The sequence below is a fragment of the Terrapene carolina genome, unplaced genomic scaffold (assembly GCF_002925995.2).
Source record: "Terrapene carolina triunguis isolate 2854851 unplaced genomic scaffold, T_m_triunguis-2.0 Scaffold58, whole genome shotgun sequence".
Lineage (NCBI taxonomy): Eukaryota > Metazoa > Chordata > Testudines > Emydidae > Terrapene > Terrapene triunguis.
Window position 1 is genome coordinate 99,760,674 of NW_020664409.1, and position 65,092 is coordinate 99,825,765.

The 65,092-nt window shown below is 47.2% G+C and overlaps 1 protein-coding gene across 1 annotated transcript; it reads right to left on the reverse strand.

Annotated features, from left to right (window-relative positions):
• Positions 1 to 36,696: 36,696 nt before the first annotated feature.
• ST3GAL1 (ST3 beta-galactoside alpha-2,3-sialyltransferase 1) lies at positions 36,697 to 58,191 on the reverse strand. The gene is made up of 6 exons (XM_024212783.2): positions 58,120 to 58,191; positions 56,550 to 56,746; positions 51,990 to 52,169; positions 45,074 to 45,119; positions 41,977 to 42,096; positions 36,697 to 40,049 (listed from the first exon to the last, which is right to left on the reverse strand). The coding sequence occupies exons 1-6, from the start codon at positions 58,189 to 58,191 to the stop codon at positions 39,876 to 39,878; spliced, it is 789 nt and encodes a 262-aa protein (XP_024068551.2). The 3' UTR covers positions 36,697 to 39,875.
• Between the last annotated feature and the right edge of the window lie 6,901 nt (positions 58,192 to 65,092).

Here is a 65,092-nt window from a genome sequence, read left to right on the forward strand (position 1 = left end):
CCTCCTAAAGAGGAACTTGGAGTCTCTCCCACCACCCGTCCTGCAGGCCACAAGAAGGCAGGTGGGACCAATGGGCAGAGGAGTACAAAGCGGCTCAACAGTCAATGCAAGGGAAGGCCTGGAGAAAGACCAGGGCCATCCCCACCAATTATGGTGCCCTACGCAGCCTGAGCACCTGCTCCCCACCGCGGAGGGTCTGGGCTGCGCTCAAGGCCTGCTGGGCCGGGGAGGCAGGAGCGGTGGGGGCCGCTTTGGGGGGCCCCACAGGCCCAGAGTGGCCTGGGGGATTAGTGGGGGGCCTGGCGCTGGCAACAGGAAGCAGAACGAGCCAGCCCCCGCCCGCTTTGCTCCCCCCGCCCGAGGCGTGTCGCTTGCGTTGGGGGGTTGGGGAAAGGACCGCCCCCCGCACTCACTAGAAGCGGGAAGTGGAGCGACCTGGCCCCAGCCCAGGGCCGGCTCCAGGCACCAGCCGAGCAAGCTGGTGCTAGGGGCAGCAGCTTGTAGGAGGCGGCATTCCGCCCAATACTAGGGTGGCACGGCCGCTTTTTTTTTGTTTTTGTTTTGTTGTTGTTGTTGTTCCGCTCCGGCCCCCCGGCAGGGCAGCCCGCGTCCTTCCCTCCCAGCCGACCGGAGTGGTGAGGAGCCCTCCCGGCAGGGGGCACGGCGGGAGGGGCCGCGTGGCCGCCCCCCTTCTCTCTCTCTCCCGCCCGCTCCCTCCCCCTCCCCCCGCTAGCCGGGGCACATCTGCAGGGCAGGGAGTCCCCCTGCACCCTGGCTCACCCCAGCCCCAGCTGTGTCGCTTGGGGGAGGGGGAAGGACCGCCCCCCGCACTCACCGGCAGCGGGAAGCAGAGTGACGTGGCTGGGAGCTGGCGGAGTGGAGTGGGCTAGGGCCAGGTTGCTCCGCTTCCCACCACTGCCGGTGAGTGCGGGGTCGGGCCCGACCCCTGCTGCCAGCACAGGCCCCCTGCTAATCCTCCGGTCTGCGTCCATCGCTGGGGGAAGAAGTGGAATGGGGGCTGGCTGGGGGGAAGACTAAAAGACTAAGACTAGGGCTGGCCGCCGGAGCTGATGCTGCTGTGTATGCAGCACTCAGTTGCCTAGGGCACCATGAAATTTGGGGCAATTTGGTGCCCCACATTTCATGGTTCCCTACATAGCTGCATATTCTGCATATGCCTGGGGACGGCCCTGAGAAAGACCCTTGTTCATTATAGAGCCCAGCAGCAGCCACCCAGCAGAGACCAGGCTATGGGTGGGGAATTAGGGTGGGGAGAGAGAGGCGTACAGACTGTGTAGAGAGGAGGTGAAGACTCAAAGAGCCATGGTGCTGGGGAACGGGGGACAAGAAGAGACCCGTGGAGAGGCTGGGAGAGACATGGGGAAGTAGGGTGTGAAATTGATGGAAGAATCAGGAGAAGGCAGAGAGAAAGACAGGGGACGCAGACAGGGCAAAGAGAGAGCTCCACAGAATCCAGGAGCCTGCTGTCAAATATGCAGGATTCTGCCCATAAGATGCAGGTCTTGCCCTCTGCTCTTCCATCTGTTCTTATTCTGTCTTCTCACAGGCTCCTTCATGCTGACATTCCTCCACTTCCAACACCTGCCATAGCTCCTTCTCATCCAGCCCCTTTGCTCCTGGTGACTGAGCCAATCTGTGGCTTGTCTCAGAGAAGCCCTCTGAAACACAAGTCCATCTCCTCCATTCCTCTCCACTCTGTAACCTTTGCAACTTTCTGAATCGCAGGCCGTCCTTCTCCTTCCATAGGCCGTGTGCATGCCAAACCTTCAAACAGCCACCACTACAACACTGGCTGGCCATATACACCTCTGACTCAGCACCATCCCTGCTGAAAGCCTCAGCTATGTCTTCTCCTCCACAACCCTAGACTGCTGCAACGCTCTTCCCCTCCCAGTGCTCCAGACTCCAGTGCGTGTCTAGTGCTGCTGCCTCCTTTCTGACAGGGACCACGTAGTACAGCTCTCTCACCCCCAGGCTCCAGAGAAACTCCATTAGCTCCCCACCTCTTCTTGGTCCAATTCTAAAATTTCCTGCTTTTACCCTTAAAACCCTCCACCCTACTTCACAGACTATTGGGCTGAATCTCTGCTTGGACCTGATGCAGTCACCAGGTATGACATTCTCATTTGCTAGCACTTTGTGCTGGAGAAAAAGACTATATGAGCTGCAAGGCAACAGAGAATCAGGATCCTCTTCGGTTTCTACCTATTTCCCTTCTCTGTCTGCTCACAAGATATTGGCCTCCTCTCTGTCTCAAACTCACCATCACTAGCACAAAAGCCTTCTGTGAAGCTCCTTCCATCTGGAACAGCCGACACGTTTCTCTGCACCCCACCATCTATTTCTGAATCTCCTCCAAAACACCCTCCCTGCCTTATAATTCTTAATTTCTCTCTCCTGCTGGTACTTATTATTTCAATCTATAACATGACTTAACTCAAAGCCTTTTTGATTACTATCTGCATGAAATAAGTGATTAAAACCCCCTTGTAATAATCTCTATCATTAAAGGTTAAATAGGGCTGTCTCATGAATGGGTCCTTTTTTTCCCTGAACAAATGCCCTATTGTATTCCACTTTCTCCGCTTGAATTTTAAAAAAATTGTCTCTTGTTAATATGGCTGGGAAGAAAACCTTTAAAAATGTGAATGCAGCAATGTCTGCCTGTTTCTGCAGGCACGCTAACGCAGTAGCTCTGATGCCCATCAGCAGCTCTAAAGCATGATATTCGTATGAGTGGGGCAGGGCCGGCCTTAGGGAAAATGGTGCCCTGGGTGAACTTTCTTTGATGCCCTTTCAGTCTTGTTCCCTGAGCAGCGGGTGGCCGCTCAGCAGGTAGAGCAGCAGTGGTGCTGCAGGTGTCATGCTGCTGGGAGGGCAGAGAGGGGACACATTTGAGTGCCTGGCTCCCGTACTGCAGCCCCCTTTATTCTCTCCCCCGCCTCCTGGATGGGCACAGCCCTTCTGCATCCTCTTGACCACAGCACCCCCCTGACCATGGCACCCTGGGCGGTTGCTCACGTCACCCATAAGGCCGGCCCTGCAGAGGGGTGTTAGCTCAGGAGCCTAATGATGACCATGCAAACTGCAACAGGGATGATTATTTCATAGTTGATCAAAACATAAAAGTGAGGAGGAAAGCCCTCAGATTATAAAGTTCTGCACCATCTGAGTGGGATCCACCAGCAAGGAACCAAGCCCACAGAGCCTCCAAGCCACACTCAGGGAGAGCTAAATCTGAAGACCCCCAGCAGAGTATCTGAGCCCCACCAAGGTGGAACCAAACCCAAGGACGCAGCAGGGCATCCAAGCTCTGCCAATAGGGAACCAAGTGTTGCCAAATGTGGCACCTGAGTCCCACTGAAAGGCAGCAAAGCCGGAGGAGCTCACCAGCCCACACAGGGTCATAGTGTAAACCTCTGGATAATTTACTATGAGTGGCATATTGCTCTGGCATCTCATGTGGGTAGAGGTTGGTACGTGGGCAGAGCTTGAAAAGATCCAACAGCTTTTTATCCAGTTTATGCCAGTATTTGAACTGAAACTAACTAGATTAGAAACAAAACAATCCCAAAACAAAGACCCTCCCCCGAACCTCTCAGTCCCGTCCCTTATTCATTCCTCTCAGCCGACAGTGAAGGAGGAACGTTCAGTCACTGATGTGCCCATGCTCAGCCTGCTGGTTTGCCTGCAGTACGTTCTGCTTTAATTTTATCCTCAACAATTTCACTGCAGATACTTTTTGTTTTTAAATCCCAAATGAAGCCCAACTTGTGTCCTGAATAATAACTAAGAATTGGCAGGGTACACGGTTGCTTGCCTGTGCGCTCTATGCCAGAAGAGAGACTCTGATGCACATCAGTTCCTTTCTTTTCCCCTGTGTGACAGGACTGACATCAGGGAAAGAAAAAATACAATTGGAATCCATTAAGAGTAATGTCCTGTTTATTTTCCTGACGGCTGGTAGGATTTTTTTTCCTGCTCTCAGGACAGCTCAGACAGGGGAAAATAAATCAGAATAAACTTGTATCTTAATTAATTTTATCAGAGGGTGGAGCTTGGGAATTGGAACATAATATCAATTACACACAGGCATAAATAGGTGCTGTGCATCTACAAATCTTAATATCGATCACGTACAGGTCTGCCTAGGTGTGCTGTTGCCCTCCTAGGAGAACTGGAGGGAAGTAGGCTACTCTAGAGCTAGGGATGGTGTATTATTAATCATTATTCTTACAAATCTGAAGCCTCCTGGGACTTCGTGGTTATCACCCTGCTGCACAAAGTGGCCACTTGGAACTTCAGAGCAACAGTGGCGAGAGCAGGTAGAGTCGCCTGTAGCTCGACTGCCTCTTGAGCTACAGGAAAATCATGTTCAGCTGTGAGCAGTAAAGAGTCTTTGCCTCTCAGCTGAGCTTTGCGATTCCATCCAGTAGAGAGCAGTAGTGCATACTAATTAATCAGTGCCTATCCATACTATTATAATGCAAATGTCATCCCTGTGTATTAGTGCGTGTTGTATCCTAATTACACTCGCTCTTGTCCCACTGGTATATAATTATCATCTGGGAACAATTCGCACTCTCCCCTCATTTTGCTTTGCTATAGAGGGCTTATTAGAGAGGCCATGTGACCTATAGTCATCCCCATTTTGAGTGGATGAGACGAAAAGGAGAGAACAGGAACTGTGCTAGGGCATGTGGAGGGAGGGAACAAAGGGAGGGCTGCCTGTCCACAAATCCTTCACAAGGGGAGGGGTAAAGGTGCAACAACAAGAAGTTGGGAACCACCATTTTGGGCCTCTGAATATTCAGTGCCTCTTCCCATGTGGCAGCTTTGCATCCTCTCATAAGCACTGGTGCAAGAGGTTTCAGGTTATATTGTTAACACTGCTCTAATTGCAACTGTATTCTCTGGAACAACAAGTACTGTAGATGACATAAATCAATAACAAAGTGATGAGTGGAAGCCTTCCCGGAGGCAACAGGATGGTTCGAGGGACTGGGAATGAAGGAGGGGGCTTTTTAGCTTTCGGTTCACTGGCTCAAATCTAGCCAAGGTCAGCGGTGTCTGAAAGTCAGACTCAGTGGTTGACCAGATGAAGAATCGAGAATTTCTCTGTGCCTGCATTACGCTCAGTCTTACATTAGAGCAGGGATCAGCAACTTTTGGCACGCGGCCCATCAGGGAAATCCGCTGGCAGGCCGGGCCGGTTTGTTTACCTGCAGCGTCGGCAGGTTCGGCCGATCGCAGCTCCCACTGGTCGCGGTTCGCTGCTCCAGGCCAATGGGGGCTACAGGAAGCGGTGTGGGCCGAGGGATGTGTTGGCCACCGCTTCCCGCAGCCCCTATTGGCCTGGAATGGTGAACCGCGGCCAGTGGGAACTGTGATCAGCTGAACCTGCGGATGCTGCAGGTAAACAAACCATCCCAGCCCGCCAGCAGATTTTCCTGATGGGCCATGTGCCAAAGGTTGCCCATCCCTGCATTAGAGTATCTTCAAATCTTCATATGACTAATTCAGATTCTTTTCTTGATGGCCTTAGGGAGAAAACCATGGAGAAGTGGAAAGTGGGAGCAGTAAATACTGATCATGAGATCTGTCCTGTTGTTACAGATGTGTTGCTAAAAGAACAGAAGCCTTTTTGAAAGAAATAATCACTTCTGCGGAAGAGAAAAAGTGAGACCCCTGCGATGATATTTAATTTCTCTGATCATTTGTATCCAAACCCTTATCCTTAACTAACCTTTTAAACCAAACTTTTATCAGCTGCCTTATTCACCTGTGGCTGTGGACTATGAACTGTTGTTTATGGTTGCTGCGGTCACTGTAGCTTCTTTTTCTGAATAATTTTTCACATTCGTTAGTTCTGCCAGACTCCTATTCTCCAGCGGTGAGGCAGACACACAAGGTCTTTGCTTTCATATCTTTCCTGTTAAAGTGCAAGAGGAGACTGCAAAACATGACTGCCGAGCCAAGGCTGTCAATAGTTGGCCAGGGCCTGATGTATTCCAGAGAGGAAACTGTGTTAGCAAATCATCTTAAACATGAGCACCAAACATTCACAGCTGAACTTTCCTGCATTTCAGGAGTACAGATCTGGGAGTTTGGTTTGGGACCTCTTAGGGTACATCTACATTGCAACAAAAACCCGTGGCACCGACTCTCAGAGCCCAGGTTAGCTGGCTCGGGCTGCAGGGCTAAACATTGCCGTGGTAGACATTCAGTATCAGGCTGGAATCTGCGCTCTGAGACCCTTCCCCCATCATGGGGTCTCAGAGCCTGGACTGCAGCACAAGCCCAAACATCTACGCTGCAATCTTATAGCCCACTGAAGCCCGAGCCCAACTCAGCTGACCCCGGACAGCCATGCATCTTTTATCGCAGTGTAGGCAGATGGGCTCAGATTCATAGGGACCTGATCCAAAGCCAATGAATGAATAGACTTCCATTGAATTCAGTGGGCTTTGGGTCATTGTTCTAAATACATTCCAACATAGGGCATGATCCTGCAAACAGCCACATGAGCAACTTTAGTTTGAATTCAACCAAACTACTTGCACGAATACAGTTACTCAAATGGGCAACTGTTTGCTGGATCAGGGTCTTATTGAAAGGCCTGGTCTACCCTGACAAGGCAAGAGGGCTAAGAGTCTATAACCATGGTTGTAGGACAGTCTGGTCTGGAATACATTTTGCAGATGTGGTTATGAAATGGTCTAAATAGGCCTGACACGTTATGTCTGCATGGATACTGTTTAAACCATGCTTAAAAACTGTTCTGCTAATGCAAACTCTTCACTCATGTGGCTTTTCCAATCGAAAACAGCTTTGTTTTAAATGATGATTTTTGCAAGGAAAACAATTTTTTTTGCCCCCTCCCCCAAAAAGTTGCTTTCTGGAAGGGGGGAGCTTTGGGTTTATTTTCCCCTCCCTCTCCTCACCCCACCTTTTTTTTTTTTTTTAAACCCAGTGGCAAAATTTTGAGAGGAATAAAAAGAAAGAACAAGGGAAAAATGAGAAACCACATTTTTTTAAAGTGGGAAATTTACAATTTTTTTTTTATTTCCCATAAAAAAATTTACCTCTTCTTACCCATCCTATTAGTAACACCGCTAAGGGTACAAGGTTGATTCTCAAACTCATTTCATTGCACCTCCCTTCTTTGTGTCTGTACTCCTCTATGCCCCCTGCAAGTACATATACCGCTGCCCAGCTCTCAGGGCAGAGCGGCGAGCAGCGGCTGCTGGGGAGGCGCCCAGCTCTGAAGGCAGCACCGCTCCAGCAGCAGCATAGAAGTAGGGGTGGCAATGTGAAAAGTGATTTTAGTCAATATCATTTTTCACAGCAGATTCAGTACCCCCATTAGACCCTTATGTCTGTGCTGCTGCTGCAACTCCAGGCCTGACAGCTGGATCCCTGCTGCCACCTCCTGGTGCGGTATTGAGATGGGGGGAGGAGAGCATGAGCCACCTCCCAGTGAGAGATTGGGGCGAGGGTGGGGTGGGGGGGAAAAAGAGCCTGAGCCTGGGCTGCCTCCTGGAGGGATTCGGGGAGGGGAGAAGATCCTGAGCTTGGGCTGTCAGCCATGATTGGCGGGGAAGGGGTGGGATCCGGCAGTCAGCCCCCGGTGGCTGGGATCTGGCAGTCAGCCGCAGGGGCGGGGGGAAGTCTGGCTGTCCCCTTTATCCCTCCCCGCCACACACACACCTCCTGGGTGCACACAGCCCTTCTACACAAGCCCCAGCTGCCAGGGGCTGACAGCCGGAGCTCTTAAAAAGCGCACAGCTTGCGCCTCCCTCGACACATTCCCGCGCCTGTCTTGAGAGGCCTGCCCCCTAGTTTGCGAACTGCTGGTCTAGGGAAATATTGAAAGTAAGCTGAGAGCAGGGACCATCTTAACATTCCGTGTTTGTTCAACACCTAGCCCAATGGGGTCCTGGTCCATGACTAGCTCTGTGGTGCTACCACCATAGAAATAGTAAAAAGTGAATATATTTGAGTCATCTCTGAATGTTGTGAGGACCACTGCTGTCCTACCTCCAGTGCTTCCCACCAGGCTACCGTCAAACAGCTGTTTGGTGGTGTAACAAGCTCCGGGAGGGAGAGGAAGGGGCAGTGTAAGGGGTCTGGACTCACCCCTGCGGCGCCTCCTGCTGGTTATCCTGGGAATTAGCTCAATCCAGCCCAGAGCGCCCTCTTCAGGCCAGTGATTTGCCTTACTGCTACTGGCCCCCGTGTCCCTCCCAGGACCCCAGTGCCCCTTTTACTGGGTCTCCCCCTCCCAGGGGAACCCCCACCCACTATTCCCACCTTGCTTCAGTATCAGGCTACTGCCAGTCATCATCTAGCCCCACGCGCAGGGACAGACTGCAGTATCAGCCTACTCATCGCTGGCAAGGTTGGGTTTGGACCTGCTGCCTTGGCCTACCCCTGGGTTGCCCTCTGCAACCCCAGTACCTAATTGGCCTTAGACTAGGCCGCAGCCTGGGGCTTTCCAGACTGGAGCTCCCCAGCTCCTCAGCCTTTCCCCAGCCCTGCTCCACCCGGGTACTCTATCTCAGCTCCCTGCAGGCAGGCCCTTCTCTCTCTGAACTGCTGAGCCTCTGGCTGCCCTGGCCTTTATAGGGCCAGCTGGGTCTGTTTGGGGCGTGGCCACAGCTGAGGCTGTTTCCCCAATCAGCCCAGCTTTCCCTGCCCCGGGTTGCCCTCTGCAGGGCTGGCTTTAACCCTTCCCAGGCAGGAGCGGGTGACCACAGGGGAGTAGGTGGGGAAGAGGCGGGGATTTGGAGAAGGAGTCGGAATAGGGGCAGGGAGGGGGCAGAGTTGGGGTGGGGACTTTGGGGAAGGAGTTGGAATGGGGGCAGGGGAGGTGTGGGAGGGGGCAGGACAGGGGTGGGGCCTCATGGAAGGGGTGGAGTCGGGATGGGGACGGGGCGGGGGGGGGGTGTCGAGCACCCACCGACAGGAGCAGAAGTCAGGTGCCTATGCTCCTTGGGCTAGAGCATATGGCTTTGCCGTCAGTCTCATTTATGGAGCGGGGTGCTAGAAAACCTTTCCAGGAGCAGCACAGGGAAAGTGCTATGGTTTGACAGATCTGCCTCTGGGCCACCTTGTTGTTTTTACACTTTTGCTAGGCAGACATTACTGTATTATTATTAACATTACTCCAGAAGCATTCAGCGGCCAGGATGCCCCTGTGCCAGGCACTGTACAGGCATCAAATAAAAGGCTACGTCTACCCTTATGGCGGCCTGTAGAATACAGGTACTACCCATGTAGCTACTCACCTCAGTGAAAGGCTCTGGCAGCAGGCAAAAACTCTGGCAGCGGGATGCCAGACTGCTAAAAATATCAGTATAGACATGGGATGCACTGCTTGGGCATGTAGAGAGCCTTGTAGGGTATATACCCTGGAGGGTTCAGACGTGTAAGGCATTCTGCTCTGCTCCCATCCACCTCACTGCTATTTATACCTACGCTAGCTGGATGTGCAATGTCTGTGCCCTACAGGACCCTGTAAGGATAGATGTACCTAAATACAGTCCCTACCACAAAGAGTTCGCAATCTAAACAGGGAAAAGATGCAACAGGAGGGTGTGGATCCCTTCAGTGGGAGCAGAACAAGGGCTCTGATATTTCCACAAATGCTATCATATCCATGAAGTTAAATTAAAGAGAGGACAGATCAGCTGATGTTAAAGTAGCCCCTACTTCTGTGCCTGAACTTATGGGCCAGATCCTTGCCTGGAGTAAATTGACACAACTTCAATGGAGTTATGCCGAGCTACGCCAGCTGAGGATCTGGCCCAAAGTAACAGTAGAACATGGTCTGCATGCCAAGCCGGTTTAAAACACAAATGGGTTTGGTTTGCTTAGGAAAGTGTTGCTTGATGGTACATTAGCAGGGAGGACTGAGAAGGCAGTAGCCAGAGGAGACAAACAGCTGAAAGACAAGCTGCCTTTTAAAAGCTGTGCCAGTGCAAAGGTCACTATAAACCAAAGCTGTTCTGTAGCAAGCTTGATGCAAACCCTCAGTGTATTAACATGTTCCTCCTTCCTGTAAAGTACAGTCACTCTATAAACAGCTGGATGCTAGGAACTCGTTATTGGTGGGTTTCAGAAAATCTTTATGTCTTCCGTTCCAAACTCTGCAAACACAGTCAGCTTGCCAAAGCCATTCTACTCACAGAGAGCTGCCCGGCTCACCCCGTAGTCCCACCTCATGCAAACAACCAGATGGATGCATGAAAAACTAAATTCAGCACATGACTCTCCAGCTGATCATGTGCCCCCTGTCAGCAAGTACCAGTCAAGAGACCTGTGACCTGAGCAGGTCCGTGGATGGAGATGTCAGGGCTTGCATTAAAGATGAGCCAGGGAGGTCTTGCGTTGAGCCAGATCTGGTTTACCCTAAGATTTCTTACTAATGTAACTTTAATACTATTTATTATTTGGATTACTGTAGCACCAAGAACCCCTAGTCATGGACCAGGACCCCGTTGTGCTAGGCACTGTACAAGCAGAAAAAAAACCTATGATCAACCATGGTCTCAGCACACCTGCAGCCTAAGTGTTGTCCAGTTTTTGTAGGCATCGGGGCAAAGGAAAATTTTGAGGATGGTTTTGGAGGAGGATCACACGGTAGCTTTGCAAGTGTTTATGGGGAGCTCCTCCCAAAAATGAAGGGCAGCATGGGAAAATGCACAAAGGCGGTTGTCTGACAATTTTACAAGCGGGAGATGGAGGCTGATCAATAGAGTCAACATCTCAATAGCAAATGAGAGATGATAGGTAGGATGGGACTAGACTGTAAAGGGCCTTGCAAGTGAAAACAAGCGGACTAGGTTTGATGCGACGGGGAAGGAGGAGCCAGTGGAGAGATGCAGGGACGGGATGACATGGTTACAATGGATGGGTGGATCACTTGTTACCGAGTATGATCATTTTCCATGGGAGTTATGGGTCCTCAGGTGGCTAATAAGGCCAATCCTTGAACCACAATGAGGGCAGATGTCTTCCGGCTCAGCAGGAGGCTGTTGACTATGACTGGAGACCAGTCTCTCCTTCCTCCTGCGCCTCTTGTCCTCTTCGGCTTGTCGGCGAGCAAGTTCAAAATGCAGGGGACCTTCACGTAGGACTTCACTCCATTTTAAGCGATCCTGGGCAAGTGTCTCCCAGGTATCAATGTCAATATTACATTTTTTTAGGTTGTCCTGCAGCAAGTCCTTATAACGCTTCCGTTGTCCACCCATATTACGGTACCCTTCTTTCAGCTGAGAAAACAGGACCTGTTTTAGGAGGCAATGGTCTGGCATCCGGACAACGTGACTAGTCCAGCGGAATTGCTGACTGATGATCATTGCCTCAATACTGGTGGTCTTTGCCTCTTCCAGAACACTAATATTGGTGCTCCTGTCTTCCATTTGATCTTCAGAATCTTACAAAGGCAGTGTTGATGGTGCCTTTCAAGGACTTTCAAGTGGTGTCTATAGGTTGTCCAAGTTTCGGACCCATACAACAGAGTTGGGAGAATAACGGCTTAAACAAGAAGCTTGGTGTCTGTTCAAATGTCGTGATCTTCAAAGACCCTGTGCCATAAACGAGAAAAAGCTACACTGGCACAGCTCAGGCGATGTTGAATTTCTGCATCAATATCTGCCTTGCATGAAAGATGACTTCCAAGGTAGAGGAAATGATCGACATTCTCCAGTGCAACTCCATTGATCTCGATAGATGGGGCATGTAATACCGCATTTGGAGAGGGCTGAGAGAGCACTTTAGTCGTCTTGATATTAAGAGTGAGACCAAGACATGCGTAAGCATCGGCAAACACATTCAAGATAGTTTGAAGATCTTGATAGTTTGAAGATGGTTACAATGATAGACTGGGGAAATGATCTGTGCAGCAGTATTCTCAATGGGCATGAGCTGGGCAAGACGGCATCTGTTGAGGCCAGAGAGAAGCCGTTCCAGTAATGGAGATGTGAGATGATGAGAGTTTTAGCTGGATGGATGGATAGGTGAGAAAGGCCGTATCTTAGGGACGTTATGGAGAAAGAATCTGCAAGATTTAGACGTAGCCTGGATTTGAGGACCCTAGAGAAAGATCCGAATTGAAGATGACACCCAGGTTATGGGCCTGAGTGACAGGCAGGAATGGTGTTGTCCCCAATGATTGAGAAAGGGAGTGGAGGAGGGTTTCTGGGGGGGAAGATTAGGAGCTCAATTTTAGACATGTTGCGTTGGAGCAGATCGCTAGACATCCAGGAGAAGATGTCAGAGAGACAGGGCTGAGATTTTAGTTTGGACACAAGGAGACAACTCTGGAGTAGAGAGGCAGATCTGGGAGTTGGCAGCATAGACCAGGTAGCTGAACTTGTGGCTGTGGATGAGATCATCCAGAGATGAGGTACAGAGGGATGTAGGGTAGCGTACTCACCACCCTGGCTCACTTCTGGGGCTCAGCCCTCCAGCCAAGTCACAACATTTCAGCCCCCTTCCGGGATAACAAAAAGGTCCAGCTTGAAAGTTTACAAACGGTCCCAACACAAAAGATCCTTTGTCCCCCCTCCCACCCCACCTTGGGCCTATCCACAGCCCATCCTTTGGGGTCATTCTTCAACCCCACCCTGGGCTCATATTCCTTCCATTGGGCTTGCATGCCCCTTAGTACTGGTAGGGGATCCCAGGCCCATCCTCCATCCTGGGTTCTGGCCCAGGGACCAGCCAGGTCTGCTTTTTCAGACTGCTGCTGTTTCCCTGGGCTGCTTCCTACCTCTAAGCCCACCTTGTGTTCCTTCCTTCAGCTGTGCTTCACACAGCTTCCCTTTGGTTCCCAGGCCTCCGGCTTCTCCCTAGATCCTCCAAGCTTCTCCTTTCTCTGCTAAGCACTCTTCTGCCTCTCTTAGGCTGACCTGCTCTCTGTGGGTTTCTCTCCACAGGAGACTCCTGTCTCCTCTGAACTCTCTCCCCTACTGAGTTCCCTCAGCTCTTCATAAGGCCCAGGTACCTAATGAACCTTATCTAGCTCTGGACCTCTCCCCCGCCCCCAGGCCAGGACCTAGCACCCTTTTCTTTCAGTAGGGGAAGACGCTCTATTTCGTAGCTACTGCTAGCTGATGGGGTAGCCTCTACTCCCCCCTCTTCCACCTAAATTTCCCCTTGACCTCTGCAAACCTGCATTCCATCTCAGGGCGGTGCTGTTTAATATATCCCCTAAAGTCAATAGGAACTGAGGCTGTTGGACCCTTGACAAGATCAGGCCCTATATCAGTGTTTTATGTTGGCTCATCCCCATACATTGTTCTTCTCCCAAGGAGCACCAGAACAAGTAGTATACAGCCTTCATCCCCACCGCATTCTTTCTTCGTCGGCATCATGCAGCTGATTTTTGTTCTCTCTACTGAAAACAATAAATGAAGAGGGCACGGTAAGAATCAGCTCCAGGGCGGTTTGTGTCTGTGTTTTGGGAGAGTGAGATCCTCACCCAGACTGGATTTGAGCATGTAATGCTACATTCTTCACAAAAATCACAGAGCACATTGAGGAGTTTGTTATAAAAAAGTAGTGCTCAAAGTGTTGATATTTAACCAGCGATCGCCCTCTAGTGATAAGAGTGCCGGACTTCCATATATTATTCTGGGCTGTTTAGGAAACAGGCATATGAACTGAGACTTCACGTCTAGTATTTGTGTTTCTTGGAAGTTGTAACCATTGTTCAGGGACATAGTTAGGGTCCCACCTACACTACCAAGCAACTGTGCATTGACAGTATGGGGACAACGACTCTGAGAGGGGTTTTGTACTCTATGTGGGGCCTTTGACGTGTAGCATAGTTACACAGAGCGGGTAGACGTTTCTGACCTGAAGCTCCTAGGATGTACCAGATCACCTCTCTGCCACGAGTAACGGCACAGGTAAGAGTGACTCTCAGGGGTATGTTACTGTAGGTTTCGTCAGCTTTGCTCTAGAAGCTGATGTATCAAAAACCGGTCTGTGATCGTATGAACAAGCAAATGGCTCTCTACCAGGGGTTCTCACAACAAATTTTTTGGTGGCCTCAGAGTGCGGCCACCAACTCTTGCTGGTGGCCGTTCTAACATTTTTCCTAAAATAATTAATTAATTTTAGGAAAAACAAATGATTTGGACATGTGCATATTTATTGTAATTTATTTAGGATTTTTTTTGGCAGACTCAATTAAAATAATGTACAGTTGTCTCTATTGTCTTTACTGGACCTAAACAGAATAGAAACACAAATAAGGTGCTTTGCATGTTCTTGTCTTTTTTTTTTTTTTTTAAACTTGTTGTTCCTTTTGCTTTTTTGGTTGCTTTAAAAAAATAAAAAAAAAACTTGCTGTCTACTCAGTCTGCTGTGATATTAAACTTACAAATATTACTTTTCATAGCAGACTTACTCAGCCCCAGCAAGCCCAGGGACAAATTAAGCCCTGGATGAGGATGTCTGTATGGAGGCAGCGGGGGCCAAGGGTGATGGGGCACTGGGGGAGGCAGCAGGGGCCAGGAGTGATGGTGGGGAGTGAGCTTGGGGCCTGAGCCCACCACCTCGCAGCCAGGAAATGGAGCTTGAAGCCCTGTGGCTGGAGCCTGCCACCAGCCACCCCAGGGCTGAAGCCCGACTCCACTGTCCCCGAGAAGGTGGGGAACTCACACCTGCTGCCTGCTCTTCCAACTTGGGGCTGGAGGCGGATCTGCTCCCCCCCCTGCCTCCAATACTACCTAAGAGGCTGTGGCTGCAAGAAAAGCCCCTGGTGGCCACATGCAGCCACAGTGGCCGCATTTGAGAATTGCTGCACTAGGCACTGATGAACTAGGGGAGTTTTAGAACCTTTGTAATGCAGACTACTGAGCTAATAAAATACTAGAGCGTGCTATTGTAATGGCCAAAATACCTCACTAAGGCAACAGTAAACAGTGACAGTTTTGATTATAGCTGTATCAGATAATAGCCCATCTGTTGAATGTGGCTATTACTTTTTTCTCCCACCATTTGTACGACTTCTCTATTCAGCTTGTAAGCTCTTTGGGGGAAGTACAGCACCTAGCACAATACAAATAATACTTAGCTCTTTCCATTAGTAGCTCGCAAGGCCCTTTACAAAGGAAAATGAAACTTTTCCATGAAAAAAAATTTTTTTTGAATGAAACCCTAGTTTCAAATTAAAAAAAAAAAAGTGAAATTTTTTTTCAAACAGCTGTAGTGAAAATAACATTACCCCCATTGTACAGATAGGTAAACTGAGGCACAGAGCAGTGAAGTGACTTGCCCATAGTCATCCAGCAGGCCAGTGGCAGAGCAAGGAATAAAACCCAGCTCTCCTGACTGCCAGTCAAGTGCTCTATCTACTAGGCCACACTGCCTCTCATGTGGCTCTGATTTCAGTTCAGGACTCCAGATGCTCTTGTAATAGAAATAGTAGTTCACACCTCTTAAAAATTCCACATTTTCAATTAAGCAGAGCTGCTTTTTTCCCCACAGAGGTCAGGTTGTTAATTTACAGCATTGATTTGTTTTTCCAGTTTCCTTGGTGCTCATTTAGGATCTGAGTGCTGTCCCATCCTCGAGAGCAAACAGACACAAAACTCACAAGCTATCCATCCGAGTAGCCCAATAAACAGTTACTGCTATAACTCAGTAAGTGCCTTTATGCACCGCAAAAGACCCTTCAGTCTGCCATGGTGAAGGCCATTTAAATCCCTGCCCAAACAAACGTTACCACAGCCACATGTCCAGCAGTCCAGGATATTTGTTCCTGCTCAGGTTGCTGGAATTAATGTTTCTGAGGAGGACTTACAACAAGTAAAGGAAGAAAGTATGTATTTAAAATGTTAATGTACAATCCAACCACTCTCAGACTGGATCTCGGGGCTGCAGCCCCCTGGTTGCCAGCTGTGTTAATGACACAGACCCAACTCCGTTTTGGCACCACTCAGTTTCCTTAGGAATTGAAAACCACTACTTCTTTTGTCTGTCATTTTTACAGTGCAAATATTTGTAATAAAAATAATATAAAGTTAGCACTGCACACTTTGTATTCTGTATTGTAATTGAAATCAATGTATTTGAAAATGTAGTAAAATATCCAAAAACATTTAATACATTTCAATTGGTATTCTTTTGTTTAGCAGCACGATTAATTTGTTTAATTGCGATTGGTATTTTTGAGCAAATGGCGTGAGTTAACTGTGATTAATCGACAGCCCCACTTTCTACCCCTAGCTCAGGAAGGTCCAGCTTATTTCCATCTCAGAGTTGGGACAGTTAGCCAGTATGAGTCGCAGTGTACTCCCTCGAGCTCTGAATCCGTCAGTCTGGGTGTCAGCTTCCATGTGCCAGCAGCCCCCTCCCTGAGGCCAGCATTGTTAGATTTAAGATTCCCTTTGATCCAAGGCTTTAGCCTGGGGAGGAGTGAACCATTCTAGCCTGGGTGCAGACACGTAGGGGGTATTCTGCAGTAAACACTTTTCCTCCAGTACTCTTATCTGTGTCATGGTTTTACCTTTTCTGCTCGGTTCCTATAACAAACCCTTTGGATCTATCTCCACCGCAAGTAATCAACTGTAGCCAAACACACCTTTGTTTGCCTGCAGCATAGTCATAAAACCATCTTAGAGCTATTTTCCAGATTGTCACGATAGTATTATCCGTCCACAGAATACTTGGGTCACCAGAGCATCGTGTGATTCAATGCGGTGTGTTACAGGGCTATGGATCTGACCAGGAGCGACGCCAGCTTTTCTGCCGCCCTAGGCGGCGGAAGGTCCCGCCCCGAAATGCCGCCCCCCACAGAGGCAGCGGAAGGTCCCACCGCCGAAATACCGCCACGGTCGCCATCCCCCAAATTGTAGCACCCTAGGCGACTGCCTAGGTCGCCTAATGGGTTGCGCCGGCCCTGGATCTGACCCCTATCGCTGTTGTACTTGAGAACCTCACAAACATTAGTGGATTCTCCTCACAGCACCCCCAGGAGAGAGGTCAGTATTAGAGCCGGTTGAAATTTTAAAAACATCATGAGAAAGGTCAAGGTTGTTTCCCCTTTGCAAGGCTCAAAATTGACCCAGTTTTGGACATGTTTCCTGAAATGTTTTTCATCACAATCTTTCCTTTGCCAAAAACCTGGTTTCCAACAGCGTTTTTCTGAAAAAGACCACAATGTTTTTTTCTTCACAAAATTTTGACTTGAAAAAAACCTCTTCATTCAAAATGTCAGCCAGCTCTATTTTTTATCCCCAGTGTACCGATGGGGAATTGAGAGAGCAAAAGGAAGACCTGGCTTGTGCTCTCAGACCCAGCCCTAAGCAAGGGTTGGTGAAAGCATCCCAATGCTGCCCATCCCCGTTGTAACAGAGAGCGCTCTGAGGGACAGTTACTTCTCTGCTTCCCTCTTACCCCAGGGGGTTGTGAGTCACAGCAGCCAATTACAATACTTGCACACCCATGCCAAGGCTCTGTCCACTTTCTCTAGGGGTAGAAGGAGTTAGTGACGACACAACGCCTGCAGATTCCTGCCTGCTGGGACCCATTGTGTATTCCAAATCACAATCTAGCTCTAGGTGACTTACCTAACAGCACACTGAACTTGGTGGTAGAAGGGTCGCCTGAGTTACAGGTTAGGCCCATAACCATGATGTTATTACATATTTATATGGTGGTAGCAGCTAGGCTCCCCGTCAAGGAGCAGGACCCCATTGTGGTAGACACAGCATCCTTCCCACTACAGAAGATATTATTGAACCGAAGACATGCTAGACTCTGACTCACATGCTCAGTGGTTTGAGTGCTAAACCCAGGGTTGTGAGTTCAATCCTTGAGGGGGCAATTTGGGGCAAAAATCTGTCTGGGGATTGGTCCTGCTTTGAGCAGGGGGTTGGACTAGATGACCTCCTGAGGTCCCTTCCAACCCTGATATTCTATCTATGATAACTACGTGCTAGGACCATGCTACCTTCCACACAAGGAGATAGTGCAACTGTAGGATACAAAAAAGGCTTGAGTCACAACTGAAATGAATTTGGGAATGTCCTTGCTGAACAAGGCCAGCAGGTTGCTAATGGGAGGGGAAGAACGATGAGAGTTTGAACAGCGCTCTGTGCACTGCTGGCATTATGCAATTAATTAATTAATAAGCCAACAACCAACTAGAACCAAACTTACAGCCCAGCACAGGGGTCTCTGATGCCTCCTCTCATTCATTCACACCGGGATCTGACAGCGCTAGCACTGGAAGCATGGCACTTAATAGGAATCTGGGGCCAAATACACACTGTGAGTGCTTATAAGATCCGGCTGGAAGGAGGAATCACTCTGTGGGGCTTTCAGTGGTCAAGTCAGCACTCAAAGGAAAGGCCAATAGAATAAAATGGAGCATGAGGACCATCTTGGGATTTTTAAACCAGCATGTGAAATTCTAGAATGAGGAGAGAATTCTCAATTACATTCAAAGCACCTCTAGGAAGGTCTATTGCATTCTGTACATTTTAGGCTGGACTAAATGGTCTCTCGAGGTCCCTTCTAGCTCTACCTTCCTAGAATTCTGTGCTGGTATGGGACAGTGGCATGTACATGAGAGGGCAGGAGGCAAACTATTAAGAATAGAAATGTAGCACCCTCTGGTGGCCAAATAATTTGTTACATGAAAAAGCCTGTTTGTAGCTTTATTGTATAGTTTGCAGAACTATTTAAAACCATGTTGCTACGTAACTTTTACATAAGGACCCCTAAGCATTACACTATCGCAGAATACAATAACTTCTGTCCTGAAATTTACATTTATGATCTTGTGGTTAAGGCACTGGATTGGGACACAGAAGAGCTGGGTGGATGGATTCAATACAGGTTCTGCCAAAAATCTTCCTGTAGCCCTGGGCAAATCACTTGGGACTTGATTTTCAGAGTGCTAGGCACCTGACAGTCCCATTCACATCAGCTGGAGTTGTGGGCACTCAGTATCTCTGAAAATCAGGACTTATGGTCTCTCTGCCTCAGGTTCCCATGTGTAAATGAGGATGATAAAACATCCTCTCTTTCATCATTGGTCTATCGTGCAGTTGTATCTTTTGCCCTTTACACAACAAAAATAGTATGAAGATACCACACAGTCCAGCGGGGATCTGTAGCGAAGCGATGACTCACCGGTGCAGCACCTCCTGCTGGTCATCAGCGCTTTTCCAGCATATGGAGCACCCTCTGCAGGCCAGCGTCTAGCCTGCCGCTGGCCCCGTGTCCCTCCCCAACCCTGGTGCCCCTTTACCTCAGGACCCTGCCCTACCAGTACTCCCACCCTCTGGGTCTCCCCTCCCAGGGGAACCCCCAACCCTCTAAACCCATCTTGCCTCAGTGGCTACTGCCAGTCATCATCTAGCCCCTGCTCACTGGGGCAGACTGCAGTCTGTAATGGCCACTCATCATTGGCAAGGGGTTAGGACCTGCTGCCTTTGCCTATCCATAGGCTGTATCTCTGCAGCCCCAGTACCTCTGTAGGCCTTCAGCAAGGCCTACAGCCTGGAGGTTTATCAGGCTGGAGCTCCCCAGCACTACTCCAGTTCAAGTACCTTCCTCTCAAGCAGTTAACCCTTCTCTCTCCAGGGCCAGAGAGAGACTCCTCTAGCTTCTGGCCCCCAGCCCTCTTATCAGGGCCAGCTGGGCCCTAATTGAGTACAGCTGCACCTGCTTCTCCAATCGGCCTAGCTTGGCTGTTTTTAACCCCTGCCTATCGGAGTGGGGCAGCTGCCCCATGACAGGATTACATAACCATGATCATTAAACAGATGCAGCATGCTAGGCCTAGTTCATATTCATACTCCTGGTCTAGCCAGCTTCTGAAACATAGAACACAGTGAGCGCCTCTAGGGCACACAAACTCTTTAAACCCAGTTGCTGTACCCTGTGCTTTCCCATCCCCTATCTGTAAAATGGGGATAATCTCCTTTATAAAAGTGTTTTGAGATCTACTGAGAAAAACTGTTATATAAGAACTAGGTTTCTTCTTTAGATTGTAAACTCTTTGGATGGAGAACTGTCTCTTGCTCGAGCTAACAGATTTGGGGGTAAAATATTGTAAACCACAGAAGCAGCAATATTGACAAGTTACCTAGGAATGCTACTGGGCAGCAATTTAGACATGAGCTTACAATAGAATGTGGTGATAAGAAAGACTACTGGAATTTTGGTGTTTGCATCAGAGAGATTTCATATCATGGAGCAGGGAGGTTAGAGTCTCTTAAACTGGTGTGGATGCTACCACATCTGAAATAATGCATTCAGATCTGGACACTTCTTTACCATTAAGATATTGACAAAAAAAGGAGGGAGTTCAGAAAAGAGCAATAAACATGAGTGATATGGCAAATATGTAAGCAGGATCTGATTGAATTCTCCCCTGACAGCTGGCTGGGAAGGGGAGAGACTTCAGGAGAAAACTGTATTTACATGAACACACCTACTCTGTGTAGGTATCCAGGGGACAGGAGCTGTATTTCTCAAAAGTGATCAACTTTGGCTGGTGTTGGGTTACAAAACACTGTAGTATTGAACGCTGGGGTAGTGAAATGTTGTTATCTATATTGTTATCTTTATTGCATGAGTAAAGGGGAGCAGAACTGTGCTGAGCCTGTCCTGATTGAGGGGTCATCCTCAGTTGAAAAGAACATGCTAAGGCAGGGGCTAGAATGCCAGACCTCTGTGAAAGTAAGAGGGGTGGGAACTAGTATTCTAGCCAGGAGGTGTAGTCTCTTCTGAAGGGTCCCTGGTCTGGTTTAACATGTTTTCCCCCACCATTCAAAGATAGAGCTAAATAGGCTTTATTAGGAGCCTTTTGTTATTTTAAGTACTCAATGAGAGCTGCTATCACTTATGGTGGGGTAGTGTTTCTACCCAGCCTACTAAGAGCTAAAACATTACTCAGAATCTGATCTACACAAGTCACAGCAGAGAGGTATAAGAAACTGAGAGTAAGTGCTCAGATGGTGGAGTAAGCCAGGTGTTTTCTTCCCCGGGTGGGAGGTGAATTCACACAGATGCACTTTCTGAACTGTGGGTCCTCACTGACCAAGAACAACCACTGTGAGGGTGGTGTGGTGTGGTGTGGTGAGGGAGCACAGAGGGGCACAGTAAAGGAACTTTTGGTTGTAGAACTCAAGAACATGAGGCAGAAGACTCTGCCCCATGCACTCTGGGTTGGGGTGGAGGTATGTGACCTGCACTCAGCTTTATGATTATGAATCCTGCTTGTGGCATTTTCCCTAATCAATGTTGGGTGACTTCCCTCCTTTCATTCAAAGTTTCTTTGCTACACTCAGACTCTATGTTTGCAACTGAGGAAGTATTGCCTCTCAGAGGTGCCCAGGGGTGGTGTATAATTTTCCCAGGTTACTGGGTGGGGGCTCTAGCTGATTCTGTGTAGTACTGTTGAAAAGGAACCCCTAGATATTGAATCTGGCCTGGTTGCTGCAGGCTCCACCTGGCAGAAGGGTTACAAATATATTCATTACTTTTGATTGGTGACTCGCACGAGTAAGGCAGATTTGGCTTTGTAAGTGTTAATTTTGTGGCTAAGTAATGACTATGAGAGGAGGAGAGATTATTTAGGCTAATTTGGGGTGAGGTTCATTATGAGTAATGGGTTGAAATTAAGACAGCGAAAATGTAAATGACTACCAGGGAGAACTTATTGACAGCAAAGACCTTTTGGATTGTGGAGCAGTCTCCTGTGGGAAGTGATGTAAGTCTTGAAGATGGGTTCTTCCCTCACATGTCCAGTGGAAAGCTGTTTCTGTTTGTGAAGAGACTTCAGATACTGACTGAAGTGAGACCTTAACCAGATGTTACCTGTAACCACTAAGGAAGCAGATGAAGAGGTGCTTGGATTCCCAAGCCCTGGCTGAAATGAGTGAATTACGTCTCACTGTCCAGAGACCAAATTAATCTGTGTGGGTTCTCATTTTCCCATTTCTCTGCTTATTACAGGAAATAAAAACATTGTTCCAGCGACACTTACTTATGCAATTATTACCAGAGCTGCTTTCGCCACTTAGCCATGAAATTACACATCTGTGGGCCAGGCCTTCAGCTGGGGAAAATCGACAGAGCTTCAATGGAGCTACAGCAATCCCCATCAGCTGAGGATTTGGTCTGTTGTCTCTTAGCAGGAAAGTGCTGGTCTCTGGGGAAAGACCTACTGAGCCAGTGCATTTAATGAGGCAAAGGCTGAGGAAGCAGCGAAACTGAGACAGCCATTGATCGTCTCTGTAGCGGTTGGAATCGGTACTTACAAAATTAATTCCAGCTCCTACAGTGATAAGAATTGGACTCGCCCCAATGATTTAATCGATCTGTTTAACTTCGAGGAGGTGTTCAGGAATAGATTCTATATGTACTGCTATTATTACATATTTGTATTCCCAGAGCATGGACCAGGACCCCATTACAAAGTGGATGTTAAACTGCCTACGTTATCCTTGTAGAATCCCTTACTTTGGCCCAGATTGTGCCACCCTTACTCATACCCAACTGGATTCCTAGGAGCTTATGAGTGGAGTAAGGCACTACTCAGTGTGAGTAAGGTTGGCACAATCTGGCCCTATGGGCTCAATTGTCTCTTGGACTGTACGGTGCACCAAGGTGCACATTCCCGCTGGAGCAGACATACCCTTACTAGCTCTGATCGAGCTAGTGTGCCAAAAATAGAGGTGTAGCCCTGGCAGCGCAAGGGACTAGCCACCCCACTTACAATCCCGTCCTTGACCAGAGATACATACTTGGGGCAGCTAGCCCCTCCCACTGCTTGTATCTCCATGGCTACACTTCTAGTGCACTTGCCAGCTTCCGGCTCCAGTGTGGACAGACCCTAAAGAGGGAGCAAGACTCCCCCTTACCCTCTGCTTGGCCTCCTGAATCTTGGGTCTGGGCAGCAGGGGTAAGTGGGGATGGTGCATCCACTCCTCTGCCTTGCCCTGAGCAGGGAGTGGGTGGGTTCTTGGTTCTGCTTCTGCCCCTACAATGTCAGCCTCAGAAAGCCATTCTGGGGGCTGAGGGAGGGGGGAAGCTATAAAGCAACCTTGCCCTGGGGAATGTTGACCCAGGGACCACTGTCGGGATGGGGTTGTGATTGCTGCTACAATAGCATAGCACTCGCACTGATTGGGTGCCACAGAGACAAATACGAGTGGGACCTATGCAGCACTTGGCTAGGGGACCCCTAAGGGATGGCAAGGTGCTGCAGGGTGCAGGGGTAGTGATTCAGAATGGGGTGCTCTTGCCACTGGACTGGACTGAATTGTGAGGAAATTTCAGTTCGCCATCTTGGTTTCCTTGAGTTGTACTTCACCCTCCATATTGTATTCCCCTTTCTTGTTCCCCCTTTTGTCTATAATCTGCCTAGTAACAGCACTTTGGCGGGAAGTATTGGTGCCTTTTTGTACATTTTGGCGGGAAAGGGTCAAGAGAATCCTGCCCGGCAACCAAAGGTGCTAAAAGGTTACAGCGCCCTGTGCTAAGATCTATTCCCTGCGGGGGCAAGTTGAGAAGGAAGAAGATAGACGACTGCTCACCTGATCCTGTCCTGAGTATCCTGGTGTTCGTGTTCGTGGTTCCTGTCCCTTGATGTCCTGTGGTCCTGATGGTGTCCTTAGTTCCAGTGTGTCCAGGGTGCTGTGTAAAGAACAAGAATGGTGATGTGTTAACCCTTTTAATTTGTCTTACCGGCGCCTGGTGTTGTATGGTTTTGGGGCCTTCACTTCAAGCCTGTTTGCATTGTTAACACCCGAGTGGTATTGGGTAGAGTTGTTGGGGATCCTTCAATAAATTGTTCTTTGTTTTGCACCTAATCCTGCCTCTTTGGTTTCTTGGGAATACATCATTAACCGATGATAGATGCGGGAGGGAGACAGGCTTGCAGTGTGGGCGTTTGGACTTACTGAGGGTTTCCAGCTCCCTATAGGCCTGGTCTACACTAGGACTTTAATTCGGATTTAGCTGCCTTAATCCGAATTAACCCTTCACCCGTCCACACTACAGAGCCAGTTAATTCGAATTAAAGGGCCCTTTAAATCGATTTCTGTACTCCACCTCGACGAACGGAGTAGAGCCTAAATCGATTTTGTTAATTCGAATTAGGGTTAGTGTGGACGCACACCACCGAATTACTGTGTTTAAGTTAATGGGGTAGTGTGGCCGCACACCACCGAATTAATGTGGTTTAAAACCGAATTAAGGTGCTTAGTGTGGCCGCGCACAATCGAATTTATACAACCTGTTTCCCAAATTCGAATTATCTAAATTCGGATTAATCCTGTAGTGTAGACATACCCTTAGTAGTTAACAGAACCAATGCCCCTGTGAAGCTCTGGGGGCTGCTGTTGCTCTTGGAGGTGGGGTTTATGGACAGCATGTGACACTGGAGACCATGGGCATCAAAAATCCTGGGAGAAGGTTTGGACTGGAGGGAGCATTTATAACACTGTATTGGCCAAATTCGCATTTGGATATTTACATCGTGCTAACCTGCAAGATGCCCCCTTCCACGCCTACACGGGCTGCATAGAGAAGTAAGTGAGGCTAATTACCAGCTGACTTCCTTCCTGAGCAAGGCGGGAGAACGGGCAGAGGGTTGGCTCCTCTCCACCTTCCCCCAGCTAGCTGGCCGGAGTGGCTGAGCCAGCCCAGGGCCAATAGTAATCTGCTGGTGACTTAATTCATCCGCCTCCAACAAGCAGTGGCAGTTCTGTCGGTGGGAGAAGCTCTGTCCAAACCGGCATTTAGGTCGGTGTAATTTATGTCACTTGGGGGGTGGCTTATTCACACCCCTGAGTGACGTAAGTTATACCAACATAAGTGGTAGTGGTAGACAGAGCCTAGGATTTCACCTCGCCTTAGTTAGCAGCTGTGAGCTCACACGAGGTAGGAACACACCTTTTTCCCTAGTCAAGATGCACCCTTAGAGAGGTGTCTGAGTCAGGACGTCTCCCAGGGCAGCTCTAGGGGCACTGCAAGCTTATGCCCTCTAACCTGCAACTCCAACCTCGGCCTAAAGCCTCAATAAATAATAAGGGCAGGAATTTGGAATGAGATCTTGTGAGAAATTCCTTTCAGCGACGCTTGAGCTCTGGAAGCTGGCTTGCGAAGGCAAATCCCTTCTCGCCCAGTTCTCTTCATTCATTGCTTCCTCTGTAGTGGAGAATATCTATGCTGTTCTAGAGTAGCTGTTCATAAGACTGGCCCACAGCTGTAGGCTGAACAAAGTCCTGGTGTGTGGTGCTAAGTTTTGGCAAGGTCTGATATCATGGGATTTACACTGGCAGCTGCGTTCAGTGCTGGCATCACCTAGGCACAGAGGAATCAGTCGTGACATCCGCGCTCCGCACTGCTTTTTCAGTAACTGAGCACTGGCTATGCACAAGTGCATTAGGTATCACAGGTTATTTAGCAAATAGTAGTCTGCCCTCCCCCTTCCTTATACTGGGCTGCCTATTATTTTTCTGTCCCACGCCCAGGCATTAAACCCCTCCCAAAGATCATCTGTACGTACCCCCATCATTGCTAAATTCCCACATCATGCCCATTTTGTAGCTGGGGAACCGAGTCCTAGAGAGGTGAAATGTCTTGCCCACAGTCACAGGCATCGCTGGGACTAGAAGCCAAGACCCCTGCTCAAAGATCAGGGCAGACCAACCTGTTCTGGCTTCTGTAGAAGAATGTTAAGACTGAACCTCAGAGGGTCACCTACTTATTCTGGAGAATTGTGGGTCTTTTCCTCCGACTTCTCCACTCCTACAAACGACAGGATCCGGAGACACCAGTAGAACTGACTGAACATCATGCTGTGCTCACCCACTAGGTGAACCACATTTTAGTTCATACTGTGTGACGATAACAAAAGTGAACTGAGCTCTCCTGCTCCCTGCAAGTCTGTATGAAAGACAAATAGGAGCCGTGTTTTTAAAGGTGTTGAGGGACTCCCTTGCCTTTTAATGTATCAGTTTTAATTGCTACTCTGTATATGAAGCATCAGAGAAATTCATGCTAGGGAGAGAAATCTATATTGTTCCCATGTGAAAGTTGTGTTTTTCCAAATGATAAAATAAACAGAATCCTTCCTCTGGCTACTATACTTGGTCCGTCTGTCTCAGTTTCCTGGTTGTTGTTGCTGCTGCATTTCTTACTGGTCCCACAAGTCACTTGCTTGTAATTTTATGCAAACTACCTTACCGGCAAGATCACTTCAGACAGAGTGGTAGCTCTTCCATGCAGTTCTGGCTGTGAGTCAACATAAAGCAGCAAGACGGTTTCAAGAGCAGGTTGCCCTCCGCCAGTCTGCACCACCAGAGCTTTGAGGAAATGGCAAGGAGGAAGCCTTAGGGACTGGGGAAAGAGCTGTTCCTACAATACTTGGGTGCACAGGGTTCCACACAACTTTTTAGCTTCATGCCATTTAACAGCAAGCAATGCCAGCATAGATCCCAAGGAAGAGGGGCCAGAGTGGATCCCAGAATTGGCATGACATCAAAGTTGGTCATACAGGGCTTGATTCTCCTCCCCCTTGAACTGATGTTCTGCATCCCATCTGCACTGGGGGTAGGGAGAAGACATACAACAGCTACTGAGGGTAGACCTATTCCACAATCAACTGAGGGCAGGTTCCATATCTCAGTCCTCATGGAACAACTCGAAACGGCCAATTACATGGCCCATGTTGGGAACCAGGCATTGGCCCTTAACATGACTGTGATACCCACAGTGCTTCTCCTGGATGTGTCATACTGTTACATCCCAATGGCCTCCTCCCTCAGGGAGCTCCCGGGGAAGGCAGATCAGCATTGTATGTGGCTAACGCTGTTGCAAGCATTGCAAAGCATTTTGGGGAAGGTCAAACGTGTGTGAGTGGAGAGTGGAAGTTTCCTTTGCAGAGTCCGAGAGGCCGAGTGGGGGAGAAAGAAGAAGAGCAGAGAACGGGTTAACTCAACGCTGCAGCTAGCAAGCTCAGTCCGAAGATAAGATGCTGGCCCCAGTCCAAGGTTACGGCGCGAGACGAGAAATCTGCAGCTGCGTTTAACTCTCACAGTTTTCAGCCAGCCATGAGAAAAGAAAAAATACACTGAGAAGCAGAGCTGCAAAGATAGCAGCGAAAACAGAGCGAATGAGGCGGCGACTGTGAAGGCCAACAGAAGGGAAAACAAATTCTCCGAAGCCGGTGTGTTTTGGGCAGCCGAGAAGGCCACAGCGAGCCGATTGGGACTGGTACAAAGAGCACCAGGCACAAAGGGCCCTGGACGACAACACTCCCAAAGGAACCCAGGACTTAAAACCCTCCTGAGAGCTGGAGCAATACGGAGATTACAGGAGATTCCCCGGATGACCTGGGCCCAGGGCAAGAACTCCTGTCCACCCCTCCCCTCTTCTTCTTACGTTACACCCAGGCCTGGCCAGCTTTGGGTAGTGCGTGTGTGAGTATGAAAGTGGGTTAGGGCTTGGGGCTCTAATGCTTTCTTTCTTCCCCTGAGTGACGTGGGAGCGTTCCCAGCACTCTGCTGTATTTTATTAATAAAGCTTTACAATTTAAACACTTGGTATGTTACGTCATCTCCTCCCCAAATGATCCTGCGGCATCAGCCTGATCACCTGACGCTCCAGGCAGATTGGTAACGAAAATCTGTCACAATACTTACCAGCAGTTCATATTTTCAGCATGTTTAATGTGGGTTAAGCCATATCAGCCGATCATGGTCAGTTCGTCATTGATGCCGCATTGATTAGACTATGTGCTGGATGGATAAGCAAGTGTCAATTTGCTCTCAGGGACATGGCCTCTGAAGGACAGGCTAAAGAGTGGCCCTCCAATAACTGTCAGACCACTGGCTAAGTCCAATAGCAAAGCAAGCTGAATTGCACTGTCTGATCTTAAATGAATTGCAGCTGCATTGCCGTACCACTGCCTCAGATTCCTACCGTTAAGCAGTCTGCTTGGATGCATTTCAATGGATAGGATTTTGCTTTTGAATTAAATTTATATCTGACAGGCTCTGTGCCTCCCTGGCTCCTTTAAAAAAAAGAGGCTATTAAGTGAAAACAGCCATAAGGAAATGAAAAGCAAGGCTAGTGAAGAGTATTAAGAAAGCAGATTTTAGGAAAGGAAATACACTTATGGTAACCCCAACAGGCTCTTCAAAAACACCCAATTGCACCCACCCCTAGACCAGGACTGGGTAAGGGTGCTTTGAATGTAACCCTTCATTTCATGAAGTAGTAGGGACTGATCTGAAACCCTCTGAAGTCACCCAGCATCCTTCTATTGATTTCAATGAGTTTTGATCCAGCCCTTACTGAATTTAGATTTGAAAAGACATCCACTGCCATGAAAGAGTGCTAAGGGCTGAAAGATTGCGTTTGGATCAGTGTAATGCTATTGAGAAGCTCCAGGCTGATTTGAAGCTGAAATCCAGTCACGGAACAGGCATATCTGAGGCAGGGTAAGGTTTGCCCCAGATCAGATCAGCACTACCCGCTGCTGCTCCGCAGTTCCCACCAGTTCCTAATGGCACATGTGACTGTGTTTCAGCTTTGATCTCCCACACAATTTCCAGTGAGTAATTCCCAGGACATGCTATGACAGAGCCTGTGATTAACAAGTATAGACAGGATTTCCGGGAAACCCGGGGAACAATCTTTCAGGGCACCCCCCGACCCTATGCCCAAATTGAAAGAATTGTTTTAGATAAAGAGGAGGGAATTCCGCCCCGCACCAGATTCCACCCACGAGGGGAGAGAAGCCTCTTTGTTCAGGGTGGGGACTCTGCTTGGCTGACAGCATCTGGAGTAACTGTCCAAATCAACTGGTGTCCTGTGGGCTGGTCGGCCCTCTCCAGTACTTATTCTGGAGAATTGTGGGTCTTTTCCTCCGTCTTCTCCACTCCTACAAACGACAGAATCCGGAGACACCAGTAGAACTGACTGAACATCAAGGTGTGCTCAGACTAATCATCTCAGGCCTCGCACTTGTTTGTATACATCGGCCTAAAGGGGCCCAGGGGTGGAACACGCTCCCCCCCCCGCCCCATGCTAGGCATTGTACAGACTGAGAATGGGTGACCCTCCCTGCCCCAAAGAGCTTACAATCTCTAACAGACCAACAAGTAATTGTCAGAAGCCCAGCTGCCACAGCTACCCCTTTTGCTGCCATTGCTCGCTGAATTCCCCGCCCCACCCACCTATGTGGCCCCTGCTCTACCTGGCACTGGTGAGGCCTCAGCTGCGCTACTGCATCCAGTTCTGAACATCACACCTTAAAAAAGATATGGACAAACTTGAGATAGGCCAGAGGAGAGGCACAAAAATGATAAAATCTTTAGAAAACCTGATCTATGAGGAAAGGTTAAAAAGCTGGGGATGTTTCCTCTTGAGAAAAGAGACAGAAGTGGACAAACCAGATAGTCTTCGGCCTGGTCTACACTAGGCGTTTATGTCGAATTTAGCGCCGTTAAATCGAATTAACGCTGCACCCGTCCACACCACGAGGCTATTTAGTTCGACATAGAGGGCTCTTAAATTCGACTTCTGTACTCCTCCCCAACGAGGGGAGTAGCGCTAAATTCGACATGGCCATATCGAATTAGGCTTGGTGTGGATGGAAATCGACGGTAATAGCTCCGGGAGCTATCCCACAGTGCACCACACTGTTGACGCTCTGGACAGCAGTCCGAGCTCGGATGCTCTGAGCAGCCACACAGGAAAAGCCCCGGGAAAATTTGAATTCCTTTTCCTGTCTGGGCAGTTTGAATCTCATTTCCTGTTTGGACACCGTGGCGAGCTCAGCAGCACTGGCAACGATGCAGAGCTCTCCAGCAGAGATGGCCGTGCAATCCCAGAATAGAAAGAGGGCCCCAGCATGGACTGATCGGGAAGTCTTGGATCTCATCGCTGTGTGGGGCGATGAGTCCGTGCTTTCCGAGCTGCGCTCCAAAAGATGGAACGCAAAGATCTAAGATCTCTAAAGCCATGGCAGAGAGAGGATACAGCCGGGATGCAACGCAGTGCCGCGTGAAAATCAAGGAGCTGAGACAAGGCTACCAGAAGACCAAAGAGGCAAACGGACGCTCCGGATCCCAGCCCCACAGATCCCGTTTCTACGAGGCACTGCATTCCATCCTTGCTGCGGCCGCCACCACTACCCCACCACTGACCGTGGACTCTGAGGATGGGATATTGTCCACGGCCGGTTCCTCGGACATGTTAGCGGACGGGGAAGATGAGGAAGGAGATGAGGAGGACGAGGCAGTCGACAGCGCTTACCAAGCTGATTTCCCCGACAGCCAGGAGCTCTTCATCACCCTTACAGAGATCCCCTACCAACCCTCCCCAGCATGTAACCTGGACACAGATTCAGGCGAAGGATCAAGCGGTAAGTGCTTTAAACATATTAACCTTTATTTTTTACAAAACTTGAATATTAATACTAAGAACAATCTGTGAATCATGATTTCTTCCCCCTGGGCGCTTAAATAATTAGTAAAAACTATTTAAAAAAAATCAAACAGTGTCCGGTTGTGCATGATTGTGCTGCCCAAGCTGCTCCACTCTTTAGTGCCTGCTACTGCAGCTATATTAGAATCCTGTCTATATGTCCGGGGATAGAGCAGTAGTCCTCCACGGACATCTCCACAAAGCTCTGCTGCAGGTAATGGGATAGCCTGTTCATCAGGTTCCTGGGGAGAGCGGCTTTACTTGGTCCTCCGAAGTAGGAGACGTTCCCGCGCCAGGAGACAAGCAGGTACTCCGGTATCATTGCCTTGCATAGCATGGCGGCAAAGGGCCCCGGTCTCTGCAGGCTTTCTCGAAGCATCCGTTGGATCTCGGTGTCCGGGATCCTCATGAGAGTTATGTCGCTCATGATGACCTGCTTTGAATTAGGTAGGGGACTGTTAGTATTGGGACTGCTTGCAACAAGTTCCTTTACAGAACTGTGACCGCTGGTTTACAGCCACGCGGTGGGGGCGGGAGAGGGGCAGCATACAGGGATCTTTCCCTGGCTCATCCGCAAGGGGGTGGGACAGGGCCAGAGTTCCTGCTTGGCCGATTGCTGGCAGCACAGACTGGCAGTGCTTTCAATGTGAAAGGAGGCCAGTGGTACTCCTACAGTTTTAAGCAGCCACAAGTCTACGGCTTACCATGTTTGCCTGCTACAGAGAGTACCATGTCCTGCCCCGCTTCCCAGATCGGCAGTGCAAAAGCCCAGGCACTGAAGGCGAGGTTCGAAAATTCGACCTTGTCCTGAGTGCGCATGTGATAGGTGTGGTTCATGGTCTTGTTCACAGAGAAAAACTATGTTCTTGATTTACAACCACATTTATCTTTCGGAGGAATTCACTGCCTTTTCCTCATTCCCACAGCCACATCTGCAACTGTCTCCCAACCCAGCTTGGCATCACACTCCCAGAGGCTAGCGCACATTAGGCGGAGGAAGAAGAAGACGGGAGAGGACATGTTCTCAGAACTAATGGGCTGCTCCCGAGCCCAGGCAGCACAGCAGAACCAGTGGAGGGAGAATTTGTCACAAATGCACCAGACACACATGGAACGTGAGGAGAGGTGGCGGCAGGAAGACCAGCAGGCGACTCAAACGCTGCTTGGACTTCTGAGGGAGCAAACGGACACGCTCCGGCGCCTTGTTGATGTTCTGCAGGAACGGAGGCAGGAGGACAGAGCCCCGCTGCAGTCTATCAGGAACCGCACTCGCCCGCCACCAAGTCCCATACCCCCCTCTCCCAAAGTCCAAAGAAGGAGGGGTGGCAGAGTCCGTGAAAACTCTCACTCCACCCCTGCAGACTGCTCAAGCACCAGAAGGCTGTCATTCCCCAAAATTTGAAAAGTCCTTTCCTGCCCGCCTCACCCAAGCCCCCGTCCGACTTTCACCCCCCAGTTTCCTGTCTGGTTGTTAATAAAAAATACATTTCTGTTCATTACTGTTTCAGTCAGGTTCTTTTGAGGGAGAGTCTGTCTGGAGGGGGGGAAGGGGCTTGGTAATTGGACAGGACAGTCACCTTTAGCAGGGTACAGAGGCGGGGGCAGGTCCAGCAGCAGGGCACATACACAGTGCAGTGACTAGTTACCCTGGTCAGTCTGGGAGGTGGTTTTCATGTTCTGTGGGGGGCGGGAGGTGGTTGTTTGCTCTGTGACTTTGTGGCGGGGGAGGGCAGTTACAGATCTTATGCAGCGGTCCTTGTCCTGGATCACAGAGCCACGCAGCAGGGGAGCTGTAACCCTCCTCCCCTTGCCATAAAGTCACATAGCCCCCACATACACGCAGTCCCGCTCAGGAGGGCTGGCAGGCTCCGTTGAAACAACCAGTCCGCCACTGCGAATCCTGTCATTCCTGGAGTTTAGAAGGATCATTTGCATCAGTACACTACACCCGCTCCCCACCACAGTCTGCGTCCCCGGTTTCAAAGATTCCCGCGAAAACAGTACTAAAGACAACGGTGTTCAATAACAAAATAAAACTGATTTTATTTTTTTGGAAGGGGGTGGAGGGGGTCTGTAACTGGAGAGGATAGTCATCCTTAACTGGGTAAAGAAACAGGGGCAGGTTCAGCTTCTCTGTACAGAAACTTAAAAGTCACCGGTTACCCTGCTAGTCCGTGCTTGTTTCCCGGGCCCAGAATCGCCGTTCCACAATATCCACATGACCCATTGCCACCGTGATGTCCTGGGCGCTGGGGCTCGTGGTTTCTGACAGCTCCGTGCTACTCTCCGACTTCAGGCCATCACGGCGGTGCCGTAGCCTCCTCGCCTGATTTCTCTGCATCTGCCTCAGGGAAAGGTGTATGATAAGCTGCGAGGCATTGAGAACGGCCACAACTGCAGCGATGGTCGCAGCGGGATCCATGATCGCAGTGCTGTGGCGTCCGCGCTGTCACTGACCAGAAAAGTGCGCGAACTGATTTCCCGCCGGCGCTTTCATGGAGGGAGGGAGGGCGTTAGTGATGGACGGATGACGACACATTTTTTTACCCAGAAGGCATTGGCGGCTCGACCCAGAATTCCAATGGGCAGCGGGGACTGCGGGAACTGTGGGATAGTTGCCCACAGTGCACCGCTTCCAATATCGACGCTCGCCCCGTTAGTGTGGACTCACAAAGTAGAATTACTGTCCTTAGTGTGGACACACACGTTCGACTTTGCAATATCGATTCCACATATTCGATTTAAGTGAAATCGAACTACCCTCGTAGTGTAGACATACCCATACAAGTATGTTAAAGGCTGATACAAAGATCAAGTGTTCTCCATGTCCACTGAAACTAGGACAAGAAGTAACGGGCTTAATCTGTAGCAAGGGAGCTTTAAGTTAAATATTAGGAAAAACTTTCTAACTATAAGGCTAATTAAACACTGAAATAGGCTTCCTAGGGAGGTTGTGGAAACCCCATCATTGGTGGTTTTTAAGAACAGGTTAGACAAACACCTGTCTGGGATGTTCTAGGTTTACTTGGTCCTGCCTCAATCCAGGGGGCTGGACTAAAGGTCCCTTCCATCCCCACATTCTATGATTCTGGGATTCTCTTCAGAGAAGGAACCTGAACCTACCGAGCCCCATTCACCAGGCAAAATGTCTACTCTGTGAGAGCGCATGCACAGGCAAATCATCCACTCACTCTGCACATGTGTGTGTGTGTGTGTGCACTCTCTCTTTCAGCCCCATTACCACCCATTTGAAAATGGCATTTATCCTGGTGTAGAATAAGCATGTTCCCCCAAACAGAACAGCCAGCTGCCCTGGACTTTACGAGAGAGCCAGAAATTAAAGTCACAATCAAATCAACGGTAAAGCAGTAGCAGCTGCTCCTAACTTCCCACAGCAGAAAATAACCAGCCAAACCAAAAACTGAGCCTACGCAATTCCTTCACCTCCCCAGACACCTCCCCAGATCATGTAATGCCCCTTCTTCGCAGCTCAGCTCTACCAAGTTTAGACGTCTCACTTAAAAGTTCCCAGCAGTTCAGGGGCAATTGGCTATAGGTTAAGTACCCCAGTGTGACGCTCTGTACCTTGGGGGACCACCCTACACCTCCACGTTCATCTTTATAAAATGATCGTGTGGTCTCCAATGCAAAGTTTGTCATGGTGGGTCTCTTCGGAAGGCTCATGATGCACTGAGCATTGTTGTTATAGTAATGTTATAATAATTGTTGTTATAGGTTATAATTTTCATGTATATAGTTATGAGGCTGAAAATGTATCCTCATGGCTTAAAGCAGGCCCAGGCAAAACTCTCCAAGAGCAGAAAGGCAGTTCACACCTCATCAGGGCATGTATGGAACAAACCTGGCCCAGCCTCACAGGAACAAAGCATGCTGCCCTAGGTAGCAACAAAAGGATCTGTTGGACTCTCGAGTGAGTCGCCCCCCCCACTTTCCTTGGTCAGTTTGGGACTATGATGAGGTAATGCTCACCTGACTCTGAAGGTGGGGGGGCAAAGCCAAGAGGGAAGAAAGGACATGATAAAAGGGAGGGATGTTTGCCATGCTCTTCCTCTCTCTTCCACCTACATCTACAGACACCACTCCACATGACTGAAGCGCTGATCAAAGTGGGGAGCCTGTGGTGAGAAGCATCTAAGTTTGTAAAGGCATTGAAAGTGTTAAGATCAGCTTAGAATGTGTTTTGCTTTTATTTCATTTGACCAAATCTGACTTGTTATGCTTTGACTTATAATCACTCAAAATCCATCTTTGTAGTTAATAAATCTGTTTGTTTATTCTACCTGAAGCAGTGCATTTCGTTTGAAGCATGTCAGACTCCCCTTGGGATAACAAGCCTGGTACATATCAATTTCTTTGTTAAATTGACAAACTCATATAAGCTTGCAGCGTCCAGCGGGCATAACTGGACAATGCAAGATGGAGGTTCCTAGGGTTGTATCTGGGACCAGAAATATTGGCTAGTGTCATTCGGTTGCACAATCCAAGGAGTAGCTTACGTGCCAGAGGCTGTGCGTGAACAGCCCAGGAGTGGGGGTTCTCACAGTAGAGCAGGGTAAGGCTGGTTCCCAGAGTCAAGGATTGGAGTGACCTAGCAGATCACCGGTCCAGATAACACCAGAGGGTAACGTCACACCCAGTAAGGAACCCTTTGTGGGCAAACCTGTGTAAAGCTTATTGCAGATGAAGAGCCTTAATGGGTTCAAAAGGCCAGCCCTGACAACGCCTCTCACACTAGGCAACAGTCACAATTGGGCTGGCCCTTTAAGAAGAGTTGGGCTCAGGCCTTCTGTCTAGTTGTCTGCATCCCAGGTGATGGGGTTGGGTCAGGCAATGGTAGCCATTCTGACCAACATTTTCAAACTGATTTCAGGGAGGTTTACCCAACCCCTTGCCTGACTCTCCTCTTCGGCATCCCCCCTACATACCAGCAGCCTGACCCATGAGCCCATATACCCATCTCTTCCAAATCTGAGTGAGTGGAGCACAGGGCTGCAGCATCACTCAGGTTTGGGCTGGCCACCACTCCTTGAGGCGGTAATATTATTACATAGGGAGTTGGGAGTTTTTTGGCTGACATGGTCCACATGATGGTAGCTCAAGGACACGGCATCCTATAAGAGGGTGTCTGCTCTGTCGAAGACTAGGGGCTGGTCTATACTTAGCCGCTAGTTCGGCGGCTGGAAATCGAACTTCCGGGTTCGATTTATCGCGTCTGGTCTGGACGCGATAAATCGAACCAGGAAGTGCTCGCCGTCGACTGCGGTACTCCAGCTCGGCGAGAGGAGTACCGCGGAGTCGACGGGGGAGCCTGCCTGCCGCGTGTGGACCGCGTCTGAACCGCGGTAAGTTCGAAGTAAGGTATGTCGACTTCAGCTACGTTATTCACGTAGCTGAAGTTGCGTACCTTACTTCGACTTGGGGGGTTAGTGTAGACCAGGCCTAGGGTTTGCTAAAGAGACTCGAGTGGGCCTGGCAGAGCTTCCCTGCTCAGAGTGTTCTGGGGCCTGATATAAGGGTAATGGGAATACATCTAACTGCCTGTAGAGATGCTTCTGCATGGGATCCAGAGACGGTGGGGAAAAAGCTCTCCCTGTTAGCCAAAGGAGCTGGAGCTACGTGAAGCAGGAGGCAGGAGCAAATTCTTAAGAGAGAATTAGGTGGCCATAAGGGGTGGAATGGATTGCTGAGTCTGGAGAATGCAGAGGCCAAGACTTTAACAGGATTCAAAAAGAACTAGATAAATTCATGAAAGATAGGTCCATCAATGGCTATTAGCCAGGATGGGCAGGGATGGTGTTCCTAGCGTTTGTTTGCCAGAAGCTGGGACTGGGCGACAGGGGATGGATCATTTGATGATTACCTGTTCTGTTCATTCCCTCTGGGGCACCTGGCATTGGCCACTGTGAGAGGACAGGATACTGGGCTAGATGGACCTTTGGTCTGACCCAGTACGGCTGTTCTTATGATTCTAACTATGAGTTAAATTGAAGGGGAGAGTAGGCATGAGTTGTGATGGTTTGGTTGAGTGGGGGAAGGAAAGAAACTTTGGCAGATTAAGACCCAGTTATGGTGACCACCACAGGAGACTACCTTTGGGAATTCATGATAACGCCACTCTGATAGATAGCAGTCGAAGGTGTACAGATAGAGACATCTTTGACAATCTGATTGATTAGAATAAAAAATTTATTTTGATTCTTACTGAATTGAAAAATTCAACAATAAATAAAATGTCAAAGTATGCGTGACCCTTCAATCTGACAGAGACTGATGAGAATAATCAATGTGCTCCAAGGAAAGAGAACTAGGAAGAAGCATCTGGAGACCAAAAAAAAAAAAGTGCTCAAGAAATTCAGTTTGGTTAAAAACAAACCAGGCAATCAAGAAGTGCTTTGGAGATTGTGCATTGGTAGCAAATGCAGTTCAAGATTTAATGTTATAGCCTTTAAAAAAAAAAAAAAAAAGACAGTTCTCAGTTCCTAGCAGGATGACAGCTGAAAATACTGGCAGTGGGAATGGAATTCTCCAGTGGCCTCTTTTGCTGCCTCTTCACTTAGAAACCAGTTGGATGATCAAAGCAAACTGGAAGTTAGATAACCAGATCGCATTGATTTTCAATTGTAGTTTGACCCCAAACTGCCAACTTCTATTACAAGCCAATGGCAGTTCGGTGCCGAACTGCCAGGAGCACCTTTGAAAGTCTTCCCCAGAAATGACTTAAATATACAGGGAATTTATCGGCAAACTTTCTCATTTACAAAAGAAATGCAAGAACAGCATTCATGTTGTACAAGTTTCTGCAAAACCCAAACACCAAAGCACAGGCGGAAAACATTACACTGCTGTTAAATCAAATTCTCAGAGTATTTTTTTAAAATCAACCATTTTGAGGGAAACAGGGTCGTTTGTTACCTGCCTGGGAAACACTGAATTATAATAATCATTAAAAAGTGGTAATATCAAAAATATGATTTAGGTGGATATGGTTCATTCTTCTACAAAGTGATTTTAGAAGAGAAGATAATTTTTGTTACAACTGCAGAATCATGCCCTTATCCTGGAAACTTGCATGAGAGTGGCTCTTTTGCCCATCTTTCTAGGACAGCAGCTCTCAATATTGGGGTTACTAACAGGTGTCAGGTTTCGAGAACTCTGACCTTCCCCTATTGCTAAAGGGAGGGTGTCATGGGTAAACGGATGGAGAGTCATGGGTGTGTGTGTGTGGGGGGGTGTCCTATTATGGAAAAGGTTGGCAGCTACTGTGAAAATGACGTGTGTGAAGCTTGTCCTTCATGTTCTGTGAATCCAGTGGGCCAACTTGTGTGTGTAAAGTTACTCACATTGGCAAGTGGTTGGAGGATGGAGGTCATAAATAGAGAGAATTGGACTGATCTTGCCATCACATTGTAAATCTGAATGTACACACACTCAGAAAAACCAGACACAGCAAAAAATGTGGGGCTGAAATCCTGGCCTTATTGAAGTCAATGGCAAAACTCCATTGACTTCAGGGGGCCAGGCTTTCACCTATGGTACTGACATAGCAGTAACTAAAACAGACACTGCCACCAAATTGGCTAATGAATGAACATGCTATTTCTTAGTTAGCTGGTATGTGTGTGTGTTTAATTACCACAGATTCCAGTCACAAAAACAAACAAACAAACAAAACCCCTAAAACAAAACAAAAACCAACAAAATAAGAAAAATATCAAACCTGCAGCTCTTTCAGAATCTGCTCCAGAGCCCACTAAAGTTCAGTGGAAAGACTGGCACTGGCTTCCCTGGGCATTGGATATGGTTCATAGATTCCTTGAATCCCATCTTCATGATATTATGAAGCAAGTGCTACCGTCCTCAAATCACCCTCCCCTCCCGATTTCATACTTTAACACATGTTTAAAATATCAATGAACAACAGAAATGAAGGTCAAATAGATTTTAGGAAGAATCTGTGTAGACAAAGTCTCCAATACAACATTTCTTATTCACCCCTTGCTGCATAGAAGTAATAATGTGAATATATACATTTGTCTAAAGACACAAATCTTTCCGAGGTCTGGATCATACTGTAGAATCAATACATAGAGGATATGCCGTGGTAGATGCCCATGCAGTTCTGTTCACTCCTATAGCTCCCATCCTTGTGCCGATACTTTCACTTAAATACATTTAAATAGATATCACCTTCTAAGTTGTAAAAAATAGAATAAAAAATTTCCTATCAACTTTTGGATTTTTTTCTCCTTTAAAAAAAAAAAAAAAGGTAAAAGTTACCTTTAAAAACTACCCTCCTCAAGTAGAACACAGGCGATGTCATTATTAGTTTAGAATACAAAATGATACCGTGTAGAGACTAAGCTTTGGTTAATTGTTTTTTTCCTATAAAAAGTTTAATTTAGGATTTTCGTCTTTAAAAAAAAATTACATCTGTTGCACCAATATAAAAGGCACTGAAAGAAAAAAAATGTCCACTGCTCTACCTTGAATGGATTCAACAAAAATTAGCATTCAGAGTATCTATCAAAAAATAAAATAAAATAAAATTATATTTAAAGAAACCCAAACAAACCAGTGGCTAAAAAGGCCATTTTGGCTGGCATTTTCAATCACAATCTTATTTTCATTTTCTTCGTCTCATTATGGCTGTGTAGGATGCTACATTAAAATATGCAGTTAACTGGAGATGAAGGATTTGAGCCAGAATTTCTCGATGTGGATTGATACATTGCCAAAGGTAGCCATTACTCCTTGCAAGTCAGGTACATCACCTTTGTCCATAATACAATGCAGAACCAGAAATGACACAGTGAAGAGAAGAGATGGTTTAAAGAAAAGATCAACAACAGAATAAGTGAACGTGTTCTTTTGAGGTAATCCTTACTACAGTGTTCATAGCCAGCCATGTTGGTGGGACATTCAGGAAGCTGTTTTCACCTCTCCTCTTCAGGGCATTCCTGCCTTATGCAAGGAAAGCACACACACATACAGTAATTCCTAGAAAATGATCCCCTAGTTTACCCTAAGAGCAAGAGGCACATCTCTCCCAGTATTTCAAGATTTCATAATTCCATACATCCCCTGTGATTCCGCACATCATTTATTCCCCATAATTGATCCTTAGGTCCCCAACGTCTCTATTCTCAAATAAGGAAATCAAGTGCAGTATGGCACCAATACTGCATGCTACTTTCATTCAATGATCGTCACAGCAGTGAGACACACTTCCTCAGCTGCAGAGTCTGATATTCAAATATAGTCAGCTCCCAAGATCATCTTCGATAAGCCACTTCAAACACTTCAGTAACTGACCCCTGCTGGAAATTGCAGCCACAAATCCCTGCCTATGGTAAGGGTCATCTGCCCTTGAAAAAACGTATTTTGTCAATAGAGGCAAGAGTCAAAGTGATATTGGACTCGAAATCCCCATCATGGACCATGGTTTTCCGAAAAGCCCCCCCGGAAGCATTGTTTTCCCAGTAATGATGCCAGTTGCCATTGCTGTCTGCTCCAAAACCGTACACGTCCACCTAACGAGAGAGAATGAAAAATGTTACATCCTGAAAGACTTTGCCTTTGGCTTGGTGTGTTCTTAATTGACATTTTGAGGAAACTCTAGTGATTCTCAACCTTTTCTGCACTGCTCTTATTTATAACTGATGTTGTGGTAGCTCCTAGGCACATCAGTCATGGACCAGGACACAGTTGTGCTAGGTTCTGTACAAACAGGGGGGAAAAAGACAGTCCCAGCCCCAAAGAGCTTTCAATCTAAGGAAATCAAACTGGGACCTCCTTTTCCATACCTGAGTCCTCCTGGAACCCCTCTCCGCCTAGCCAGGACTTCCCTGCCACTTAGCAACATTGAAAGAACTGGGTGGTCATGACAGCCTAAACCAGTTTTTGACCCCAGGAGTCATGAGCCCTAGGTGGAAAATCCCTTCTCTGCTGAATGAAGACCTCAAAGACAGGAGAAATTTTTGGCCCCTCTCTACCATATTTAATTGGGCTTTTCCAAATGACAACTCTTGTCTAGTCACATTTAGATGCCTACCTATCCAGAGCGCCGGCTGCACGTGCATCAATACCCAAAGGCATGATGGGTACTTTATTGGCACTATGGTCAAATCCTACAACTCTTACTCAGTCCTTAGTTAAGTATTGATGTGAGGGGGAGTTAGACTGAGTGCCGACTTCAGGACTCCGCCCTATGGACATTTTACCCCCTAATAAGTGCTCTGCGCTGCATTGGTTCTGTAGGACAACAACAATATTTCATAGCAGGTTAAGGTTATTCTTCTGTGGGTTTGGATTTCCTTCATAAACATATTTCCAAGAAAGAAACATATCTTGCAAGAAAGAGACAAACAACTCCACTGACATTTTGCAGGCTGCATCTCATCCCAGGCTAGAATTTTTGGCCCGCCGCCTCCCCAGCTGCTAGGGATAGGGGCAGAGAGAACTGGAGCCTCCTCTCTCTCCCCCCCGCCCCCAGCATGGGCGGTGGGTGAACCGCCAGCCAGGGGATGCTGGCCCCCAGCTGGCCTCGCCCCACTGTCTGAGGACCTCCCTCCTTCCCCCACCGGAGCCCCACTCCTCCCTGCAGCTGCCAGCCCCCAACCTCGGCGCATAGGGCGGGTGGTGCGTATCCCCCCCAGGCCCCGAGCAAAGGGCAGGCGGCGCGCGCCCCCCTGGCTCCTGACCACAGGGCGGGCAGTCCCAGTGCCTCCAGCCTCGCCCCCACAACCGAGCGCCGGGCGGGGCCCCCAGCACTGGGTGGCCCCAGCCACCCTAGCCCTAGCACGCAGCTTCCCTGAAGAGGAACGATCTGCTTGGGCTGGGGCCAAGGGCAAAGAGGGCTTCGGGGAGGAGTGTGGGCAGGGCCACGCCAGGCTGTTTGTGGAGGCACAGCCTTCCCCAGTCTATACAACGCACTGCCCATGCCCCCTGCATGTTTCCAACTGCATAATACAGGCTAGAGAATTTCACCCAGTAATTCCTGTAGTGGAGGGAATTGTCCCCACTGTATAAACTCCCAGGCCCAGAAAGCAAAAGGTACTGCTGGGAAACTGGCCATCTGCCATACACAGAAGGGGCATATGGATTACATGAGATCAAGCTGGCTGAGGACTTCTTGTGTTTAATTGGACTTCTCTGAAATGCACTTCAAACCCTAATGCTTAATCATGTTTTTTTTAATTTTGTTTAAGAATTCATTTATATTTGCGACTGTTTCCATGTTATCTCCGACTCTGGGTCAAAGACACCTTTTGTCTAACAGCTGAAATCATAAACGCTGAAGGAAACTTGAAGTAAGAGGAAGCAAAGATGGAAAGAGGCCAACGAAGATGAACAAATGATCTAGGGCTCTCATGTTAGCATCTGCTACAATTACAGCCCTTGACCCCAACATAGTATCAGTGTACACTGAAGCGAGGAATGGAACAGTTTGCTCTTTACCTCATCACACAGGTGGAGTGCAAATATCACTGACAGAATGCCTGTCGAGGGGTATCTTCCATGATTCTGCAGCCAGTGGTCATAAACATATTTGATAAAAACTGGGTGATAGACCAGGATCTGTGGAGAATCGGAGAGTTGCGTTCATAGTTCGTAAGAAACAGTGGCTGTTCCCTAACAGGACAGTTAGGGTGGGTGGGGAGAAAAATTGACCCTAGCTGAGGATCCGGGCCTGGACTTCTATTCCTGGCTCAGCTTCAGTCTCACTGTGTGGTTCTGAGCAAGTTCCTGAACCTCTGTTTTTGTACAGCACCAATCACACTCACCTGCCTCACAGGGGAATTATGGGGCAGATTAATACGTACATAGCACATTGAGGTCCCTGGCTGGAAAGTTCCAAAGAGCAGCAAGTGTTATAACTCCTGGTTCTATGCATTGCCCCAAATCCTTCCCTCAGAGCAGAGTCTCAGCAGAGGTGTGCTTGGCAAGTCCTCAAGACCATCATCCCCCATTCCCGGGCTGCACTGGCAGACTCAGGCCTAGAACAGTCCCTGGACAGTCCGTTCCCCTTCCCTGTGGGGCCGCTCCTCATTCAGAGCAGAGTGGAAAGGCAACATCCACTCCTCACACCTCCATCATCTGCAATGCTGGCTAAGGCTAGGGTTTTCCATTCCAGCCCCGCTTGGCCCTCCCATGCCGAGTTTGTGATGGGAGCTACAGCAAGGTTAATTGCTGATATCTCTGTGTAATATCTTCTCACTGGGTGTTTTACATTTTTCATGGTGGGGGAGGAAGTCTATTTCTACACCGATGCGCTGAGCTGCTGCTGTTCTCTCTGCCAGGACACGCCACACAGCCTCGGCCCAGGCTTAATCTGCCTCAGCACCCTTTGTCATTCCTTTCCTGAAACCCTCACTGCCTTGCTGGAGAAATCATGTCACTTCCTTCCCAACTCCATGCCATGTTCTTGGAGGATGCAACTCTGACCGGGGCTATTAAGGCTAGGCAATGCCAAGGTGCTGGATGGCTTGGCACATCAATTAAAAGCCACTTGGGATGACTTCTGACTTTGCCAGCTACGCCCAGGGCCTGTGTTCTATAATAATGGTAGCTTAGCGCCTTCTCTTAGAGCATCTCAAAAGAGCTTTACAGATGTGAGGGTTCATGAATGACAGATAGGGACCTACTGTATCATCATTTCCCCCTGGTTTACAGCGGGAGAACGGAGGCAGAGGGATTTGCCTTAGATCACACCTGAAGTCTGTGGCAGCTCCCAGGTCTCCTGACTCATAGTGCTTTAACCACTAGATTATGCTTCCCGGCATGTTTCTTAAGGTGTGCCCTACATTTTAGCAGTGATGGGACCATGAATAATCGGCATACCTAAAACAGATTCACTGTATTTTTTTAATTTAAATATGTGACAAAAAATCAAATACACACATGGGATCAAATTCAAGAACCTCTAGCCGCTTCTGTCTATAATGGGGAACAGTGCCCAAGGAGGAGACAGTTCACGGCACTGGAAGATTCAGTCTCCACCTACTCTGCAGGAAAGGAATGTTTGTTACAAAACCCCATCCATTCCCTTAGGGCAGCTGGAATTTTAAGGCTCCAAGACTGTACTTGTAGTTTTAGGGAGAGACTTTCAGAAGTGCCTAAGGGGTTTAGGAGCACAAGTTCTATTCACTTCAATGGCACTCGTGCACCTCAACTGCTTTGGTGCTTCTGAAAGTCTCCTGCTTAAAGGACTCCAAAGGCTTGCAATGGCTATCTGAAAATAAAAGTTTGATTCTCTCCCTGCCTTTAATTACTCCCCACAACCCATTGCATGCTACCTAAGCTTTTCTGTAGTGGATCTGGAACACACAATAACAGACTAAATCAATGATCTGTGGGGGCTGGAATCCTCCTCCAGCAGTAGTCCTAAGTCAGAGGTAGGTGAAATGACCCATTGTTCACCTGTGAAATCATGCAGTATTCATGCCCTGAAGCATGAAACATCTGTTTGACCTCTTTATGGTAAGTGAATTCCTCAGGCTGACTATGCTCTGTAGGCCTGATCCAATGGCCATTGAAATCATTAGGAGTTTTTCATTAACTTCATCCTCTGATTTGTTTAAAGTTTACCTGTCTTCCTCTTGTGCATACAAAGAAAGAGTTCCCTAGAATAGCAGTTCTCAGTGGGGCGGGGCGCTCTCCTGGGGAGGCATACCAAACTTTCTGGGGTGGGAGGGCTGCGATCCTTCCTACTCACTCACGGGGTTGCAATGCCACTTCCTGAAATTTTGCCTCTCTGCCCCTCTGTCATGGTGGAGGGGCAGCTGGGCCAAATTTCACTGAGTGGCATTACAAACTGGATCACGGGGTCACAACCCCCACTAGCACTCTTCAATGCTGAAATCGAGAAATACTGCCTGAAAAGTCTGTGAATAACAAGGTACGTGCTTTTGAAAGGTTTCCTGGCCTATGCACTGTTAGACCGCCAACTCAAATGACTGATTTATTTAAAGTAGAATCCCCTTTATTGGAATCAATATATTAAATGGCCCCAGTTCCATCTAGAGCACATTGGAAAGTCTCATTGTATAAGACCGGGGCTTCAAGTTAAAAAAAAAGTTGGGGGGAGTGATGGAAAAAAGATTGAGAACTCCTGTCCTAGAAAATGAGAATCATGCCTTGAGTTCAAGCAATTTAATTAAAAAAAGAAAAAAGCATGCACAATTGCTGACGGAAAACTAAACATTGTATATCTTGTTCAATGTTTACAGCAGTGCTATTCTAAGACTTTATTCTATGTCAAGGAGAAACATAGAAATTGTTGCATAGGATCAAACCAATAGGCCAGATGGTTCTGATCAGTACCAGAGGAAGCTATAAAACCTTCATAATGGGCAGAAATGGTTAGTTAGTGCTGAACCACAAGGCTGTAAATTTTTAGCCCAGCTAAAAATGTAACCGTGGGTATTTTTATTACTTTCGTAATTACTTGCAGACTTCTTTGGATCCTCCCAAGCTATTTGTCCCAAGAATATCTTGTGGCAGCAATTTCCGCAGGATGATTAACAAACAGAATAAACCAACAGACACAACTCACCTTGTCTCTTTTTACTTTGATTTTACGGGGAACTGGAACATATGTGCTGTTAAAGAAAAAAATACCCAGATTAGTAAAAGTCAAATGAAAGGTGCATTTTAAAGTAAAAAAGAAAAAAAGAGTATATTCTTAAAAAAAAATATCAGGAAGAGGTTAAAATAAGAATAATTGACTGAAAATAATAAATATAACAAATTCATGGAAAATATGCTACCATTTCAACATATCATTGAAAAATGACCACACAGAAATGAATCAGACCTTAACCGCGGAGTTTTGTTTTCAGCCTAATGCATGGCTGGCATACATTTCACCACTAGGGGGAGACTCCCTCCCTCTTAATCGTTCTGTATAAGGATTCATTACTTTGAGCGGATGCATAGAGGTATTATTCAGTTGCTACTAATAGAAAGGCAGTTACCGCCCACACCACCACTCACAGTACCTGGCCCCATCCCACATGCCCTCAGAACACTGTCCCTCCCCTCTCAAACAGCTGGGAAGAATCAGAAGTTGCCAGTAGCTGCTAATGTAAAGTTCTTGGTGGCTAGATCTTACAGTTGTGCTTGCGAGTCCCTGGGCTTGGTGAAGGCCAGAGTCCTGTGTTCAAAAAGAAAAGCCTGATTTCCTCTACATCCCAGGCACAAGCCATTCTGGTATAATACTACTGGTCACATGTGTGCAGGGATCCCAAAACACACACACTTAAAGTGTCCGTGCGTTTTCTTGAAGAGCACTGGTTTCATTTTTGTTCATAATGCACCCTAAACTACGCTCGATCCTTGCTGTAAAACATAACAAGACAGATCCTCACTCTAAAGAGCTCACCATCTGAACAAACCACCAAGGAGGGAAAGGAAAGCACCGCAAGATTCCTATTGGTTGGATCTAAATGTTTAGAGTTTATTTTTAACTCTTTTTTATTATTAGGTATATTTTTAACTCCTTCCTAGTTTTAACTCATGCCTACATTAATCTGCTTATCTAGCCCTTCTCTATTATCCTTTGTTGCTGTTTCTTACATCTGGGCTATACTTAAAACTTAGGTCAACATAGCTTCGGCGTTCAGGGGCGTGAAAAATCCAGTGCTTCCGTCCACCCGGCTACCGTCGCTTGGGGAGGTGCTGCTCCTACCATGATGGAAACACCCCTTCCATTGGTGTAGGCTGCACTCACCCTATGGAGTTATGCTGATATAGTTATGGTGCCATAACTATCTGCTGCTATAGTCCCAGTAGTGTGGACAGTTACCACAGTCAACAGAGGAAGTCTTGGTGGTTTCAGGTCATATTCGGGACTGTGAAGGCAAGAGTGCTCCTTTGCTGGAAGTTGCAAGAGTCGGCAGGTGAATGAGTGAGGGGAACGAAGAGAATGGACTTTGGGAGACGGGGCAGATCAGTGGGCATGAACTAGTGATCGTCAAATGTTCCTGCATTCCGAGGGCCTCTCATCTACTCCAGATCTTGCACGGCCGGGTGACTATATGCACCCTGGCAGAAAGGAAAGCGAGAGCACCTAAAGTCCAGATGGGAGAGAGACAAATCACAACTAAGGGAGGAATCGCCAAAGGAGGGCACGAATTGGGTCTGAAGGAGAGAGCGTTCAAATTGAATATGGGGCTTTTTCAGCCCCAGCGTTACTGGCCTGTAGCAAAGCCTTCAGGCTGAACCACACAAGCTAGTAGGCATAAGCTGATCTGAGGGAGGAATGAGGAATGGAATCAGGAGGCAGCAGGGATCCAGTTACACCAGCTGAGACACAAAAAGTGCTGCCCTGACAATCCGACAGTGGGGCCTGAGCTGGGGCCAGGGCTGTTGAAACAAAGCCACGTGGGCAGCTTACCACTGATTCTCTTTACCATATTTTCATCGAGTGGCACAGTGGCTGCACAGAAGCCTCTTGTGTCCAGACTCGCTCTCAGTTTGACTGGCAGCTCAGGGAGATTGATACCCATGCTGCAGCCAGCCCCTATGTATGGGCAGCTTGGCAAGGGCGGGCCTTGCGGTCTGTCTGCAAAGCAGGGCCTCGTCTGTTTTAAAACACAACCAAAGGCACCTCCAGTTGCTGCTTTTGTTTGGTTTATTATTCCATAAGTGCTTGTTTGGCTGATGATGTTCTGCAAAGTGCTGGGATACGTTCTATGAATGAATAAACAATACATGATTTACTCCTGCCTCAAAGCCTATTATTTAACGAGGCAGATTAGAGGATTCCATTGTGTTTTATAATAATCAGTACAAAGCTGCAGACAGAGGGCCAGACCGTGAACTCAGTCACTCTGGTGTAAATCGGGAGTAATGCTAGTGATTTGACTCCACTGATTTGAAAAGGTGTAACTAAGAACCTGATCTAAATTATTTGAAAGATTCCTGTTGACTTCCATAGGCTCTGGTTCAGGACTTCAGAGCAGAATTTCTCACAGATTGTTATTATCCATAGAGTTATTTGGGCGGGAGTGGGGGAGGGGGGAGAGAGGGAAATGAACCTGAGGAAAAAAGTCAAAGATGGGTTTCTTCTGCCTGTTTTAAAAATGTACCAATTTTTTGTTTTTCAAAAATTTTCTGCAGTTTTTAATTGCATTTTTAATTAATTAATTTGCCTAAACCAATCACAATTTTCAAAAGCGACGTTCTCCACCCCCCCTCCACCCCCCCTTTTCCAGTTTTGAAAATTTTGGATTTTCAAAATCCCCAGCATGTGACATTGTCTCTCAAGCAAGAGTGGGATTAGGAAAAAAAAAATCAAAAAATAGGAAACTGCGAAAAAAGAAAGGGTTTCTGAAAAAAAAAAAAACAAAAACTGACTTTCATTTTTGGAAAAAGGCCAGATTTGGGATTTTTTTAGAAATAGATTTCCTTAGCAACATTTCAAACAGCTCTGATCATCAGTGGGTGAAGATATTCATGTAAATCTCCACTTTTCCTTTCTGCTTTAGGCACTGCGGTTGAGCAAAGGGCTAAAACGTTTCAAAACACTTTTCCCAGAAGGGAAATAGCTTGACACAGACTTGCTCTCTGCATGCACAGGGACATCATCAATGATGGGTGCTGTGGGGCAAACACCCTAAGTCATGATTTATAACCAGGATATCACTTCCTACTTAAGAAAAATGGGAAGTGCACAGTTCCGTAGAAAAACCCATGCCCAGGGACGGGCCAGTGAATGCTAGTTGATAAGCAAAAGATAAGTCGGTTTTATGTGTATTCATAGTTCAGTGTTGACAAAGAACAGTCACTGAAGTACAGTTTAATTGCCACCTTAAAGACTGCTTGTGATGTGACACATTTTTACTACAAGTTAACGTGTGATGAATCATAGCTAAGGCACCAAAGTGGAACATGAAGCAGGGATGCTTTCACTATACAGTACAACCACAAGCTTCTTTCATGCGTCAACTTTCAACAAGGGCTTGTCTACACTGCAAAGTTGTCGACAAAACTTTTGTCTTTCACGGGTACTTAAAAAAGCCCCCCCGCGAAAGACAAAAGTTTTGCTGACGCAAGTGGCAGTGTGAATGCGGCTTTGCCGACATAGCTAACGCCGCTCGTGGGGCTGGAAGAATTTAATCGGCAAAAGTGCCGACAAAGAGCGTTTACACACGCTGACTTTTAGCAACCAGGCTGTGTCGACACAGCCTTGTCCCTAAAAGCTGTGTGGTGTAGACAAGCCCCAACTAACTGTTGTTCCAGTGAAAAATTTCCCCCTCCACCCAGGGTTAGTTCAGCAGATGTTCAGAGGCAGCCCTTGCCCCTTCGCCAAGCTCTTCTGCAGCGATCATCAAGTGGATGGGAGGGTGAGAGGTAGCTGCTGGAGCAGTGGGGGTGGACACAAAGTTCTGGTCCAGCTTTCCCCACCTGGCATCTCTTCCTCTCCATTTGTTTATCAAACGAAGAAGAAAGAACACAGATCTTTTCATCTCCAATCCCCTTCACAGGAGAGTCCCAGCACGTGAAAGGGAGAACTGCCCCTCTCTCAGTGTTCCTGTGCTGTCTTCTGAAGGCCCATGTACACAGCCACTCTGGAGCCTCTGCTTGCTGCCTCTCAGCAGCCTGGCCAAGCGATGGGGGATGTGGGCCTTTAATCTACTCCCCAGGGCTTTCCCGCAGTGGACTCAACTGGAGTTCCTCTGGGTCTCCTCCGGAATGCTCAGGTCCTACTCAGCATGTGCACTTACAGGGCCTGCTCCCAAGTGACCCACGCCCAGCTGAGCCACCTGTGGGGTTAGAGCCCCTCCTGGCAGACAGCAGCAGGGGAGTCAGGGACCGAGGCAGTCCATCCTCTCTTGCTTAAGCTACACCATGAGCTTAGCCCACCGGTGCAAGTCTGCTCTGACAGCACCATGACACGGCATCTTTGCCTACCCACATCTGGTCAATAGTCTCCTTGGGCCGCAGGTTTCTTTCTGAGCTACGAGGAGCAGGTCCCTTGTTCACCAGGAAGGAGGAAAACAAGGTGGTTCTGAGCCCTTTTCCTCTGCTCTGTTTATCTAACCTCTGGAATCTGCCTGAGTCACACAGCTGGAGACAAATTACCGGTAATTCTGTGCAGAGTCAAGACCACTCCTCTTTGCCACTCCCTGGGACTAACTTCTTGGTCCGCCAGCTGTCAGCCACAGATCTAGGAAGATCTTGAGCAAACAGTTTGCTTTATACAGACTGCTTCAGAATGGGAGACAATACCCCACCAGGAAATGAAATCACACAAGGAATCTAACACTAGGTTTGCTTTATGTGCTGGGGAGAAGGGAAGGAAGGAGAGGACAGAACTGAGGGATTGGGAGTTGGAGGAAGAGAGAAAGACTGTGAAGAAGCTCTCCCTTTTATAATTACTCTGACAATCCCTCATTATTATTGCTGAACTTTTCAAATACAGTGATACTGGGGATATAACCTGATCTCTGATACATGCATGCAAATCTATTCCAAACTCTACAAGCATTAAACCAATTAACCCTCCCCAGACTCCTGTGGAGGAAGTAGGCTACTTAAGAGATCACTGTCCATGTTTTACAGATGGGGAAAACTGAGGTAGACCAATTAAATGACTTGACCAAATGGGCTCATTAGGTACTAGGTAGCTTTGGTTCTTTTTCTGCCTCTGGTGTTCATGTGCCGTGTGACCTTGATGAAGTCCCCAGCCTCTCTATGCCTCGGTTTCCTCATCTGTAAAATGGGGATAATGATTGCAGAAGTGCTTAGCAGGATGGATCACACAGTACATGAGTCTCGCTGGTGGGATTAGGAGCCAGATGCCACTTGTCAGCTCCATGCTGGAAGAATGGATAATGAAGGACCCACTGGAGGTCCCTCCAACCAGCCAGTTCTATCTTCAACTATGACCAATAGAAGCCTCGTGTATCTGAAGGCTAAAAAATACAGTTTCCACTCATTTCCTCCACAAACTCCACCTTAGAGGAGAGAGGTGAGCAGCCAAAATGAGTCATTGTCCCAGAAACCAGGTCAAGAAGACAGCAATCAAAATGGAAACTGACTAGGACACTGGTGATTTAGAGCAGCAGCAAACATTCTCTACCATTTCTCCAGTTTTGCTGTGCACGGGACAAAGAGGAGTCTGTTCTGAACGCCCGCACCACACAATGCGCCCAAAAGTCAAACTGTTACCAGAAAACAAAACGCAGCAGGGCCAAATTCTGCTCCTGAGTGTGCCTGCAGAACTGGAATCCTCTGATGCACAGGTAGAGGTGGAATTTAGATCAATGCTGCGCTTTTGGCCTCGTCTCTCTTGTGCTGTGGTTACACTTTGTGCTAATACACTAGTGTGACCCAGAGAACCCCTCAATGCCAAATGGCAAAGGATTCAATGCTTGGTAACAGAAACTCTCTATCAGGTCTGACAAACTCACTACATTTAACACACTGCTTTCATAGTATTTATCCACAAAGGGTTGTGTAAGGTGGCTAACGGAAGCTTTCATCACATGGGGTAATGTACTTAGGGGTGATATTTAAGGAGTTATGTACATGTGCGGAAGATACGTTCAGAGGCAGAGTTGGCAAACAAGTTTTCTGTTAGAGTAGGATGTTTATTGACCTGTCTCAGTTCATCTGAAAGTTAAGCCAAACACAATGGGATCTACATTTGCATTCCAAATCAACACAAGGCTATGAAGTCAACACGGCGACTAAACCCACAGTCTTGTCCCGGGGGTGCAAACACAATTTTGCGGTATAAGAGAAAAGACAAAGGACGTCTGTGTTATCCATTTACGAGAAAACCCCTTGAAAGGTCGGGGTAGTCATGAAAACCTGGATCCTGGTTACGACTGACAACCAGCAGCTCTGTCAAAGACTGAATCCTTGGGAGAGAATCTACTCTATAAACAGGAAAGGTAACCATCGGTAAGTGTAGACCTAGGACTGCATTTTAAGTTTTGTTTTATACGTGTAATCAATTCTGCTTCCAATATTCATGCTCACCCACTCATTTGAATTTTTGAATCTTTGCTCTTGGTTGATAAATGTATTATTGTTTCTATTATAAATACTTCTTAGTGCTGGGGCAGGAAGTGTGAATCCCCCATTGATTCAAACAAGCTGGTGTGTATACCGTTCCCTTGGGAACAGCGAACCTGGCAGTTCCTGTGAGTGTCCAATGACAGGGGCCGGATACCAGAGAGGGATGGTTCTGAGGCGTTCCAGGACTGGGGTGCACCAAGTGTGAACCTGCCAGGCAAAGTAAGGGCTGGCAGAGCCCTGAGGAGAGTTCTTGAGTGACCGAAGGCTTGGCAGTGTCAGGGAGCCGATTCCCAGTTACCACCTGGACTCCCTCATACTGGAGGCTAGGGGGTAACAAGGTGACTCACAATCCTGGGCCCCCCAAGAAAGCGTCACAATGATGACACAGCTGCTATGTCCCCCATTCAGCTTGAGCACCTGTCGGCCTCAGCTTTACTTACAAGTTTATGGTGCCCGTGGTGAGCGCGCTGACAATCCAGCGCAGGTCCAGCGTTTTGAAGGGGATCACAATCATGCTGACATTTTCCGCCAGGTCTCGGAAGCTCTCGGGGTAAACTAAGTGGTGAGTGGTTTTGCTTCCGACGTCCGATTCAAACCCGGCAGTTGGAGCGCGATTCATTCTGCAACCCAGAAAGGAGAGAGAGAAAAAAAAATCAAGAGGAGAATTGTTTCCCAAACTTACTAGCTGGGGTGTGCGGAGAATACAGTTACTGGGCAGGGTCCTCATCTCCATTAAGGGTATGTCTGCTCTGCAATCAGAAGGTGTGATTGCAGCCTGTGTAGATATACCTGTGTTAGCTTTAATCAAGCTAGATCAAAGCTAGCTAGAGCAATGAAGTCAAGGCTAGCCCCGCCCACCCAGGACCCTTTCATGGCCGCTATCCTAAGGCTCCCTTAACTGCCCTGACACGATAAAAGGCTCAAAATTACATTAGCCAAGGGTTAAGAGGCCTTAGTGTAAATGGAAGTAGGCCCTTAGTTTCTAATCCACTGAAACATGGAAGTGTATGTAAGGAATTGTAGCGTCGAGGTAAAAAGTGATCTCATTTTAAATGAAGTCATATGTAGGACCGTGAGAAACAGTAGGCCTCAAAGTCAGGTCAAAGGGCTTTTACAAACACAGGGCAGGACTCTGCCACCCTTCGTGGCAATGACTCGTGCCTTACTCCAGGAGTAGTTCCACTGATTTCAGTAGGACTACTCACAGATTAAGATACTGCTCCGTGTGAGCCAGGTAGGCACATAGCAAGCTACCGTGAGCGGTCCGTTACAGCAGTGCAATCCGCTCTCAGTGACACTGTTGTAACCAATGCACCAGGATCAAATATTGATTGAGTGGCTCCCACAACACTCCCATGAGGAGGGCAACTCTCATCCCCATTTTACAGATGAGGAAACTGAGGCTCAAATTGGTTAAGGGACATGTCGAAAGTTGCACTGTGAGTAAATGTCGGAGCCTGGACTAAAACTCAAGTTCCCTAGCTCCCAGTCACATGCGCTAACCAATGGATCATGCCATTCAGCTCCTCACACACACAAATGACAGCTCTGATATGGAGGATGCCGACCATGACATTCCATCTTTCACACTCATCCTTTACTGTTACCAAAAATAAGCCCCAAGCAAGATAAAAAACTCAGCTGGCTTTAGGCTGTTTCGCAAACTTCATAACCAACCTGGGATCAGAGAAAGGCGGTTTGAGCCTTGAGAGAATCGGATCTGCTGGAGGGTCTAGTAGTTTCAGTGGGAGTCTGGGGCTTCATTTGAACCCAGATCACAGCCAGACTCCAGGGTCTCAACACAAACCCACTGGGATTGAAACCAAAGAAAACATCTCCACGAACTGCCACTGTCAGCCTCAGCCAGCCATTCGTAGAGCCCCCATTGTGTCCAGCAAGAGCTGTTTGCATATCTAAGGGTAGAACAGGGCCCAATCAATCATTCTGATTGGAAGGGAACTCTCAAGGTGAGCTGGGCTCTGCTTGTGCTTTGAGTTCTTCACCCTGAAAGTAGCACTTTCCGGTGGGTCTCAAGGCCGAGCTAGTGAATTACAATGTATGTATTCTGACACCAGGGTCAAAATTATCTACAGATAATTTAAAGAGTCTCTAGATCTTTCCTTTCAGGTTTTTCAGGTGACAAATTCAGTGTTGCCATTTGTCCATAGAAGAGCTCAAGTTTTCCCAGGCCTGACTTGTATGCTGAAAATCTAGAGCCAAATTCTGCAAGCCTTTCCCTCACAGGTAGCTCCACTGAAGCCAACGGTGTTGCTGTAGCAGCAAGTCAAGAAGAGTTTGGCCTTTAGCTTACAGGACAATGGAAGCTGAATTTAGTTTATGTTCAACAACATATTGTTACCACGTCATGAGGCTGGCCTTTCTGTTGGAGCACTGAGTCAATATGTGAGAACATCGGCTCACCGTGGGGGGATGAATCATCATCATGCATTGATGCAACATCATGGCATGGGGATGCAAATGTCAGAATGGGGTGGGTTTTTTTTTTATTTTGTTCCTATTAGGACAGGATGAAAAGGTGACAACTTTCACAGCATAAGGCTCAAGGCTAAGCTTAAAGCCGCACTGCTCATCATAGCAGGGGGTTGCTAGCGTGTATTGCTCTGGTGTTGAGTAAAGCTCATGAAAGCACCGGAGTAGAGATCACAGACAAAAGGACCCATTTTCAAAACCACATACAGTCTCCTCAGGGCAGGTCTTCACTACTCGCTGGATCGGCAGGTAATGATCAATCTATCGGGGGTCGATTTATCGCGTCTAGTGTAGATGCGATAAAATCGATCCCCAATCGCGCTCCCCGTCGACTCTGGAGGTCGACTCCGGAACTCCAGCTCGCGAGAGGCGGAAGCGGAGTCGATGGGGGAGCGGCAGCGGTCGACTCGCCGCCGTCCTCACGGCCAGGTAAGTTGACCTAAGATACGCCGACTTCAGCTACGTCAGTGGTTCCCAAACTTTAACAACCTGTGAACCCCTTTCACTAAAATATCAAGTCTCGCGAACCCCCTCCTAAAAATGAATATTCCCAGGGATTTTCTCCTTTACCCGAGTAGAAATTATAAAAGCAGTGATCTGGGAAATATAAAATATGTTTTTATGACATGCTTATTACACACTATTTATTATTAATTATTATTTATCATTACGGTATTTTTATTACATTATGAAAACAGCAACACTCTTCTGAGATCTCACTTTCGTAGCTTGTATCTCTTTGAATACGCCTGTTTATAAGACAAGGCTCCTATGTTTCATCAAGGAGTATCAGATGTGAAACAGCAGGAAGGTATTTAAGAAGCAAATTCAAAGAGTTCCTCCTACACAAGCATTCAGGCCTTGAGCAGTCCAGGCAAACAACACACATTAGACTAGCTGCCTATTTAATTTTAAAAACAGCAAAAAATATCCACCTCCCTTTCCATTTCTTATAAGGAGTCTTGAAGTTTGATAGAGATGCTTGCTTTGATCTGCTTAGCTCTTGGGAGTCCAGGGGCTCTGGGCTGCTGGCCCCGTGCTGCCCAGGGTTCCTAGGGACAGCTCTGTCTGCCATTAGGGAATTGTTTCCTGAGAACTCCCTGTAACATTTTGCAAACCCCTAGGGGTTCACGAACCCCAGTTTGGGAACCACTGAGCTACTCTATTCACGTAGCTGAAATTGTGTATCTTAGGTCGACCCCCCCCGCTAGTGTAGACCTGGGCTCACTCCCAAGGATGTAAGCAGTAAGGTCTCAAAGCAGGGATAAACATCTGTGTGTCTTATTCCCTAGCTACCGTTAAAAAAAAGCCTCAGAAGCTAAAGAGGCCAGCAGCCGTATCAGATTGTACTGTATCCCACAGGGTTAGCAGCAACATGCCAGAGAGCAGGTGGATGGGAGAACTCCCGCCAGCCAGATACTTCTGGTGCAGACAATTCCATAGGCAGGACTCTTTTCTCTGAGCTGGTACTGAACCAGTGCCCCCGAATAGTGCGAGAACTCACTGTGCTGGTTGAGATTTAAACAAAGCTTCTGACCACTGTGGCGGCTGAATCCCCCATGGCAAGTTTTGCAAAGATCAGGTTATTCAACCCAGATATCCAGGCTAAATTCCAATTGGGGAAGTTCCATTCTGCCTCACTAAAAGGACCCCTGCACTTTCAGTTGGACACGATGGTCATCATTTGCTACTTGAGAGGACTAGTGATGCTGCTCACTGTAACACAACTGGTGTTGTCTAGTTGCTTCCTGTCCTACCTGGGGTTTTACTGTCCACTATAGAACAGCTACTTCATTCCACTGCAAAAGTAGCGGCATGTCAGTAGTGAAGTGATTTCTGGGTAGAGAATATACCAGAGTAAAAGCGAGCGGAATTTGGCCTTTTATATCAGTGTAAGTTTGTAAAAGTCACTTTGGGAGCCCAACTATCAGCAGTAAAAGCAAATATCACATTTATTTAAAATCTCTGGTTTTTAAATGAAGAATCGGAAACACAATTATACGAAGCCCATCATCATTTAAAGCAGGCACAAGGCCAGGTTAGGACAGTTAACACATGGGGCCAAATTCCACCCTGGTCAAACTAGCTCAGTTATGCTAGTGGAGTGATGCTAAGGATGCATTTGGCCAGCTAGGGGCCTGATCCTGCAAGGAGCAGAGTACTTTCAACTCCCATTGATTTCACTGGGAATTGAGGGTGTTCAGCATCAGTGCAGGATTTGCTCCTCCGTTTTGTTCAGAGAGGGACACTAATTCCCAGTTCTGATCTTGAGGGAGAAGTAATGTGCTAGTTGCTAAGGGCCCAATCCCACTCCCATGGAAGTCAACTCAAGTACTGACAATTACTTCAGTGGGATTTTGCTCAGGACCCAAGCACTGGATTCTGCTCTGATGTGTATCCCCCTGCAGCCCTGTAAAGCAATGCAGAATTTGGCCCTACAAATGCTGACAAATGTTAAATAACTGAGTCAATCAGGAGGTTCAGGATCCCTGAGTCTCTTCTGTACTCACCTGAGCACAAAGTCGTGGGCATCGATATCTTGGCCGTATTGAGATTGCCTAAGGTTTCCGGAGTTCCCCACGACGGCACACCTTCTGCACTGGGAGGCGTCTCTCTCCAGCAGCTGCTCCCCGTCACCGGGAATGATCTCAAACAATTCCTTGATAGTGTCGTTGATATTTTTAGGATTGCTCTCTCCTTGCAATTTCTGTTGGGAAGAACAGGGTCACTCGGGTCACAAACACAGAAGGCTTTTATCAAAGCAGGGTGTTGCTCACTTCTCCCTGATGCTCGTCTGTGCTCATTGACAGCACTGATGGCATTCCCTGCAAGACGTGCTGCAACAGTTCTCAGGCTGGGGGGAATCAAGTGACGGAAGCCTCCGTCCCACACATGTTTTAACCTGATTTTCTCCTCTTTTCACTTGCCTCCCCACCCCCTTACTCTCATCTGCCAACAGTGTGACATGTGACAATGGCACATCCCCTTCAATTCAGTGCCTCCAGCACTGAATTCAGTAGGACACACGTGCCTCTGGTTTCCCAGAGCCTAAGTCTCCCTCCGCTATAGCTCCTTGACATCCCTCTCATGCTGTGCTGAGGGCAGATCAGCACTTTTCCAGGGCACTATCTCCAGCTATGGTGGGCTGTGGAGGAGCCAGCTGGTAGCTGGGGGAGGGGGAAGCCACCATCAGTTAGAGCAGCCCCCAGAGCAACCCAGAATCCTGGAGGTGCAACGCTACCTTCCCTCTGCACCTGGGCAGCACCTGCTGACACAACAGAAGCTGGTCCATCAGCTCTGCCATTCTCTGGGGAGGTTCGTTAGTGGGTGATCTGGTGCGGTTCCCCTATTCTGAGAAGGGTAGGATTTTAGAGGGGTGTGTGTGTGGGGGGGAAACCATGCTAAGGTTGTGCCCCCCTTATTTGGGGCCCTGCTCTGCAAGAACTACTAGCTCAGCAGCAAACAGGTGGCAGGGAACGCATGGCTGGGCCCAAAAGTACTGCTGCTGTGAAGATCCTCCAGTGCTCTCTTCCTATGGCCTAAGTTCACAGTTCAGATTTTGAGACATTACCGTCCGCTTCCCTCAGAGCTGTTCAAGTGCCACTATCCCATACACAGATGTACCTTTGCCGTTTTAATTTGCATGGCAAAATTTTACCCCCCTGTCCATACAACATTCTGAAATGAAAATCTAGACAGGGTATCTGCACTGGGACTGTTTACCTTAGCGGAGCAGAGTAAGAGGGGATCTGATAAAGGTACACAAAGTAATGAAGGTGGCAAATTCGTAACTGATAAAAGGAAATACCTTTTCACACAACACAGAACTGATCTGAGGAACTTATAGCCACAAGATTTCATTGAGGCTAAGAGCTTAGCAGGAGGACTCAAAAGAGATTAGACCTTTATATGGACAATTAGAATTTCCACACTTACAGCAAAGATTAAAATAAGTGTTTTGGAAAGGAGCTAAATGTTCATGCATCAGGCACTCAGACAACCTCTAAATAAAGGGGGTCAGGAAGTAACTTTCTCTGGGGGCAGGTTATTCCACAACTTCCTTCTGTGGGGTTCTTATACCTTCCTCTGCAGCAGCTGGTACTGACCACTGTTGGAGATATGATACTGGCTAAGTCTGAGCCAGTCTGGCATGTTCTGTGTTTTCCCCTGGACATATTTTCTCTCTGGCTACACTAATATTCCCTGCAGTATTTCAGTGTAAAAAATGTAAACTTGCACAACTCACTCATAGACTCATAGACTTTAAGGTCAGAAGGGACCATTATGATCATCTAGTCTGACCTCCCGCATGATGCAGGCCACAAAAGCTGACCCACCGACTCCTGGAATAATTCTCTCCCCTGACTCAGCTGTTGAAGTCCCCAAATCATGATTTAAAGACTTCAAGTCGCAGAGAATCCTCCAGCCAGCGACCCCTGCCCCATGCTGCGGAGGAAGGCAAAAAACCTCCAGGGCCTTTGCCAATCTACCCTGGAGGAAAATTCCTTCCCGACCCCAAATATGGTGATCAGCAGAACCCCGAGCATGTGGGCAAGATTCTCCAGCCAGACCTGCAGGGTTCAAAGGGCCAAATTGTTATTTCATTTACAGACCTACAGAAAAGATACACGTGCATCAGAAGATACTCTAGTCCATGATGGTTCAATCTATTTGTCACTAGATGGCTTTAGGTAATATCTGATTGCAGCTGTTCCCAAACTGTGGGTTGCGACCCTAAATGGGGTCGTGCCATCAGCCGATGGGGTCACGGCCATCCCTACCATGCGGAGGATTCCATTTTGGTCCGCACAGCATGACCTCCCATGTACAGTGTGTGTGAAGTCACAATGCGTGGAGAATGCCATTTTGCTCAACTAAATGGCATCCTCTGCACAGAGTGACTTTGCATGCACCATACATATGAGGTCACAGTGTGCTGAGGACGCAATTTTGTAGAGACTCTCCTGCTTTTCTTCCTTTCTCGGGAGCGGCACTGTGTAAAAGCCAATGCAAACCACTAATGGCTGCACATCTGGATAAGTATGGCAAAAATAATCCAAGAGTAAGGATGAAAGGAGCCAGATCAGTCAACATTAGTACAGTGTCTGCCCAGTCCAAGGTGTGCAGTCAAGCAATTGGAGCGCAGGCTGGTAGTCAAGACACTCGGGCTGAAATCCTGGGTTCACTGAAGTCAATGGACTTTAAAGCTCCCACTGACTTCAGCAGAGTCAGGATTTCATCCCTGGATTCCATTCTTCGCAGTGTCACTAATTTGCCATGCATCTTGGGCAAATCACTATCATGTCTGTGTACCTCAGGCTCCCAATGGGAAGCACAATTCTTTAAGTGCTAAGTATTTTATTATTATTCGAAAATGTCACGTGTGATATGGCAAATATGAGCTCGTATAGATCTAAACTCTGCAAGTCGTTTGTGAACAGCCAACCTACCCAAAATATATTTCCAAAGCAAATTTTTTCACGCATAGCAATTGCTTTTAAGGACAGAGGGACTGATTCAAAGCTCACTGAAATCACTGAGAGTATCCATTGGTTCTGTGGGCTATGATTTGGATCAGGCCATATAGTCACTGCCAGTCTGACCATCTCAGATGCAGCTTGTTTTGAGTTATCTGAACACACAGAGTAATGCCTTATGTGTGTACAATCAAATACATTCTTAGGTGCCTCACAAAACCAATTTTTTAAATACACAAATCTTTCCAGAAAAAGTCATCCTTGAGCTGATTACATACCTGAGAAAATTCAGGCCAGAAGGTAATTTTTAGAAAGTACTAAGGCTTTTAATAAAATTGCCTTCTCGGTCATAACTATACATCACTAGAGCAAAGCAGAATTACTTTTTTATGGGTTTGAAGAGTCGAAAGCCAAACTGCACATTCCTATGGATAGGGTTAATCTGTTTACACAGTTGCAGGGTCAAACTCTGATTTCTGTTACACCAGTGTAAATCTGAAGGAACATCACTGAAACTGATTTAATTAAAGAATGGTATCAGGAAAAGCAGGACTTCAATTTCCAATTTCCCCTTAGCTTTATATTATAATAAAAGCTATAATAGAGATCATTACTTTTTATATTACAAAATCACCCAGAGTTCCTAAAGAGGACCAGGACTGCATTGTCCTGGGTGCTATTCATATATAAAAGAGAAAGCAGTCCTTGCCCCAGTGTGCACCGTAAATGTCCTTGCTTACAATTTTCTCGGCAATTCTCTTTTTGGACTAAATTTTTGTTGCTTAATCTCGGCTCAAAGCTGATTGTTTCGGAATGTCAGCACAAATGACATTCAGCTGTTTGAACTAAGAGAAAAGGTGCAGAGTTGAACTCAAAAGTGGGTGAATGTTAAAATTTTAGGTGCATTCATTTCTTACTGAAGAATATTTGCTTGGTTTGTTTAAAAATCTATTTTAATGGAGCTAAATTATAAGCCATTAAAATTCATCTTCATCCATGCACAATTTTAGGACTGAGATTTTTGAGTTCTCACACCATAGTCCCACAGCTGGGCTTTTCCTGCATCTACAAAAGAGTGTATAGTGAGAGGTATGGATCAACAGCTTTGAAGAAGTGGGATTCAATTAATGTTGCGTTCTAAACCTGACTGATCCCCTGTAGCCTTAGGCAAAATGCTAAAGGAACAGTAAACCTGAAATCTAGTCAAGTTAAAAGTAGTTTCTGATTCTGCACATGGCTCTGAATCAATTTTTGCAGTTTTACAGTTACATTTTCTTAGAGCGTTTTTAATGTTTTTCCTCTCTCCGGTTGCTGTGTAACCCACTCGTGCGAAAAGGGAAACCAATAATATATGGGCTCTGTGAAACTGACTATACATGGAACTGTCAAAACAAAAGGCCCTGAAAAATGCCCTGACTAGCTGGTTTCTCTTAATCTATTTCAGATAATAATAATTACACATTTTCATGCAGAAAAGACATTATTAAAATTGATGGTTTCCCTTTAAACTCTCTCCATCTCAATTGGCAAAATACAGATAATCCTGAATTTGCCTCATATGGCTGCTGTCAGGATGAATGTTTGTATAATGTTTTATACATGAAAAGTGCTATATAAGTGTTTATGTTAATTCTATAGCATTAACATAGTGATGTAATTAACAGCTGTGCAAAACAGAGTCTCACAAAGCTTTAAATACTGTGCCTGCATTTTCAATTTACTCTTTTCTCCCTCTCTGTTTTTACAAACAGTTAAGTAATTTAAAAAAAGAAATTAATGCAATAACCCATGTTGCTGCAACAAACTCCACACTTAAAATCAAATAATGAAATGCAGAAGTTAATATTTTCCTCCGTCATTTGTATTTGTTAAATATTGACAGTGAGTCTAATCCAGAATCCATTGAATTCACTGGGAGGCAGCATATTCTAAAGCAGTGGTCCCCAACCCTTTTTGTCTGGCGGGCGCCAGACGATGAGCCACGGAGGACCGTGGCGGCGGACGAGCATCCGCCGAAATGCCGCCGATAAGCGGCAACATCAATAGGCATCACCGCCGAAATGCCGCTGACAAGTCGCGTCATCCGGAGGCGTCGCCGCCGAAAATCGGCGGCATTTCAGCAGCGATACCTCCGGATGACGTGACTTGTCAGCGGCATTTCGGCGGATGCTTGTCCGCCGGCCAGTATGCGGATGCACTTAGACGCCCCGGTGGGTGCCATGGCACCCGCGGGCACCGCGTTGGGGACCCCTGTTCTAAAGGATCGAGCACTAGACAGGCAACCATTCCTGTCTCTGCCACTGAACTGCTGTGTACCCTTGGGCAAGACACTTAACCTGGGAGAGGAAGCAGAGGAACCGAGAGGTGTAGTCTGTCTTGTCTCTTCAGACTGTAAACTCTTTCGGGCAGGGACTTTCTCACTCTGTGTTTGCAACGCCTAGTACAAGGAGGCCACTCGACCCGCAAGGCACTATTTTAATACAAATAACAAGTCTCTCTCTATTGGTCAAAATGAGGTTTGGATTGTGTCCAATGGGTTTAGTTCTCAAGAGAGAAAGGAAGACACTGTCCCTGTTTGCCCCTCCATGCAGTTGACAGCTTGTTTCTCTCATCAGCAGAAGTTGATGCAATAAAAGATATTACCTCACCCATCTTGGCCCTGCTTAAAGGAGGCAGATTACAAGAAGGCTTCTAAAGATACATATTTATTCAGTATTTCCAGCCCAAGCATTCAGAAACCATGAGTCAGGTCCCCAAATATCCATTAGATGGCCACAGAAATAATGAGATTAAAAAAAGCCAGTACATTGGGGGAGGGGTCCTTTTATTTTGCTTTCTGTTTTTCAAGCCTGTAAATGTTCACATTTGCAAACTTTTCTCTACAACCGTGAGGGTTAGAAACTTAGTTTTCATTTTAGATGTAAGAGTAGTGTTTCACTCAATCGCATGACCCTGGGAACTGTGGCATTAAGAAAAACAGGTTTTAGGGTGCCAGATTATTATATTTCAGTCTAAACCCATTGACCTTACATTATTGCTTCCTTGTATTTCGACTGACCGAATACTGCAGAAGTAGCCACAGTCTTTGTCACAGAGCAAATAACATTCTGAGTCAGCTAAGAAAGGGGGAAAACAAAAACGAGATAAACCGAGAACACTGCCTCACACAATATATTGTGCCACTTTTAAACACACAGAGGTTTACACTTCAGATTAAAAAAGAAAAACAACTAAGACACAAACGATAGCTCAGAAGATCAACGTCAGAGGGTTGGGCCAAATTCTGCTTTGAGTTACAATGAATGCAGGGCTGGATCTGAGAGCAGAATCTGGGCCACTACTGTGTGTGTGTGTGTGGGGGGGGGGGGGGCGGAGGGTGTTATCTAAAAGGATTATTTTGGTCATCTTGCTGAGGTCTAAGCAAGGAAAACGGGGTATGGGATATTCAAGTTCATCACACTTTTTAAAACAAAGACCCAATGGGGTAATTCTTGACATGCCGTCTGCATGGGGAAATGGGTGTAGCCTATCTCCTGTGTAGCTCAAGCAATCATTTACAACCTGCAATTCTTACTCTTTTAGGGTCCAATCCTGACAACAGGTCTTTTGCTATTGACTTCAGTAAGGGCAGGAACCGGTCTATACATAGGAGCAAAGAACATTTCTAGATACTGGGCCAAATCCTGCTGTTGATTTTTCATGGGTGTCTTGGAGCGACTCACTTTTTACAGTGAAGTAGTTGAGAGCATCACCTGGGCCAGGGTATGAAAGTGATGTACAGAGACAAAAACAGTGTTAGAGAGCTTATTCCTTCACTCTCAGAGAGCTTATTCCTTCACTCTTACACTTCCCTGGTCCTTCTTGCATGAACAGAGAGCAACAATACCCGAAGTCCGAAGGTGCAAACAATTCGATGTTTATTGGGGTGAACTTCCAGCAAGCTTAAATCCAAGTTCCTTTTTCCTTATTTTCGAATCCCAACTTACTTCCTGTTTGCCCCTAATTTATATAGTAATATTTTTTAGCTATACCTTAACCAATCATTCTACTAAAATTTCCCTAACCAATTCTGACATGATTAGCTAACCAATTATATCCCACTACCTTAATTAGTTTACACCCAGCAAAATTAATTATACAGCAGACAGAAACAATCACAGAACCAGACAGAGACCATGAAAATAAACATACAAAACAATACAGAAGTGATGATTTTACAATTACATCTATACAGACATAAGCATTTTCCAGCTGTGTTTAGTGTATGTAGGTATTCAAAATGCTCAGTTAGCAATGTTAATGGATATTATGAGAGATGCTTGGTCAAAACAATGGCCTTCGGTATTAAATCGGGAGGCTAGCCCATATTTATCCACTATTGCAAAAACATACCCATCTACCTGGAAAATATCATCCCCCACCTGTGGGGAAAGTTCTTGTGTAATTGTTACTATGATACCATGGGAAGGAAATGCAAATAAGGTGGTCCCTTTGAACCCTATGGGAGTAACTAGGGAAGGGGGAGCACATTGGGAGCCATTAGGAAATAGGTGTGGGGGGGTGGAATGGGGTAAACTGGACTGTCATCACATTAAGCAGTTGTATATCCAGAGGAGGAATATGGATGTGCCCCTCTCCTATGACTATGGAGGAGCAGGATCAATGGCCTATTGCAAAAGGGGGGCATTTAGGGGTAATGTATATGGGGTACGGTGTATTCTGTTGGGAATGTATGCAATCCTGCAATATAACACTAGAAGGCAAAATCCTTCCAGTATATGACCAAATTATGAACTTCTATACACTGCCACCTGGACTATGGTGCACCAATGGATCAGTGGACTTAATCGTTGTAAACAATCAAACCAGCACCCACTACCCCATGCCGTACCAAGTAGTTGAACTGGTTTGGACAATACCAAATTTCACTGTGGATATTCAATGAACACACAATATGGACAAAAGTACACAAAGATTACTAGAGCAACTTGCTGCAAGCGCCAACAGTTGGACACACTTACAATACACACTACAGGATGGCGCTGACAAAATTTTAACCCTATCAAAGGAGGAGGAGCAGTGTTTTTGGTGCTGGCCAGAATGTTGGACCATACTGCAGTGGTCAGGACTCTCAGTGTTGCTGTGAATTATCATAGCAACTGGTGTATTGTTAACTGTATTTGTGTTACGTTGTATATGGAAACAATTAAAGGGGGCACAACCCCCTAGTGAACAGCCACTAATTATAACCTATACATAATGTAGTAAGCCCTCCCCCTCAGTGTACTAAACAACCCGGACCCAACCTTCTCGGGCCCACTATAATGGGAAGTCTGGAACACTAATTGGAATAGGTGTGGTATGCCCGTACGAGAGAAGGTGTAGGGCACTGTACTACACAAGGGGCAGTGGGACAAATGGAGCATCAACACCTTCCACCTTAATGCCTGGCCCTATCAGGAAATGTGTCGCCATATGTCTTATGCTTTTCCAGGGATACCTGGGCAGGAGGATCCCAAAAGAAAAAAAGAGAAATAAAAGGGGTGGAGTGTTAGGATATAGATATTCAGGCCTGT

Coding starts and splice junctions, on each gene's coding strand:
- ST3GAL1 (XM_024212783.2), bottom strand. CDS start 58,191: ATGCCAGACTGGCTCAGACTTAGCCAGTATCATATCTCCAACAGTGGT. Junction 45,120..51,989: donor ACCACGGGCACCATAAACTT/GTAAGTAAAGCT, acceptor TTTCTTTAACAG/CACATATGTTCCAGTTCCCC. Junction 40,050..41,976: donor CACTCCACCTGTGTGATGAG/GTAAAGAGCAAA, acceptor CTCTCTCGTTAG/GTGGACGTGTACGGTTTTGG.